The sequence below is a fragment of the Mesoplodon mirus genome (assembly GCF_964341445.2).
Source record: "Mesoplodon mirus genome assembly, chromosome: 9".
NCBI classification, from domain to species: Eukaryota; Metazoa; Chordata; class Mammalia; order Artiodactyla; family Ziphiidae; genus Mesoplodon; species Mesoplodon mirus.
The window spans coordinates 21,014,611-21,086,699 of record NC_138985.1 but is presented as its reverse complement, the minus strand read 5'-3'; the positions used below and the strand labels follow the sequence as shown (position 1 = coordinate 21,086,699).

The window sequence follows — 72,089 nt, the reverse complement described above, 5'->3', positions numbered from 1 at the left end:
TCAACTGCAGAAGGCAATGCTGACTGATGTTATAACGAACATCACTGCCAGATATTGAGGAAAATTAGGCAAAAGATGCCCCCTTAGTCTTTCCCCAATCCAGATAGACTTAATCTTCTGGTTTTATTTTTTTCCCATACTGCCATGCAAACAACCTTAGCCAGAACCTTTAAGGAGTCGGGGTCAGGGGGAGGTCAGGGGGATCTTTTGGCTCTCACCCTAAAACTGGAAAGAGCCCCACATTTTAGCAGCTGGTCAGTGGCCAACATGTGGAGGTAAACCTGTTACAGGTGTGTAAGTGAATGATACTTATTACGTGTATAATACGAGTGAGGCTTGATTCCAAACGCTGATTCCAATGGGAACCCACAAATCCACCCTCATCCCAGACAAGTTAAAGGAAACGTCCTAATAATGTTCCTTCCCGTTTTATTCTAATTACAAAAGTAATATAAAAACACATTTAACTACAAAAATCTGCAGATACATACTACAAATGCAGAAAACAGAAGGACATAAAAAAAGCGCCAATAATTCCACCCACAGAGTAACTTTTATGCCATGGAAATAACCTCTCGGATCCTCTGAGACAGACAGATGCACATATCAATGCATGCATTTATCGTTAGATAGGATCATGCTACGGGTATAATTGTGTAGCTGCAACCCCTGGTCAGGGCATGGCAAACATCTTTCCATTTCATTGCAACAAGTGCACCCTCCTCTGTCCATCTCCACCCAGATACTGGACCTAGGACTGCCCTCCCATACCGCCACCTCCCTCTCTGTGTCTAGAAGGGCTTCCGAGGTAGTGGAGACCTTCAGGGGATGGCCCTGAGGCCAGGACAGCCAAAGCCACTTCTCTGCACTGTTACCAACTGGTACGGCTGGGCGGAGGGGCAGGCTGGCTGGCTTGCCCCTGGGCGTGTAGGCTGCTCTGGCCAACACCAACTATGCAGTGCAGTTCCTGACCCCAGCCCCTCGACTCCCCTAGGATCACACCTCTGTCCTCCTCCAGGCCCTTAGCCCCCTCCAGTGTGCTCCAGGGCACCCCCCCTCTCTGTCTCTGTCTGTCTGTCTGTCTCTGTCTCTCTCTCTCATTGCTCTCCAGACAGAGGTATAATCTCATTGCCCTGCTCCACAGGGCTCTTTCATGTTGGTTCCCTAATAATAAACTAAACGTACACTCTAAGTTTCTCCCTGACATATATAGCAGCCCTAACAACCCCGACTCTCCTTGAGGCGGTGCACACACCCCTGGGGCAGTAAATACCCCACTGCACCAGTAAGTAAGGAAGGGCTGATCTGAAACTGCTGTTGAACAGGACCCTGGGGCATCACCCTGACTCTCTCCACTTGTAATTTCTATGACCTTGGAAACATTAAGTTCAAAGAATTGAAGGAGTTGAGTGTGCTAGGTAGTTTTCAGCCAAGGACATAAACCAACTGTTTTTTCCCTTCATACTGCTGAGTGACAGATAATAATGTTAGGCCACCTTGCCAATGACTGTGCAAAGGAAAGCCCTCTGCATCTAGAAACGCAAGAGGAATGTCGGTCCGCCATTCTCCTATGTGAGTCTCAAAGCCCTGGGAGGGAAGAGGAATTCTTCTCAAAAAGAACAATGGCTAACATTTACCAAGCACTTATTCTATGCTAGGAACTTTTCATGTATTATCTCATTTAATCCTCACCAACACCCATGATGTAGATACTATTATTATCCCATTTTACTGATGAGGAAATTGAGGATGGGGACGTTGACTAACTTGCCCAAGGTCACACGACTAGCAGTTGGTATACCCGAGAACTGAACCCAAAAACCTGACTCCAGAGCTCATTCTCTCTTCAGGGTGCAGTCCACAGGGGAGGATGACCTCTCAGTCAGCCATCCATTTCCAAAGATCATGTGCTTTGTCCTAAAAAGTTCACCAGCTATTTCAGATTCAGTTGCTATACTTCAGCCTGTTCCGAGAAGTAGAAGGTAACAAGTATGGGGATTCCAAACATCGGACTTACATGGACTCAAATCAGATATTTATTTAAGACATGGATGGCAAATTTCCTGGAAAGGACCAACTGGGAATTTAGGTAAATCACTTCTGAGAACATAGCCCAGGAAAGAATAATAACCCCATGATCCTTATTCCAAAAGGGAAGTTCCAAATTGGAGACGGTTCTTGTGCAAAATGTCAAAATCTTAGCCAAGACATTCTCGAAGTAATATAGAGGGAGAACTTGAACATTTGGATGTCAAAACTTAGTATAAAGCTAGAGTAACTAAGAAAACGTGTTGGTGCAAGGATAGAAAAATAGAACAATGGACAGAATGGAGATCTCCCAACCCACACACATAGGGACCCTTGGGTCATGAGGAAGGTAGCTCTACGGAGTACCTGGGAAAGGACCATCTTTTTAATAAACATGGTGTTGTGGGGAGGAAATGAAACCTTCCCTGTGACTCACACCATACACAAAAAACACTTCCCAGAGGACTTTAGATCCAATGCTTAAAGGCAACTGAGGAGAAAATCTAGAAGAATATCTTTTTGACCCCAGGTTAGGAAAAGTTCCTTAAACAGTCATAGATATATTGATAAATTGGACATTAAAGTTAAAAACTTAAGCTCGTCAAAAGATATTCTTACAAAAGTAAAACGGCAAACAACGAAGTGGGAGAAGATATTTTCAACTGTTGACAAAGAATGTCACCTGCCATATCAGTAAGGCCATCAAGCCATCAGCCACTACAGCTGCCTGGACTGTGCACCCTCAGGGGATACAGGATGGAAGAAAACAGGATACCAGTCCTAGAAAGTTAAGGAGCACATCAAAGGAATGATTTCAGTGAGCCCAGACTCTTGCATCTTTCCATACACAGAAAAGTGCTAAATTCATTAACTTGAGATGTCTGTTTTTTCTTTAGTTAGCAGTAATTTTTGATGTTCTGACCACCTGCTTTTTGTTGCAAAAACTCCTGTGTATCCTGGTTCCTCCCTTACCTCTTTGGAACAGTCCCTCAGAGCTATCTGAGGGGCTGTCTCCTGGACTTAAGTCCTCAGTTTATCCACCAAATAAAGGATAATTCTCAACTTTTAGGTTGTGCATTTTTTTTCAGTCGACACAACACATATCTAGAATAAGGAACTCCTACAAATCAGTAAGAAAAAGAGAAACAACGGAGCAGAAAAGTAGGCAAGAGACTTGAATAGGCACATCACAAGGGAAGAAATCCAAACGGCCAACATATATATGGAAAGGTGTTCAGTCTGGTTAGAAATCCAACACATGTGAATTAAAACCACAATGAGACTAGCTTAATCAAGCCTTTACACCTAACTTCCAGTGTATAGAAAATACCAGGGAAGAACAAGTGAGACACCAAGAGGGAACATCAGACAAACGCAGAATGGGATGCTTCTTCAAGACAACTTGCCTGGACATATCCAATGACCTGGCAATTCTCCTCCAAGGTATCTACCCTACTTAAATGTGTGTACTTGAATACAGGGAGACATCGGTGAGAATGCTCAGAGCTGATGTATTCATAAAATTCCCAAACTGGTAACAAGCAGATGTCTACAACTAGGTGGATTTGTAAACACCTGTTGATTACTCAATCCAATAATAGAGTGACAATGAATTAACTACAGCTGTGTGCCACGACGTGCAGGAACCTCACAAACACTATGTTGGTAAAAGCAGTCAGATACAAAGAACACACACTGTATGGATCCACTTCTATACACTTAAATAGTTTGATATAAAAATCAAACAACAGCGTCCATGGATGTCTATTTACCTAGTCAAATTTTAAAGAAAAGCAAAGAAGTGAATGACCGTAAGAGTAGGGACAGTGATTATCTTTGAAAAGGGGAACTGCAGTGGAGAAGGGATACACAGGAGGGGTCCAGGGGACTAACAGTGTTTTATTTCTTGACCTGATACATTTACTTTACATAAAAAATTAAATCGTATATTATGTTTAATATACTTTTCTCTATGAGTGCTATAGCTCACAATGAAGAGATTTAAAATAAATGGCAAAAAACATCTGCAGAAATAATTAACATCTGGCCTAAAATCTCTCACTGTTATTGCACAAAAGTCCTTTGCACCACGTTTGCCTAGGGGAAGATGGCTTTTGAAATGAAACCACAGGTTTCTGGGCTCCTTCAGGGAAAGCCTTTCCACTGGCCTTGCTGCAGAGGAATAGGATAGCTGTCACCAGACTTTGAGTTTTGGTGTCTAGGAAGTAAGCGAAATCACTTCTTTTGGAATTGTGCCCATCACACGAGACAGGTAATTCTCATTCCTCCAGCCTGTAAGCTCTGTGAGGGAAGATGAAAATCTCCCGTATTTGTTATACTCAAGACCTGGAGCCCAAGGCAAAACAGAGAGGACATCACTCCACTGAGGGGGGCTGGTGCTCAGAAGAAGGTGGTCCTGCCTGGACATGGGGCGCCGGGTGTAGAGTGACAGGCTCAGGGGCAAAGAACAGGATAACAGATCCGGACCTCAAACCCAGGCCAGATGCATTATCCATGCTGCTAGAAGGAAAGCTTCTCTCCTGTTTCTGTTCCCTTGGAGATCTTCCTTAATGTTTTCATTCATCATTAAGGAATTTTATTCAGCTGTGGGTAATGGAAACCAGTGGAACCAGGTGAGGTTTTCACTTTCTTTCATCTAACAGTGAATCTTCAGGTAAGTCGTTGCTGGTGTGGGTTCAATGATTGGGTGGGGTGGGGGACAGGATACCACTGCTATTCTCTCAGCCTTTGCCTTGTGGCCCCAAACCAGGGCCAGCATTAGGACATGTGGCACCTTTGTGCAAACTACGAGAGGCGTCCTTCTGAGCAGATGAAGCAGGACTCACCCCACCCCTGGATGAATGGTTTACTGATGGACACCCCACCAACAAACCTGGTTTTATAGCTGTCGCTACCATACTCACCAAGGTAGTCAAGACACCTCAAATGAACCTCAGGAGTTTTTCATGTAGTACTGAAATCTGAATTATATGAAGCCTAGGACCTAAATTCTGAAGTTAAAATGACCACCATCCCAAATCCACAGTGATTGCTGGAAATTAAATAGTTAGAGGTCCATTTCCTGGCAAAACCTAGGCAATACATCAGATGGGCTCAGAGGATTCACTCCCAAGTTGGGTGTGTGGGGAGAAAGGGAGTGTGGCAGGTGTCCCCACAGAGGCAGGTGCCGAGCTGTTCAGACACAAGTTCAATGGCATGGCAGTTTCAGTGCCTGTGGACATGTACTCTAGGCTATGCAGGGTACAAAATGTCACCTCTGCTGTGGCATCCACTTTTACACTCTGGTCAGCTTGCTCTCGGACCTCAGGGGGGCAAGTTCCCTTGCTAACAGGAAAAAAATCAGGAGCGGGGGTGGTGTTCATTGCATACAGGTGGAGATGGGGCTAGTTGCGGGGAGGGAGAGTACACAGCAGGTTAGCATTTGAATCCCCGTTCTTCATATGTGTAACTTATAGCCCACCAAAGCTCTAATGGGAAGGAATCTGAGTAACAGGCACAGCAACTACATTTATAAAGTATGAATCAAAGCCCAACATTTATAGCTGCCAGATCATCTTCTACACAAGTGGAAAACTCGGGGAAGTGCACAATATTTTCTCTCCTAAATCCACATCAACCCCTAAAAAGGACCTGAGAGAAGTCCTGTTTGGGTCCATGTCTGGAAACCAAATGTCCACCCTCTCTGTGATTACATTTTACCCTATTTTCAAGCTGATAAGTTAGCCTGTTGCTGTTTCTTTCATGCTGCCAGAAGACAAGGGACAGATCAGAGTTAAGAGACCTAATTACATCATAGCATGCAGCGTGAACATCAGCATCACTGCGTTGGGCTTCCCCCAGCCTCATGGGAGCAGCCAGATGACATAACCCAGAGGGACACCATGCACGCAGTTGTGTGCACCACAGCCAAGGAACACTGAGCTTGGGGAACCCACTGGTTTTATAGCAAGCAAGCCTGCTCTTTGTCCAGGAGGAGAAAATATCTTGTCTCAAAAGGTTACCAACCACATAAACAGCCTGAGAAATGGCTGAGATAATACACCGGTCAGGACTTTGCATTCTGGGCAGGCACAGCCCAGCGTGTGAGCCCAAGAAGCCCGGGGAGGACGCTGTCTCCCAACACTGACCACCTCTGTGGCTGGTTAGCCAAAGCCACCTGATTAACAGCCCCACTGGAGCCTCACGGAGGAAAGTGGCAGTTCCCAAAAGAGGGGTTACAGCCATAAACACAAACAAAACATAACAAACTCAGGTATGGCCCAGCCTTAACTTAGCTGGAGCGGGGTCGTACCTTAACCAGCGCCCCCTTGTGAGCGCACAGCAGGTCCCGTCAGGAAACGGAGTGTCCACTGCTCTCTTCCTGCCCTGGCTCTCTCCAGGGACACCCTCTGCCAAGCCCTTTGCTCCTGCTAAACTGTGCGAATGGCCTTCCCGCTGCCTCCTGGGGCCACAGAGGAGCGGCTGCCAGGGGAATCTCCGAGGTCCTCAAACGTGATGTCTGCAGCCACAGGTGGCCACCCAGGGAACAGGGAGCTCCCGCCCTCTTCTTTGCGTTCCAGTCCATCAGACGTGGCCAAAACAGTATTCTTACTACCCAGGGCCGGACGGCTTTCAAGGAGCGGATTTTGCCGTTCTTAACTCTTACTTCCAGCTCTCGGGCCCTCTCCTCAAAATTGAAGGTAGACGCGGCGCGTTGGGGGGGGCGGGGCCGCGGGGAAATGGGCGGGGCCGAGCGCGAGGGCGGGGAGGAGACCTCCCGCGCTCAGCTCCTAGTGGCCCACACTCTTCGCTCACCAGGCCAAGGTCATCTCGTTTGCTGCCCTCTTCCCGGATGACGTTTCTCTCCCGGGAGATTTCTTAGCCTCTGTGTAAGGACTTAGGCTGGTACCTTACGGTTTGTGAGAACTGCCCAAACGTGACAGGGGTGGACTTTACTTAGGTTCAAATTCAACCACGTTAGTATATATAAACACTTTTAATATTTCAGAACATAATTATCTGTTATTTTGCCTTCCTTTTCTCTTCACCTCCTGTATCAGCTGTTACGGATGCTCTTTTCTCTTTCCTACTTGCAGTGGCTGAAGCCAAAGAGGACAGGGTAGGGTAGTGTGGTCAGAGTTGGAAACTGCCCGAACTAGTGGAAACAAACCATTTCAGTTCCTTTCCCAATTGCTACCTCAAATCTTGAATTTAAAAAAATTCCTCTTGAGAAATTTAAACATTTCGGCGCAGATTCCCGCGGCCCCTAGGTGATGTGCAGCGTCTTTGCAGCCCTCTAGCGGTGGAGGCCTCCGGGCTGTTTGTCCTGCCTGTGTTGAGGGGCACGTACATCCACCTGGAGGCAAGCAGCAGCGGGTGAAGTGGACACTGCTGACCGTACTGTGTAGGACATGGACTTCAGGTGACCAGTTTCATCCACACTCACTTCTCTGTGTCCTTGTGACCAATGGATTCGATTTCTAAGAGCTAGCAAAGATTAAGTACCTACAGAAGACAGCAAGGCCAAACTTGGCCTCATTAGCACTATGAGCTATTCTCTAAACTCTAGCCTAACTCCAGAGCAGGGATGGCACACCAGTGTACCTTTCATTACCAACACACAGTGATCAATACTGGCTTCCTAGAGCAGGGATCAGCTTTCCTGCATTTCTGTAAAGGGTCAGATAGTAAGTATTTTAGGCTTTTGGACTGTATGGTCTCTGTGGCAGTTACTTAGCTCTGCCACTGGAGTAGGAAAGTGGCCACAGACGATACGTAATCAAGTGAGTGTGGCTGTGTCCCAATAAAACTTTATTTATAAAAACAGGCAGTAGGGACTTCCCTGGAGGTCCAATAGTTAGGACTCCATGATTCCACTACATGGAGCATAGGTTCGATCCCTGGTTGGGGATCTAAGATCCAATCCCACATGCTGCATGGCGCAACCAAAAAACAAAACAAACCAAAAAACAGGCAGTAGGCAGGATAAGGCCTTCCAGCCATAGTTTGCCAACTTGCCCCCCATCTAGCAACCACTGACCGCTGTGTTGTAACGGAGTATCAAGATGCCTCCAAGCTCAGGGCGAGGGCTGTAATCAGTCAGTGTCAGCGCAGGTACTGTAAGGGGAGTAAGAGTTTCTAAATCAGTGGTCCACAAAGTGAGCTGTGCTCCCCCCCAGGATGTGTACCACATGATTCATTGAGTTATGTGGAAAAAAAATGAGAATTTCTATTTATTTTTATCTAATCTGTTTTCCTATTAGACTATTGACCTTGTCTACTTCACCATGGATCCATGGAATTGACAGTGAGTCAGTCCTGTATAATGTACTACCTAGAAGTCAGGCTTACAAATCTCTGAAGAGAATGTCACAGCAGATGTTCCCTCGATTGGCAAGACCTGCCCATTGCCTCTCCCTGCTGGTCCAGTCTGAGCTATGCATGTCTCCCTGGAATTTACCCAAGAGGAGAGCTGTGGTTCCTAATTCCTCGAAGGCAGTTTCTTTGGGGAGTATGGTGGACTTGTCATACTAGAGGAGTCTTAGACTCACAGTCTTAAATCTGACCAGTGGCTCAGCTATTGGTCAGAACCCAAAGAAAGGGAACACGCCGTCACCCCTGCCCCTGCACGCACGCACGCGCGCGCGCGCACACACACACACACACACACACACATATACACCATTCACAAGAGCGTTGAGCAAGTTGTGCTTCCTTGGCCTCTGGTGGTCTCCCTCTTTCTTGGTAGTCAGACCTGCCATGGACAGGTGAACAGACTGTACACTGCACAAGGGGCCATAAGTAAGGTGGTATCATTCACATAGTAAATATGGTAGACTTTATTATGTCAATTTTCTGGTATATAGCAGCATCTTGTTCTAACAGGATCAGTACATTATGACAGTTTCTGACCGATGAATGTAAAGTATCTTGAGGAAAGGGTGCCTTTTTAATTCCACACTGCATGGGTTAGCAGCAGCCACAACTATATGACACCTAGTAGGTAAAGAATAGAGAAGAAGGGAAATACACAGAATACAACTGATTAAAACTCTTCTGAGGCAGAGGTATCTTGGGAGCAGCCTTTACAGTGTGGTGGGAACTTTTCAGAAGGAGCCGGCGTTTGAGTGCTGAATCGTGAGCACAAGCCTCTAAGGGCAAGGGCCCAGAGCTGGTTTCTACCCTCTAACAGTCTCCTCTACTCGTGACTGGAGGCAAAGGGGCAAAGGCACAGAAATTATTTCTTTCCTCATTCTGACGGCTCTCCTTTCCCACAGAGAAGAGCCAGAAGAGGCTGTCAAAACAGAGGACTGTGTTTTGACGTCAGGCCCACAGAAGCAAGCGCCAAAGTGAGACTCTCCTGAGAGAAGAGCCAGCTGCCCCCCAGTAGCCATTCCCCTTTCTCCTGGTAATAGCTCCCACTTCCCCTTCGGGAAATAAAATCTGCCCCTTGTGCAAAGTCTCCAGAATCACCAAACAAAACACCCTGCCTTGTGCTGGCCAGAGGGGTGGTCATGTGACTCCAGCTAGGCCAGTGGTGTCCTCACTGTAGGGAGTAATGCTATGTGTCAACGTGACTGGGCCATGGGGTGCCCTGATATTTGGCCAAACACGATTCTGGTTGTTTCTGCGAGGGTCTTTTGGGGTGAGATTAACATTTCAATCAGTTGGAGTAAAACAGATTGCTCTCCATATGTGGGCGAGCCTCCTCCTGAATAGAATAGAACAGAACAAAAGGACCGACCTCCCCGAGTACGAGAGGATTCTCCAGCGTACTACCTTTGGGCTTCATCTCCAACATCGCACTTCCTGCCTGACAGCCCTTGAACTGAAACATCTGCTCTCCCTGGGTCTCCAACTCCAGTCTGCCAGCCCAGCTGCACATTGGGGTTGCCAGCCTCCATAATCGTGTGAGTCAATTCCTTACTGCAAATCAATCTCTCTCTGCCTCTAGATAGATAGAGAGAGAGATCGATCGATCGATCCTATTGATTCTGTTTTCCTCTGGAAAACTCTGACTAATACACTCTCCCTCTGGATTTTGATGCATAAATACAGACACTCAAAAACATAAGAATAGTTGGAGAGCATTCATTCCAGCAGTGGTGTCCTGATGGGAACTGTCGGGGACTGAGTTCCTGCTACCTAAACCCCTCCAGAGATGTTCTCATGTTTATCCTTTTCTGAAGCTGGTTCTCAGTCTTCCTAACAATTCTTTGATCCACCCTATATCTTCTTTTAGTTCCACAAACATTTACCTATTATAGTCAATAGTCAATGCCTACTATATATTCAAGATACTGTCCTACTGGGGAAACAGCAGTGAACAAGCTAGCCCCTGCGCTCATGGAACTTACTTTCTAACAAGTCCATTTCTTCTTAAGTAGGTGAACCCTTATTAAAGAGTTGATTTCTCTTGCTTGCCACCAACGAGTCCTAAGTGATACTAACATTCTCCCTCCAGAGAATGCTAGCTTTGCCCCTTCTCTGGGTCAACTTGGGTAAGCCAGATGCTAGTCCTCCAGAAGAAGTCAGAGGAAAAGATCCCAGCTCTGTGCAGTTCTTGAAAGACACTTCTCTGTGATTACCCCAAGGAAAAACCTGAGAACCGACCAGCGGACTTGTCCAAAATTGGATAGTAAGTGGCTCAGCTGGGACACTACATCAGAGCAACTCCTCAGCTGGATGCCTTCCATTGAAACCACCTTCCCTCCTGCTCACGCTGGAGAAGATACAACACAATGAGCATTACATTGCTTGGGCCACGTGTTTCAAATTTAATCTTCTTCGCCACAAGCCTTTTTAATGCCCTCCCCCAAGGCCCACAGGATTTATTCTGGGATTAGACAGGAGACAAGATGAGAGAAGCTGATCGAAGTGGCCAGACATAGCTTTCTCCTCAGGTAGAAATAGACAGTTATCAAATACTACTGCAACTCTATCTTGCAGCAAGTAAGCATGCTGTTTGCTTCACTGAGGGGGGCTTGGTGCCTATGGCTGGGAATGGTCACAGTTGAGTTTAGCACTCCTGGCAAAATTGGGAGCCAGCCTGCATATTGCAGTGTCTAAAGAACATGATTCCAGTTGAACAGAACATGTTGGCAGTTAAAAAAAGGACTTGGTCACATAACAACTCATACATAAACTGTGAGGCTGGGGGAGGAACCAAATGAAATAATAGTCACTGAGGGTTCCTGCACACCTGCCCCAGTCACTCAGAGCCTGTACTCACTGGAAATTGCCAGCACACAGAAGTCAAATGGCAAAAATAAACAGAAGTCAAATGGCAAAAATAAACAGACGTACTAACCCAGTTAAATCAAGAAACATGAGTGCACCTTTAAGCAGACAGCAATTCAGGCGGCCTCTCCGGTCCAGGCCTCCTCGGGGATTTAGCTTTGTGTTCTAAGTGAATTACCTGTTGTAGATCCAGTGGCTTGAAAGCTGAGACTGAGTGAGGTGTGAATTCCACCCTCACTGATGGGTTTTCACTGCACGTTCACATGTATGCTCTGTACAAAACACACCAAACTGGCGGTCCCTGACCCCTTCTAAACAGATAACCCACTGCTCGGGCTGGCAAAGTGGTAAGAATTACAAAAGAAAGATTTGGGCTTCCATACCAGGAAACACATGAAAACAGGATCATGGGTCTAATTGGAAAGGCCGTCCCGGAAAAAGAGAAGAAACCTCACGCCTGGGTATGTGCAAACAAAGCCATCAGTACAGTTGATACTATAATATACTTCCAGAAAAAAGGATGTGGGAGAACTAAGAGAAAAGGAGGCTGTCTCCGACCCCAGCCCTGCCCTCACCAGCCCTCTGGCCTTGGCAAATTGTTTTTCTTTGTGTCTCTCTTCCCTGTCTTTAAAATCGGTCTGCAATGCCTCTTTCCCTCTCAAACTCACCAAAATGGTGGAAAGTTTAATTGGACGCTTGTGGCAGTTCTTTGTTTCCGATTGTGAAATTCTAGAGCAGTAATACCCTCTGTGCTTCACAATCACCTGGGGAGCTTGTAAGAATTACAAGTACCTGGGATTACAATACTAGAGACCCTTGGGTGGTGGGTCCCCGTCACAGGTAGATTTTAAAAGCCCTCCAGGTGATCCCAATGTACGGCCAAGGTTGAGAACCGCGAGCCATGACGGGGAGAAAAGGAGCCCTACGGCTTCCCCGGAGAATGAAAGAAGATGAAAGGCACGTGGGTGCTCCTACTTCCTCCAGATCTTCATGGGGTTGGGCAAACCTTCATTCCCAGACCTTCTCTCACCAACTTCCCCCATCCCTCTGCCAGCATTGCTCAGCAAGGGAATGAGCTAAATATCTTGAAAAGGTGACTGAGAACTTTTTATGGTTTTTAATTAAAGCAAACTCCTAAGTTGCATTTAAGGGTATTAAGGCCTTTACCTCCAAGAAGTTTATCTTTTTGGGTTTACTCAGTATTGGAGCGTTTGTAACCAACCAGAGGATCCTACATTCCTCAGTCTGTGCTGCCGTGTTCAGAACAGGCTGCTGCCTTCACACCCGCTGGTGACATTGCACCCGCTGAGCCATAGGTCATTAGTAAAGGGTATCTTGTTGTTAAGCAACCCATCTGCGTACAAAATGCAAACGGTTCAGGGTAGAGGCTCCATAGTAAGTCCCTTAGTGGGGGACTTAATGCCTCAGCGTGCACTGTTCAGCCCCATTTCTCCTGTCCCCGCACTGGGCTCCATGCCCCTCCTGACTAAGGCATTCATGTTGTAGCCCTGCTCTACCGGTCAGTTATGTTTCCCACCAGAACAAGTCCTGGAGGACCCATGGTTCATTCTGTATTCTCCCACAGCCTGTAATTCAGTTCTTTGCCCTTGAAAGCACACTGTTTGCTTCTGCTCTGTTGAATCAAACATTTGGAAAGAGCTGGAAACCTTGAAAGAGAAACCAAAGGACACAGCAAGGTCATAGAGTGGCGTGATTAAGAGCTGGGGAATCGAACAGGCCTGGGTGTGAAGACTGTCTCCATCACTTACTAGCTATGCGCCTGAGATAACATACCTAACCTCTCTGAGTTTCAGTTTTCTCAACTGTAAAATAAGTTTAAGATCCGTATCATAGGATTGGTATGAGGATTCAATGACATGTACCTGTCATCCTGTGACTACCCCAAATGCCAGCCACCATACCACTGTTCTTAGTAATAATATAAGAGTGAGAGGTGCAGAATCAACACGAACAACAGAACTTGGGGTGAGAAAATCTGTGTTTAGACCCGTTCCCTTTCTCTATGATTTTAGACAAGTCATATCACCTCTTTAAGCTTCAGCTTCCCCAGTTGCAAAATTGTGATAATAATAGTAATAATAATGCCTACTTCACAGGGTGATTGGAAGGACTAAATGCAATAATGCATGTAGATATGCTTTGCAAACTACAAGGAACCATATAATATTAGTAATTATTATCCACCAAATTCTTAACATTTTCTGGGTCTAGTCCTGACAACTGACAAAAGGAATAAAGGGATTCTCTAAGATTAGAAATGGAAGAAAATGAGGCTTGATTCACACGCCTAAATAAAGCCCAGGCCAAAGGGTTAGCCCCACAGAGAGTGAAGAGTCTGATTAAAAGGGGTTCCCTACTTCCCTGGTGGCACAGTGCTTTAGAATCCACCAGCCATTGCAGGGGACACGGGTTTGAGCCCTGGTCCGGGAAGATCCCACATGCCACAGAGCAACTAAGCCCGTGCACCATGACTATTGAGCCTGTGCTCTAGAGCCCGCGAGCCACAACTACTGAGCCCACGTGCCACAACTACTGAAGCCTGCGCACCTGGATCCCGTGCTCTGCAACAAGAGAAGCCGCACAATGAGAAGCCGGCACACCACAACGAAGAGTAGCCCCTGCTCACTGCAAGTAGAGAAAGCCCGCACACAACAACAAAGACCCAATACAGCCAAAACTAAAATTAATTAATTAAAACAAAACAAAACAAAATGTTTAAAAGGGGCTCCTGTGCTGGGCCAATTTCATTCCTGAATGAGCCTTTCCTTTGATTCAGCAACTGCCTACTGTTTACTTACCATATTATCTCATGTTGCCTCAGGAGACATCCTAACATTAAAGTTATTGGTTTTCATAAGCAATGACCTTCATAAAATATGGCCCAATATCACGGGGCAAAAACAAAAAAAGTGAGGGCAGAAAACATCATAGCGTAGGTTTCTTCTTTTGAGGAGCCTTTTTTCCTGGCTCTTAGGTTTTTTGTTGTGTTTTGTTTTTTTGGCTGTGCCACGTGGCACGTGGGATCTTAGTTCCCCGACCAGGGATTGAACCCGAGCCCCCTGCAGTGGAAGCGCAGAGTCTTAACCACTGGACCACCACGGAAGTCCCTCTCAGGTTTTTGCAATGTTCAATTTTTTTTTTTATGTTGCATTTTGGGTGACACTTTTCTGGTGTTTTATTTTTTATGGGTTCCCCCACCTCTGCTGACTTCGCTAACCTACACTATTTTCCATGGTTACCATAAACAAACATTTCTAATGTGAAAGTTAAAGGCAGGGAACAGCTATGCCAGCAAGCGAGGGGGAAATCAAGGTCCAAATGTATCTTGCCGCCTGTAACAGGTCCTGATGGCTGCTATCAAAGCTGTCCTCCAGAGCACTTGGTTTTTAGTAATAATCAAAATTCAGCCGAAGGAAAGAAGTTCTGGTAGTAGAATTCCAGGCTCCTGAGGGTCCAAGAGGCATTACAGGAACAGGCAGAAAATAATTTCTCCGGTAATACTGGGGTCAGTGGTATGAGGTCTTCAAATGACTTCCTACCCCTTGCCCCCTGCCCACTAGAGAAAAATTGCAGCCAAATGCATGTGTAGACGTAGGATGTGAGCCAGGAGGGGGAGGCTGAAGGAAATTTGTGAAGAGCATTCAAGAGTGCCACTCCTCCAGAATTTTTTACATGTTTGTGGAGGCCACAGGGTTAATGCCAAGGGAAGAGAGGCAACCTAGCAATTAGGAATGTTCTCTGTCCTCAAAAAGGCTCTGAGGAGGAGTGTCTCAGAGTTGGAGCATGTGTAAAATATGCATTAATGATAAGGAGATCCCCTCTGGAAAGCTTCTTCCAGCCCCCAAGTAACTTCGTTTTCCCCACAAATTAGGTAAGAAATTAAGAACAAGAAAGGAAAATTTTAAGTTGCTCGAACCTATAAAATTAAAACCTCCACTTCTGCAATACTACATTTTACCAGCAAAAGAGCAGTGTGTGTTTATTTTACTCGGTGGCAAGTATTCAAACACAAGAACCTTTGGAGGTGTTATGAAAGGCATTGCACTTCATTGTATAAGGCAGGCCACTCAGGAAATGAATATTCTTAAATGACCAGAAACAAAGGGGATCCTGAATTCCAGTGATGTCCATAAACTACCAAGGGGTCCGGCTGACCTAGTCACCCTTTGAAGGGTTCTAGACACGTAAAGGAATGACCAGGTGGACAGGTGGCCGGGGTAGCAAGTCATAAATGGCAAACACATCCCTGAAGTGAATTGGAAATATGCCATTGGTGACCTCAGATTCTCATGTCCAACTCTGGCTACACTGGTGAAAGATGGCCAGTTCTGCCCGCAACCAAAGTAAATATCGGACGAATATTTGAAGAATATTGTTTTGAGGTGGTGGCAGATTATTTGCCTGCTTGAAGCACCCATCTCCGTAAACATAATAGCTTTTCAAACTGAGAATGCAGAGGAGAGGTACAGCCTCAGGACTACGGGTATTGGAAAGGGGGTAAAAATTGTCTTTTCTCCCTCATCCTAACACACAAGTGCCCAGTGCCCTCGGGCTGCCCAGAGTCAGGAAAGGGTGAGGTGGGATGAGGAGACGTGAAGGAGAATGAAGCCAGGTCTGCTCCTGCACCCCGTGCTCTCTCAATTCTGCTTGCTGCCGTGGGGCAGGATCAAGGGGTATACCACTTTTTTAGGACTTCTTAGGTGCCAAAGATTCTGCTGTTTGCATTATAAACATTATCTCTTTTGAGTTCTCACAACAACCCTTGGAAGTAGTTGTCACTATTCCCATATTCCATACGAGGTTCAAAGGAAGTTAAGGAATTTATCCAAATTCACACAGGATTCAAACCTGGGTCTGACTCTCAAGCCCCTGCTCATATGGGACAGGTCTCGTGCACTTTCAGACTCCATCCGTGCCATCCTGGCTTGGATACTCGGCCACCAGTTCTGGCTCATTTGCCTCCACAGCCCAGGAACTTACTCCACCTGGGGTCAACCAGAGTCTTGCCTGGGAGGGTCAGGACCTGCCCCGTGCTACTGTTGGGCAGCTGGGCCAAGAAGCCACATGGCCTGAGATTTTGGCTTCTCCCACCACTTCTGGACTTAGCTAAAATGCAGGCTGTGAAATCTGGTTTCCCTAACTGCCACCAAAAGGGGCCAGAGAAGCAACCCAGAAGTGGTGCCCAGGGAAAGTTACCTTCCCTTTGGAGAGACCCAGACTGACAATTTTCCTGTCTCTCCTCCCTCCCAAGGACTGCTCCAAGGCACAGACTCTCTGAACATCCTCCCTGAAGACTTCCCGTGTGGCTAAACAGACACACCTGTGGACTCACTGGCCCTGTGTCTTCAGAGCTGCTCATGAAAACATTCCTGGCATCACTTCCCACCCTTCCCCGCCTCCCTTCACTTTTCCCTTACCATCGTTACTCTGAGATGGCACTTTCTAAGTAAAGCACCAGCATCAGGCTGTTTCCTAGGGAACCCAGGCTTTCTGGTTTTGTTTTCACTTACCTGTGTATTTATTTCATTGTTCTTAATAATGTGATAAGTAGCTGCAAGCCTACAGTCAAAACAAATGCTAGAACCTTGACATAACTGTCATCTAACCATGTGGTTTCCCATCCCGTTCCCCATCTTTCCCCACACAAATACAACCATGATCCAGAATTCCTTTGCTTTTTCAAATATATAGTTTTATTGCATCTATATATTTTTCTATAAAGTATACTCATATTAGTTGTTCTCAACGTCATAAAAATTATATCGTATTGTATACTTTTTTTTTTTTTTTTTTTGCGGTACGCGGGCCTCTCACTGTTGCGGCCTCTCCCGTTGCGGAGCACAGGCTCTGGACGCGCAGGCTCAGCGGCCATGGTTCACGGGCCCAGCCGCTCCGCGGCATGTGGGATCTTCCCTGACCGGGGCACGAACCCGCGTCCCCTGCATCGGCAGGCGGACTCTCAACCACTGCACCACCAGGGAAGCCCATATTGTATACCTTTTGAGCATTTACTTTCTTCACTTAATGTTTTGTTTCATTGCTAGCATTTACCGCATTGCTGAGAATTAGTGTAGTTCATTTGTTTTTATTGCCATAAAATATTCAGTTGTGTGAATATATCACAATTTATCCATCCGCTCTCCTCTTGATGGGCATTTGAGTTGTTTCCAGGTTTTTGCATTGTGACCAGTGCAACTATGAACATTCTTTCACGTTTCCTGCTGTATATCTGCTTGGGTTTCCCTTGGGTCCATCCCTCAGAGTGAATTAATTGTTGGGTCATATGTATATGAATGTTCAACTTTAGGAGATAATGCCAAAGTGTTTTCCAAATTAGTTACACAAATTTGTGCCCTTTCTAATCACACTAAGGGTGTTCTCTAAAATCCAATTTTTATAGTTCCCCTGTTTTGACAGCTGGCAAAAATGAGAATTGCTGGCTGACAGGGAAATACCTCATGTCTCTTCTGGTATTTGCATTTTTAAAGAGGATGCTTGGAGAGGCAGTGCTTTAATCCAAAGCAATGTACTTCTCAGGCTGAATATTTCAGGGCCTCTAACTCTATACGCTATATCAGATTCACTCACTCAATGCTTCATTGAAATGCTTGAATTCCGGGGCTGTGCTAGGCATGAAAATCCACTAGTGGGAGGTACAGGACCTGCCTTCAAACATCTTAAAGTCTGATGTGTGAGAAAGATAAGTAAACTAATTATATTGGACTTGGATGCTATCTTGGTCTTCCTATTTCTTCTTCACAAACTTTCCCAGGTGAATAGAGTAATTCTGGTTGACATAAGGCAGTGGGGGACACAGGAAAGCTTCAAGGAGAGTGGGCAGGTAGACACTAATCTTGAAGTTGCACAAAGGCAAGTAGCTTCAAACAGTCCCATCCTGGTTACTTGCTATCATCAGTCCCCTTCCACTGTAGATTTCCTGGGAGAGTTTAGCTCTTCCTGACAAGGACAAGTGGTTCTATAGTGAGCCACAGCCCTGATTGCCCCATCCTCAGAGACTGCTAGAAACCTGGCCTTCTACTCAGCTTCACCCACACAAGAATCTCTTAGAATGGATCTATCAATAGTATCAGTAAGGACCTCTCTTCCCCAACTCCCTATCCATTGTTTGCCTCTGCTGGGCTTCATCCTCACACTGACTCCATGTGGCCGAAAGATGAACTACTGGCTGTCCCAGACCTCTAGAGTTCTTAGAGCCTGTGATCCCAGAGAAGGGTATTTTTCTGGATAGCTGGTGAAATACCTAGAGAGACTTCTGACTGGTACAACTTATATCACATACTCTTTCATGAGCCAATCACGGTGACTAGGGAGATAAAAATACTCTGATTGACTGAGCCTGGATCACATAGCCATCCTTGGGTCAAACCACCTGACCAGGAATACTTTGGAGTGAGGGTGGAGGATGTGTTCTCCCAAAAGGAGGCTGTCCCTCAGCATTCTATCAACTACAGCACAATTATCCTTCCAATATAAAAATAACGAAGTCATCTTCCTATTTCTAATGGCTTTAGTAATCACATGCATAAAAGGATGTTTAGGACTGTGCCTGCAGCCTACCACAGTACATATTTCAGTCCCCTCTAACAGCTGAGCAAGCGGGGACCACAGGTGGCTCCCCACACTCTACCCTGCAGTTTAGGAGGAAGTCTCTTCTCCACTCTGCCTCTCTTCTTTACCTTGGTTACTGCTCTGGAACTGTTGTGAGTTCACTCTCCTACATGGAACATTTTCAGTCAGTTTTCTTGTTTGCTTTTTTCTGGGGCTCTGGGTGTATTCCTTATTCCCCTCTCTCTTTCTTGTCACCAGCATATGACTAAACACCTCTCTCTGTTTTCCTCTCCTTCAGGACAGTCTATTAGAATTCTCAACCCTGAAATTTCTGGAAATTGGCCAAAGGATGGGCATTGTTGGTGGTGGGGCTAGCAAACAGAAAGTAGGTCTTTTTTTTTTAAGTTTTTTTTTTTTTTTTTGGCCGCACTGCGCAGTATGTGGAATCTTAGTTCCCCAGCCGGGGATCAAACCCACGTCCCTTGCATTGGAAGCACGGAGTCTTAACCACTGGCCCACCAGGGAAGTCCCTGAAAGTTGGTCTTAATATAAACCTCACAGGCAGCAGTCAACCTCACCGACTTAATTATTAGAGTTGGCTCTGAGGAGCCCCTCAGTGCTTACAATGTTGAGTCTATAGAATATCAAAAGATTCTGCGAGTGTCATAATGTTATCCCTGGAAATCCTACATGGAATTTCTTACATAGGCCCTAACTTACAGAGGATCTAAGCCAACAGTAGTTGATTATGTAAATTATGAAGATGGCAGTCATTGCCAACTTATTTCTGTTTTACCACAAATTTTGCAGGGCAGTAAAATTGAAGAACAGAAAACAAGAAATATAAAAAGCGTATGTTTTGTGTTCTTCATTGCACATACCACAACTTGAAAAAATATTTTTGTTTACCACTTTTTTCTTTCAGCCTATCTTTCCTTTCAGAAAGGAAACTCTTTGAGGACAAGACTATCTTGTTCCACTTTCTATGACTGAAAATGAGCAAAGTGCCTGGTCCGTATCGGTGATCAATAAATATTGGAAGGAATAGGTCTCTCTTCAGGTCTCCTTCTCAAATGATTGGCAACCGTTGAAATTAAATATGCTAAAAAGATTCAGTCTTCCCTAAACTAAATGATGCAGGAATCCAAGTTTGCTTTATTTCTGCTTTCCCATTTTCCTTTTCTTCAACACTGAGCCACTCCTCCACCATATTTCCCAGGCATTCAGAATCCCTTTTGCAACTCCTTGGCAGCCTGGAACTTTTTCTTTATTTAAGACTGTCCTCCTGGGATGGTGCCCCAGATTCTAAAATTACTCCTTCTTTCCTACACTCCCATTAAAACTCCCATTTTTCTCACTGCCAGGAGAAAAAAAATAATCAGATAATTTTCCATTAAAGTGCTATGCTGTAATAGATTATTTAATGCAATAATTCTCCAGGGTTGGGGGGGTGGCTGGCGCTTTCCTCATTCTCTTAGGGTTATGCCTTGATAACAAAGTCAAAGTCAATAATTTCTTAGCCTTCTCACCATTTGGTCATTCTAGGAAATGGAAAAAAAAATGAAGACAAATAAGAAATCAGGAGAATTTAACAACAAACTTTGCTTTTCCCTCAAGAAAAATAATAACAATAATCAAAGAGATTGTTTCAGAGAGGAAAGACCAATTTACTTACCTTGTAAGAAAATTACAAGTGATTGTTGCTTTAAGAAAATTGGGATGGGTGGAGAGCATAAAAAATACAAACCTATGAAACTTAAAGAATGATCACAAGGAGGTTCTCCAAAAGAATACTTTAAATGGCCAACTTTTGAAGTGTATTTAAAGTAAAATTCCATTTACAAAAATTACATTTACAGTTGACTTTCTAGAAAACAAGCTACTGTATAAAACACTTTTTTCTGCCTCCTAGAGAAATTAAAAACAAACCTCCATTGCTGTCGTTCTATCAGCGTCCCATGTCTCCTGGCCAGTCCCTACTCGGGCCTTTCTTTACCCTTTTGTATCACATTAGAAGATTGGTTTTTGTTGTTGATAAGATGACAGACTTCCTGGGCATGTGACTGGTCAACACCGAAAGTGGTCATTTGGGTGATCTGTTCTCTCTTAATAAATGTTACAGTGTCACTCAGAAGATCATGGTGGTCCTGACACAAAATCGACGGGGCAAGAATCAGGAGGGAAGGGTTCCCGTGCATTTCTTTGGGTTTCCTATGTTAGGTACAGGAAGTTCAGATCCTGAGGCGAGCCCGTCCAGCTTGCTAAAAGCAAAGCACTCCATCTGCTCACTTTACTGTTCCCCATCTATCACGCCCTGCTCTTTCCCTGGCAGGAAGTCAGCTCTCTGCACTTCAAACAGAATAAACAAACCATCCATACAGAACTAGTGGACATTTCGGGTTTTGTTTCCCACCTGATTTCAAGAGAGTAAAATACAATACTAAACTTTAAATCTCTGTGTAAAACTTAGGGGGCCCTCTGCTTTCCAGGGAGACAATAAAATATGGAAAAATAACTAATTATGATAAAAACGGCTCAGAACTGGACTCTAAAATCTCCATATCCACTGTGCTACATAGCCTAGGCCGCCTCCACCCCTCCATCCCTGGATATGACTCTGAGACCAGCCTGTGATATCTTCACGTTTGTCTTCATTCCCAAGTCCTGATTGTTGTCAGAAGTACTCCTTTGGAAAAGGGAACCCTCATACACTGTTTGTGGGAATGTAAATTGATACAGCCACTATGGAGAACAGTACGGAGGTTCCTTAAAAAACTAAAAATAGAACTACCATAAGACCCAGCAATCCCATTACCGGGCATATACCCTGAGAAAACCATAATTCAGAAAGAGACATGTACCACGGTGTTCATTGCAGCTCTATTTACAATAGCCCGGAGATGGAAACAACCTAAGTGTCCATTGACAGATGAATGGATAAAGAAGATGTGGCACATAAATACAATGGAATATTACTCAGCCATAAAAAGAAATGAAATTGAGTTATTTGTAGTGAGGTGGATGGACCTAGAGTCTGTCAGACAGAGTGAAATAAGTCAGAAAGAGAAAAACAAATACCATATGCTAACACATATATATGGAATCTAAAAAATAAAAGATCATGAAGAACCTAGGGGCAAGACGGGAATAAAGACACAGACCTGCTAGAGAATGGACTTGAGGATGCAGGGAGGGGGAAGGGTAAGCTGGGACAAAGTGAGAGAGTGGCATGGACATATATACGCTACCAAATGTAAAATAGATAGCTAGTGGGAAGCAGTTGCATAGCATAGGGAGATCAGCTCGGTGCTTTGTGACCACCTAGAGGGGTGGGATAGGGATGGTGGGAGACACAAGAGGGAAGAGATATGGAGATATATGTATATGTATAGCTGATTCACTTTGTTATAAAGCAGAAACTAACACACCATTGTAAAGCAATTATACTCCAATAAAAATGTTAAGAAAAAAAAAGTACTCCTTTGATATTAATGAACATATGCAGAGTCGGTGCCTTACAAATACTCCCATCAAACAGAAGTAAGCCAAAGGAAATCAAATGGTAATGCTCCAGGAAAATTTGTAGATCTGACAAAGCCAGGGCAGGAACCAGTGGTTTGGGCATCTAAATCTTGTGCTTTTGCTGCAGGCAGTATAGCGCTGCTGGGGCGAACCTGCTGTCTGCTCTTGCTCATGGTCACCACATCTGGGACCCGAGATCTCATGACCAATAGGGTTAGAAAATATCAGCTCTCTTGAACCTATCTGCTAAAGATCTTTCGAGTTTATCTTCTATACTACTGCTGTAGTGATTTTCCTAAACTGAAATCTGACCGTGTTTCTCTCCTTTGCCTCAGAGCAACCCACTGACAGAGAATAAAGTCCAAACTCCTAGCCTGGCATATAAAGCCCTGCGTCCACACTGCCCCCCTTACCGGTACTGAGGTATCTGGCGCCTCAATATACTCCCCTCTCCTCTGCCACCACGCCCTACCTTCGGCTGCACCTCTGTAGGGAACCCCCTCATCTACCTGTGGAACTCCCTTCACATCTCTCAAGCTTCACTTCTTCTATGAGGCCTTTCCTGATAGGCTTTCTTCCCCATGAGCTTCCCTCTCAGCAAAATGTGGATCATAATTCCTATACCCTCCCTTAATTCCAGGCTCACGTGAAAAAAATGACTATGAACAGTCTCTGAAAAACACAGAACACTATATAAACTCCAGGTTATTATAAAAGTTATCATACAATAAGCCTTTTTTCTTTAGAAACCTAATTACAGTACTTGTGATGATTAGCATGAAATTAGCCTCTACAAAGTAGAATATGTTTCTCGTTTTTCATTGCTTAAATGTCAGCTAAACTTAAAATGGTGATGAGAACTGTGCTTACTTCAGCTGCAAATAGATTTAAACTGGACCCGTACAGAGAGGATTAGCATGACCTTTGCCCCACGATTTTCAGTAGTGAAAAATTGCATTTTCTTTGTTTTCTGGAATTCTATTCCCAAGTTTCATATTTCTTTCATTAATGCAATAGTCTTCCTTAAGCTGGGTGCTTTGTGACCACCTAGAGGGGTGGGATAGGGAGGGTGGGAGGGAGGGAGACGCAAGAGGGAAGAGATATGGGAACATATGTATAACTGATTCACTTCGTTATAAAGCAGAAACTAACACACCACTGTAAAGCAATTACACTCCAATAAAGATGTTAAAAAAAAAGTCTTCCTTAGAACTCTAATTCTCTTCTAGCCAATAAATAAAAGTTTGATTTCCTTAAATGACTTTCGCCTCTCACATTGAGTCTTTTTTGCTTCTTAACCACCCAGCTGGGAGATTGATCCACCCACTATTTCTGGAACACAGTGATTATAACAGGTAACACTTACTAAGCGCTTACTCTGTACTCCTCTATATGATCTCTAAAGATTGTAAAATTTAAACCTCACTACAACTTTCATTTCCTCTTTGCAAAATAAGAATGAAAAAAATAGGGGGGAAAAAAAGAATGAGAAAAAGGAAACTTAGGTAAGTTAAACCCCCTGCTGAAAGTCACAAAGTAGAGGTAGGGTTTAAAGCCAGGCGTCTGAGAACACAGCCCTGCTGCTAACCACTGAGTTTTACCACATCTCCGAGGGACTGCAGAGCAACAGGAGGGCTCCCTTGCTCTCCAGAAACTTACACTTAGTACAACGGGTGGTGAGGCCCAGGGCTATGAGAGCGGATGCCATGCTTTAGGCATGCGCCTGAATCAGTCATATGCTGCAGTAGGTCACGGCCACAAATCTGGACACCATCACCTAAGAGAGTCAAAGTGGGGCAGGTGCTGACACCCAGGCGGCAGCCACAGAGCAGGGGGCTACTGGGCGCAAGGCAATTTGTCATATACTGAAACCTTCTCATATATTTTGTTCAATTTTCAACAGAATGGAAAATGATGTTGTTTCACACACTTCCCCCCACTCCTGAACACCCCTTCAAAAAGAGCTCATTAGTTTAAGCGTGGTATCCCGGATCAGATCCTGAAGCAGTAAAAAGACATTAGTGGGCAATTGGTGAAGTTTGCAAAATTCTGTAGTTCAGAGAACAGTAATATACCAATGTTAATTTCTTTGTTTTGACAAATGTATCTTGGTCATAGAAGGTGTTAGCATTAGGGGAAACTGGCTGAAGTGTATACAGGAACCCTTTGTATTTTGCAACTAAATCTAAATCTAAAATTATAAATCTAAACCTAAAATCTAAATCTAGATTTAGATCTAAAATTATATTTTAGATCTAAAATTACATTTAAATCTAAAATTACATTTAAAAGACTTCAGTTTAATTATTTTGAGATTAATTTACTGGGTCCATTGAGTCAGTCTACAGTCTATTGTACAATTTAAACAAATTTAGAGTGATTTCTGGAATTTTCTAAAAATGATTGTTGAATTCATCAGTGAAAAGAACTGTGTTTAAAGGCAAAACTCAGATTTTGAACCCATTGATATTAAACACTATCTTTTCAGAAAAAAAGGATAAACACTGGTTGAGAATGAGTTAAAATGATCAGAACGCTGTATTGCCATTGAGAAACACAAAAGAATGTTATAGTTAGCCAATGATACGATTTCCCTAAACACAGCTTCCTCCTGACCTCTGGCACATCCTTAAATCCCAATATCTTAACCTGGCACATGTTTTATAAACAGCAAAGAGAGAGTAAAACAATAACAAATTATGTAGGTAACTTAGCCATAATCATACTAGCAGAGATAATTCTCAATAATACTACCTCAGACAGGGCAAGTTTGCATTACAAGTATTATTTTCCATTATGGCCCTGGTAGAGGGTGGAACATGCTGTGCCCAGAACTTCTGTCTCTCTCCTCAGATTTGAAGAACAAATCAGACATGACCAGTGTTGTAGTCAATGTTATAGACTCATCTGAACGTTCTTCCCAGATTTTGAACAGTTGTGCCTTCAGTGAGATGCTATTGTTTCAACACTCTTGTTTTTACAGCATTCAGAAAATTCACAACTATCAGGTGGCCTAATCCGATCTCACCTGCTCTGCCAGCCAGTACCAGCTCCTTCTCAGGAAAGTAGGAGCTCCTCTGAGCTCACCCGACCGGCACAAGCAGAGCTGGGCTGTACATCACGGAGGGTAACAGCAGTCGCTCACTCCTGCTTGGTTTTGCCCAGTCAGAGCCTGTAAATGAGTTCTGATAAGTGACCAGACACTACTCTTCTGCTACCTTAAGTGATCTCTGTCTTTTCAAAACGAGTGGCACATGGCCAAGGAGGAGAGAACTTCTTAATGTTCAAGGTGCATACTCTGGTCCTAAGGGTCTCCTGAAGAGAAACAACCATGCTTTCCACTGGTGGGCGTGAACCCGAAGCAGGAGAGAAAGCAAAAAGAGGCAGAAGAGAGGAACAGAAAGTTAAGCTTCTCAGAAGTTGAGGTTGGGCCAATTCCGATTTCTGAGACCTTCAAAAAACGAAAAAAAAAAAAAAAAGGAGAAATGCCCAAACTGGGTTACTACATTACAGTATAAGCTGCAAAGTGAGCATCGTTCTGATTTGTCAGCGTACATCTCATTCGGAAATAACATGAGAGACTAATTTGAATCTTTGTGAATATGAAGGCCAAGCCAAATAGCATTGCTATGCACAACCCAGCTCCAGTGCCAACCCAAAAGCCTCAACAGAATGGGAGAAAAATGGACTAAAGAGAATACAACGAGAAGAGTAGCAAGGAAGCGAGTCAGGAAATCACTACCTTGGGGCTCCCAGAACTGGGTGCCAGGAGAAAAGGTGCAGAAACAAAGTAGAAAATTTTTAAAAAGCGGGGGAAGCAGGAAGACCTGAAGTATCACTTACACCGGTCTCAGGTGCGCTGGATACCAATGCATGGTCACCTTCCACTGATTCTGCCCTGAGGGGTGTCTCTGATGCCTTCTCTTTAAGTACGAGGAATCTGCAGTCATTCAGCAGGTGCCCACTGAACATAAGGCACTGTGCTGGGGATGGAGGAATGGAAGTCAGGATCAAAAGGATAAGGATGTCTCTGTGGACCAGGAAATTGAAATAGGTTCTTTGTACTCTCTGGGAAGCAAACAAGGAGGTAAACAGGTCTCAGATGAGAAAGGGTGAGCTTCCTAGAAAGACGGTCAGTATCAGTTGAATACCTTCCATGACAAGGAACTTAATTCATATAGGTAAGTGCTTGGAAAATCAGTTAGTATAGGTAGGTACTTCGAAGTTGGTATATTGAGATTCCATTGCTAAACGCCTTTCTTCCTTATTTACTTAGTGTTACATGTGTCAGCCCCCTTACCAAACACGCCCGAAGGCCAGCATTCCAACTCTCCAATAACTTCCAAGATACTGGGGAAGCCAGTAAGGAGGTCACTTCTTCGGGGCTCTGATCACTGGGTGCCAGAAGGGAGGCGTCACCTAAGGCGACTCTCGAAGGGGGACCAGGCATTAGCCTTCTGTAGGAAGACTCCAAGAGCGCCCCACGGAGAGAACTGGACCGACAGGGTAGGAGAGCTGGGTAACAGGAGACGCCTGGCCGGCGAAGCCTTTTTCCGTTAGGTATAACCTTCCTGGTACATCCTCCAACCCTGACTCCAGTGATAACTCTGACAATAAATTTAATTTCTGTAAGAATGTTTGGTGAATCACGCTTCTGAGAGAGACCCTACCGCAAGGTCGCTCAAAGTCCGTTGTTCTGCAATAACTTTCCACCATTTTAATAAAAGGTCCCTAACACCAGCCTTGAATCGCGGCTTCATCTGTGTTAATATTTTATAAATCCACGTAAAAGTTGGGAACTGTGAAGGGAAGCTAGGGGAAGACAGCTGTTGCCCGGAGACGCGTGAGGAGACCTAACCGAAACCTGGGGTTTCGCGCTGGGCTGCGGCCCCCGCTACGCAGGCTTGGGACTGGGCGCGCGCATGCGCGACAGGAACCCGAGCTCCGCGGGCTGGACTTGAGGGAAGGGGGCGCGGCGCACGCAGCCTGGCGTCCAACGTCTACTTAGCTCGCCAGCGGATCAGCCGGCTGGGCCAGGTGCGGCCCGGGGAGACACCGCCCCTTCCCTGCCTCTGCCCGCCCTTGCCTCCCGCGGCCGCCTCTCTCCGTCTCCGCCCCAGCGCTTCGGCGTGCGGCTCAACCGCCACCGCCCCGCCCCGCGGCCTCCCAGGCCCGCCTCCCGGAGCCCGCCCCGCTTGCCCTTTCTCGCGGCCGGGCAGCTCTGTCTTGTCGGTCCCCCTCCTCCTCCGCCCTGCCGTCCTGACTCTCTTTCCCTCCTTCCCTCAGAGGATGTCCTCCTTCCAGCTCAACCTCAACCCGCTCAAGGAGCCGCTCGGCTTCATCAAGGTCCTCGAGTGGGTGAGTGCAGCCCGCGCCCCCCGGGCAGGGAATCGCGCCGCCGCTCCCGCTCCGGTTCCGGCCCGGCCGGCGCCCTCGGCGGGGAGGCTGGGGGCTCCGGGAGCCGGGGCGCGGCTCGCTCCGCGGGGGAAGCGAAGCCGCCGTCTTCCCCGAGACGGGACCGGACGGGACTGGAATCGCTGGGAGGGGACAGGAGGCCGCGGCCTGGGCCCGCGCGGGGCGGGAACGCCGCGGTCGGCGTCGAATCATGGGTCCCTCGGCTGCCTCCGTCCCAGGCGGAGCCGCCCTCCCACACCGAAGCTCACCTCTGGGTATCCCTCGGGGAGTGGTGGTTCAAATTTCTCTTTGGCTTCACTGCTTCCCGCGAGGGAAGAGAAAACTTCCTCTTGCGGTCTAACCGAAACCCAGCGGGCCGGAGTAGCACCCCAGCCGGCGCTGCCTTTGCGCCTCCGGTAGAGCCCGTGCATTTCTGCCCCGTGCGGACTGGAGGCCGCGCTCCGTCGAAAGCTGGTGTGCCTTCCCCAAGTGATCTGACGAGCTCTGGGGTCTTAATTTGCTTTTAAGATTGGCCCCAAGTTAAAAATGGATAAAAATAAACTGTGGGTCAGGGAAGCGGGCGGAGTAGGGGAGAAGGTCTAAGCAAAATGCGTTGTGAGTCCGGTCGACTGAAACACAAGTTAGGGATCGCCATCCAGTTTGTTTTAGGTATTTCCCAGCAATATCCTGCAGTCAGCTCTTAGTCCTTCCTTGGGAACACTCTCAGTCAGCATCAAAGCAGATTTATTACTTCGGCCTTGGTGATGATCAGTCACTTTGGAGGAGTTGGTGAATACACCAGGCACTGCACAGTGCCTTCGGAGTTCGTGGCCTAGGACATATTCCAGTGGTGGTTTTCGGGCCCGTATTAATAGGCAGCTGGCATCTGTCCAGCGTGCAGGCAAGTTGCTTGTTCAGCCAGCAGCCTTTACATCCGTAACTCTTCAACCCCGTATGTTAGTGATAAAGTGGTGAAGAGTAAGAACTTACGATTTTCTGTTTTAACTAACCTGCCGAGGATGTTTTTTAAAGTAACACAGAAACTCACATTCTCTAATGGGTGCTCAATCTGATTTCCTTCCTGCACCCAAGGGTTCCTACGTTTCCTCCAAAGTTATACTTGGTGTTTTCTGAAAGCTGAAATAGTGCTAATTGCACACAAATGTTTACTTTAAAGACACTTAAATGTATATATTTAGGGTTCTGTTAAGCCTAAGCCCAGATTTAAATATAAAGAAGATTCTTATTTGAGTATATAAAAATTTTAAATTGCAGGAGGAAAAACATTTAACTGAGCTAATCAAATATCAGGTTTAAGAAAAAGTCTTATTATACCTAGTAGTTTAATATCATTGAGGGTTATAATTAAATTTATAATTAACTTAAAATTTCACTTAAATGAAGAGGCAGTTGTTTATATTTATGCTTATATTATTTGTCAATTTTTTAAAATGCAGACTTAATTTTCTTCTTAATATTTTCCTTAATATTTTAAAACAGTGATAAGTTTATTAGTGATCATAGGTCTGACATATTTTGAAAAATGTCCTTTTTAAACTTAAGGAAATACTACTTTCAGTTTGAACAACTTACTATTACACAAGAGAATCTTTTATGAAAAGAGTATTCGTTGTTCATGGTGTAGAGAATATTTATTCAACAAATATTTGAGTGTGTTTTATATATAGGTGCTGAGCTAAGCACTAGCACTAGACCATGTGAATAAAACATGGTCTTTTCCTCATGACCTAATAAGAAAGACATGAAAACAAATATGAAAGTGCCATATGGCCAATACTATAATAAAGGTATAGGCAAAGTGTAGTAGGTGAAAGGAAGGAGAAATCGATTGCTTGGAGGTGCTGGAGAATTTCATAGATGAAAGAACACTTGAAGGATGAGTACGAGTACTTGTTCACGTGGGGAATGGTTGGGGAGTGGCTTTCCAGGCAAAGAGAATCTTACGTTCAGTGGTGTGAAAAGTTGAAGCAGCATAACCCTATTTAAAAGTAATTTAAAAGTAATTGGGGTTGACTGGAACGTATACCGGGAGGGATGGTGTGGTTTGAGATGATTCTGAAAGGTTTCAAAGGGCTTGCAGAATAGTTTGGAGTTTATCCTATGGGCCAGTGGTTCTTAATCCTTTGGGTTAACCTTTGATAATCTGGGCCCTTTCCTTAAGAAAATGCATATGTGCAGGTACAGAATTTTGGGTTGTTTATCGTACAGCTTCCATCTAAGCCCAGAATTCCTACCGTGTAGGGTGGATTCACTCATTCAAGAGTAAATAAACATGTGAATAATGTAATTAGATTTGCCTTTTAGAAGTTTTTATTTTGTCAGCAGTGTGCGGGATGAATTGGAGAGGAAAGGTCATAATTGAAGAAAGGGAAATCTGTTGTTTGAAACATAATGAAGGCCTAAAACTAATTGCAGTGGGACTAGAAAAGAGAGGTTTGGCCATTAGAATATATTTGTAGGGTGAAGAAAAGGGAGGGCTGTAAGATGACTGCCATATTTCTGACTCAGATTAGTAGTGGCACATCTGTCTAAGACAGATCACTAAGGAGAAGCAGCAGGTGTTTGGTGAAAGGTCAGTAAGGTTTTGAATGATTGAGTTTGTGGTCTCTTTAGAGCATATAAGTGGAGGTATCCTGTAGACAGTTAGATACGTGGATCTAGAGTTTAAAAGACAAGTATGGGCTGGAGATTTCAGCAGGTATTTGGCAGCAAAGGAAGAAGGTATTGTTAGGAAGATGGAGAGGAATAACATCTTAGCATCACTATTAGAGATATTTCAAGAAAAGAGTACTCAGCAATATTAGGTGCAATAGGTTAAGGAAAATAATTACTAAAATGCATCCCTTGATTTTGGTAATCAAGAGGCTTTAGTAAGAGCGGTTTTGGTAAAATCAGAAACCAGATGGTAGTAGGCTGAATGGATGTATGGTAGGAAAGAGAAGACAGTGAGAGGAGACCGCTATTTGACCGTGAAGATGGGAGAGATTGGGTGGTAACCTATTTTAAAGATGGGAATGATTGAGTGTGTGTGTGCGCGCTGTAGAGAGGAGACTTGTGAATAGAAGGTTTAAAACAGAGGCAGAGAGGCATAAGACAAGGTTCTAGAGGAGAAAGGCCCATAGTAGGAATTTTTAAATGTGTTTTGAAAAAATTGTTCAAGTTTCATAAGGTGTTGATTGAGATGTATGTGTTACCTCTAAAAGTAGTCAATAAATACGTTACAAACAAATCTAAAATCTAGATAAAGGCTGCTTACTATCCATATAACTACAAGAATAATTCCCCAAATCAGCTTACCTTTAGCAATGTTCTAGAAGATGTTAGACTAAGATATAACCTGATAATATGTAACTTTCAAGGGGTCACAAATATGAAGGCCTCATAGACATGAAGGCAAGTACCCGGTAAATATTTATTGACAAAATAAAAATACAGTCACCAAAGCAGAAGCATTTCTATTTTGCTTCTAAACTGTAGCCACCATGCTTTTATATATATATATATATATATAAATCTACTTTAATCTACTTCTGGCCCTTAGTTACAGTGCCTGGCAGTGACATTGCCTCAGTTCTGTTTGTGTGTAATAAGTACTCAGTAAAGGTTGAATTTTTGTTGTACTTTTATGGGAATAGCAATACTTCACAGGGCTGTTGGAATGACTGAGTTATAAATATGTGAGTGATGATAATGTATTTGAACAGTTCTTAGTAGGTTCTTCAGAACTGAAATGCTGTGTTTCTAGGAAGACTAGATCCAGACAGTGGATACAGTTTGAGCCCTATATGACTAACATATCTTCTGGTCCTTCAAGATCACTAAGTTCTCGTTTACATATTTTAAACTTTAGAAATGGTATATTGTAGACTTTTCATTTGTTTGCATGTTTTCCTGCTTTTAGCAGCCTGTCAAGGTAATAAGATAAAATTTAAGTGAGATTAGATGCCCCACGTGTAGGAGTTGAACATGGAAGTAAAAAGGCAAGGGTTAATGTTATCAAAGCAGCTTTTTCAATTATTTAATATTTTTCTAGTAAATTTTAATTTGGATCTTACTTTGTAGTCAGTTATCACTAGTATTTAGATTAAAGTTTTTCATTAAAATGACTTTATCTCCTTTTAATATCTCCTAGAACACTGTGTTTTGGACTTTCTTGCTACTTAGGGTGAGCACTGGTCAAATGTTTAGCTCTAAATAAGTCTAAGTAAGTAACATGCTTTCCTAATTCTACACACACAAAATTGTGGAAGAGATACTGTTTGGGAGTATATAAAGGAATTATAGACTAGTTAGGTTGAATTTTAGAATTATGAATATTTTTGTGCTGGCCAAGTTTACTCTCAGTGTTAACAGGAGATATTTATTGAGCCAATCAATATATGTTCTAGGGCTTTACCTGTATTTTCTCATTTAATTTTCTGACAACCTATGAGGGTTGTTATCTCTATATTACATGTTACCGTTGTCATCGCCATGTTACTGAGGCTTAGAGAAATGAAGTAATGTACTCAGATCCCATGATTGTGATTACTACATCCTGGACTCAAACAGTCTGTTCTTAGTCTTTTCGGTAACTTACCTTTGTGTTTCTGATTGGTCTTTTAATAAATTAATGAAAAGATTACCCAAAATTTCAGGCTTAAGAAACAAAAACATAAGGTACCTGAAGTAATTTTTTTCTTGTTACATGCATGTTTATAACAGGATCTTAGGAGGAGTTAAAAACAAGTAGGGTTTTCTTGATTCATTTATCAAGTTTGAATTTTTTTTCTGATTTTATAAAGTTTTACTTTTTTTTTTTTTGCGGTACGTGGACCTCTCACTCAGCGGCCATGGCTCACGGGCCCAGCCACTCCGTGGCATGTGGGATCTTCCCAGACCGGGGCACGAACCCGTGTCCCCTGCATCGGCAGGCGGACTCTCAACCACTGTGCCACCAGGGAAGACCTTTTTCTGATTTTATACTTATAATTAATGAGCCAATTCAAAAGAACATTTAAAAACATTACTTTGGGGTAAATTATTATCCAGGAAAATTAGTGTGAAAAACGATGAGTAAGAAAACCCATAACCATTTAAGCATTACACATATCAATTTGTTTAAAAAACAAACTTTCAGAAATATGTACTAGTTTATCTAAAATACTCTAAAAGTTTAGTCATCCCAAGTAGATTATAGGATTTTTACAAACAGGGACAATGTTTTATTCTAATTTTGTGGTTATAATATAGCACAGAGGAGCAGCCTAGAAAATACAAATGATATTACAGAGTATAGGGGATGAGGCATACTCAGAATGATGTTTGTTTCATCTATTTGCTTAATACTTAAATTTTTAGGCTATCAGTCTATGGCACAGACTACCTTTTAAGAAACTTATCTTTCTCTTAACCTTGCCATTTGTGTTCACTTTTTTCCCCTATTGTAGAAAGGGAAAAAAGGATTTCAAATGGCATTTCGTGCCTACCAGGACTCTATATACATGTAAAACTTGTAATAGACTTACTGACTTACCACTGTGCCTTTGCTCTCTGTTTCTTCTACCTGGAATCCTCTTAGTGTTTGCCTTGAACCCTCTCATGGGATATACTAGATGTTTTTTTCATAGACTATATATATATATATATATATATATACATACATATATATGTGTGTGTGTGTGTTGTCAGTGGTTTTAGAATGTACATATATACACATACACACTCACTTCACACATACAAATAGCAATCTCTTATAAAACATTAAAGGGAAAATTAAGATAACAGAGCAGTGCTTTAATACAGTGGTTCCCAAAACACTTTGGTCTGAGAACCCCTTTATACTCCTAAATATTGAGTGCCTCAAAGAGCTTTTGTTTATGGGGTTGTATCGATTGATACTTACCATGTTAGAATTTTAAGCTGAGACATTTTAAAAATATTTTTTTTAAATAACGATAATTAATCACTTGAAAGTTTGATTACATGAATGGCGACAAATGCTTCTGGTTTTCCTTGAAGTGAAAGGCTCATCTTTTTCAAGAAAAAGATCTGACAAATATGCAAGTCTGAATACCTATATTTTGTTTATTACTTTTTCAAGTAAAAATAGTATTTAACGAAAAAAGTGACTAGTTCAGCAAACAACTCAGTTGTTTAAATGCTTTCCCTGCAGACAACCATTGTATTTAGGTATGCCGTAATAGTGGGGTTTTTTGTTCGTTTGTTTGCTTTGAAGTATAGATGATTTACAATGTTGTGTTAGTTTCTGGTGCACAGCAAAGTGATTCAGTTATACATACATATATATATGTATACTTTTTCATATTCTTTTCCATTATGGTTTATTACAGGATATTATAGATCCCTGTGCTATACAGTAGGACCTTGTTGTTTATCTATTTTATATATAAAAGTGTGTATCTGCTAATCCCAAACTCCTATACCCCACCCCCCTATTTCCCCTTAGGTAACCACAAGTTTGTTTTCTATGTCTGTGAGTCTTTGTTTTGTGAATAAGTTCATTTGTATCATATCTCAGATTCCACATATAAGTGATATCTTATGATATTTATCTTTCTCTTTCGGACTTCATTTAATATGATCATCTCTAGGTCCATCCGTGTTGCTGCAAATTGCATTATTGCATTCTTTTTTATGGCTGAGTAGTATTCCGTTGTGTTTATATACCACATCTTCTTTATCCATTCATCTGTTGATGGACATTTAGGTTGATTCCATGTCTCGGCTATTGTAAATGGTGCTGCTATGAACATTAGGGTACACGTATCTTTTCAAATTAGTTTTCTCTGATATATGCCCAGGAGTGGATTTGCTAGATCATATGGCAACTCTATTTTTAGTTTTTTGTTTTGTTTTTTTTTTTGCGCGGGCCTCTCACCGTCGCGGCCTCTCCTGCTGCGGAGCACAGGCTCCAGACGCGCAGGCTCAGCAGCCGTGGCCCACGGGCCCAGCCGCTCCGTGGCATGTGGAATCCTCCTGGACTGGGGCACGAGCCCGCGTCCCCTGCATTGGCAGGCGGATTCCCAACCACTGTGCCACCAGGGAAGCCCTATTTTTAGTTTTTTAAGGAACCTCCGTACTGTTTTCCATAATGGCTGCACCAGTCTACATTCCCACAGCAGTGTAGGAGGGTTCCCTTTTCCCCACGCCCTCCCCAGCATTTAGTATTTGTAGACTTTTTGATGACTGTTGTTCTGACTGGTGTGAGGTGATACATCATTGTCCTTTTGATTTGAGGTTCCCTGATAATTAGCGTGAGCATCTTGTCATGTGCCTATCAGCCATCTGTATGTCTTCTTTGGAGAAGTGTCTACGTCTTCTGCCCATTTTTTGATTGGGTTGTTTTGTTGTTTTGTTGTATGAGCTGTTTGTATATTTTGGAAATTAAGCCCTTGTCGGTTGCATCGTTTACAAATATTTTTCCCAGTCTGTAGGTTGTCTTTTCATTAATAAAAGTATTTGCACATCCTACTTCATCACACAGAATATTAAGAAGACTCAAGTGTCAGGATTTAATAAAAGTAACAATTTTTCTGCTTCATCAAAGACATTCTTAAGTAAAACTGGCTTTTTTCCTTTAACTGCAAATGCATGGCAGTGAAATAACAGTTTGATGCTTTTGCTGATTCTTACTAAAGCCCAGCAGTTTTACCCACCAGTGCTTTTGCGCATATCAGCGCAAATGTCAACGTAGTGTAAAAAGCAAATAATGTTGTAATAATATTGTAAAAATATTTTTGACCTCATGGACTCCTTGAAAGAGTCTTGGGTATTCCCTGGGGTCCACAGACCACACATTGAGACTTGCTTTTCTAATAGAGGATAAACATCATTGGGGACCAGCAATGGAATGGAAATATGGGTGGGAGAAGGACTGTTCCTGGATCTGGGAAATAAATCTGAGAAAAAGCTTCAACCTGTTGTTTGGCTTTATAACTTCCATGGAGTGGAGTACTTAAAGAAGTAGAGAGAGAGAGAAATAGCCCCCTAACAAAGACCTGAATCAACCTACCTGCTTAAGGTCTGGATTTGTGTTAAGTGCAGTATTCTCCTATGTTGGTAGTTTGCGGTCCCATCATAGGATAAGGTATTTTGTGGAGTAGGGCAGGGGTCCCCGACCCCAGCAGGAGGTAAGCGGTGGGCGGGCGAGCGAAGCTTCATCTTCCACTCTCCATCGCTTGCATTGCCACCTGAGCCATCATCCCACCCCCCCACGCACCCTTCCCCCGTCCAGGGAAAAATTGTCTGCTACGAAACTGGTCCTTGGTGCCAAAAAGCTTGGGGACCGCTGGAGTAGGGGATTAAGAAGGCCCGGTAGAAATGACCAGAAAACTACTGGGCAGGGAGATGACTTATAAAACCACTAGACCAGGATGGGGAAGGGGGAAATAACATACTCTCAAGTTGAGCTTACATCAAATATCCTAAAATACATGAAGAAAACTAATGTTTGCTTAAAAGCTCAAATTATATCAGTGGCAACAAATACTGTCAGTTTTCCGTGAAGTGACAGACTCAGTTCAAGACAGCCATCCAGATCAACAATCGGAATATGGATTCGCTCCAAAAGACATAAAAATAATAGAACTGTCTGAAATGATTTTAAAGTAAGTATATTGAGGTTCCTCAGAGACTTCTAGTTCCATACTCAGGTTCACAATTGTTTAAGAATAAAGGTGACATAAAGATGTTTTCAACAGTAATAACTGAGCTAGCAAAAATCTTCTAGCTATTTATTTCAGCAGGAACTCAAGTTTACTTCTCATGATCCAGATTCTTAAGGGTTTTGGAACTGTACTAGAAGGCTATTTAGAGCTTTCTATGATTGTCCTTTCCAAGCAGAGGGAAATCATAGAAGAGTGAAATTGAAGAACTTTGAAACTGACTTCACTGCTCAGTGCACAGGGGGAGTAAACTGAAATATTAACATCAATAACAAAATGTTTTTTAAAATGAATATCTGTGGTAAATGCTTCAGACTTTGATGTAGAAAAATCAATACCTTGGCTCCGGGCATTCTGATCTGACTGATGGTAAAGGCAAACATGCTATGATAGTTCACTTAAGTACTGAATGATCATTTGATTTAGTAAAACAGCATGCATTTGATTTGGCACACAAACCCTCATAAACAATATACTTTTCGACCTATTAATATTTCTGAAGATTTCAATTATATCATTTTCCTGAACAGGTTAATCATGAAATTAAATAGCAGTGAGGACCCTGCAACTAGAAACATGTGAAAGATACCCATAAATTAGATGAGTACCAGTGTTCCCCAGTAGAACCCTCTGTGAGCTGAGCAGGGTCTGAGAATAGGAACTAGGACTGGGACTCTGGCTGACTCTGTCACTGTAAGATTTTATACACAAAGCCCTAGTATGCATCTATGACTTAGATGCATGTTTTACTATGTCATTATCTTACGGCATATTATTTATATACATACAGGGTAAATTTCATTCATATTTCAAATTTTTAAAAATCCTTATTTCAGATATTTGTCTAATATTTTCTTTTCTTTTTCTTTCTTTTTTCTTTTTTTTGTCAAATTCTGATCTGATTAAGTAGAATCTGTTTTTACCTTGTAATGTGGCTCACGAATGCACCTCATATAGAGTATTAATGCTTCTGTTTTCTCTTTTGGACATGAGGTTTTGTCTTATCACTCAGTAGTTTCTGTGAAGACATTTTTAAGCCACCAGTCCATTTTGTGAAGGTTTGTTTGGTTAAAAGTAGATAATTTATTCCATAAAGACACTTAGCCAGGCACACTCACATTATTACATGAACTCTAAAAGTGGAAGAATAGGTGAAGGTATCACTGTCTGTCCTTCTCTGTTATGTTCCTTGCCTTCAGGATACCCAGCATACTGCCCCGACATCTGACTTTCTGACATACAGACCCAGCATGGGTTTCAGCAGTATATTAATTTTTTTTGTTGTTTTGTTTTGTTTTGTTTTTTTGCGGTACGCGGGCCTCTCACTGTTGTGGCCTCTCCCGTTGCGGAGCACAGGCTCCGGACGCGCAGGCTCAGCGGCCATGGCTCACGGGCCCAGCCACTCCGCGGCATGCGGGATCTTTCCGGACCGGGGCACGAACCCGTGTCCCCTGCATCGGCAGGTGGACCCTCAACCACTGCGCCACCAGGGAAGCCCAGTATATTAATTTTAATAAAGCTTTATTTCCTTGTTTAAGTCTAAAAGTAGATATAAATAGGCATATTTTCTTCTTGTACACCAGTTAGATGAGTACTCCAGTCTATTTTAGAGAGTAGTATTCTAGAGGACCAGATATTAGGTATAGAATATAGATATTCTAGATATCTAAATTAGTGAGGCATCTGTCGTGTCACTAATGTGGGTCCAGTGGGCAGAGAGGTAAGTAGAACTTGAGGCCGTCATAATGAATATGGAACCTTTTGACCTGAATAGAAGCTTGCTGTCCATCCTGTCCCTGGATTCTTACTAGTTACTGTACAGGTGGAATTTCATATCAGCAGTTTCAGTCATTCTATATGGGATAGAGAGAGAAGGGGGAATTAGTTTCATAAGTGGCAAGGAAGTATAAATCAGCATACTAGAACACCTCATTTTAGACGAGAAGTACAAACTGAAGTGCTGATAGGAGCCCCTCATAAAGGAAATGAGTGAAACAAGTGTTTGGGAGAAAAAAGAGTAGTGGAAGTTCATTGATTACTGGTAACTAACAGGCATCCTGAGGGTTGTAGAGACGACAGAGAGTGACAGCCGTCTGGAAAGCACCTACCCTGTCTTAGGCGTCATCTGTCACTCATTTCCACGTGATTGTTGCTTTATGGGGGTATAGGTCAGATACTGGCATATCTTTATCCACACCCACACAGGAAATCCAAAGTTTTATGTGCAACATGCTGATATGAAAATATTGACAACAAATTCACATTCTTCCTGAATACTGGGAAAACCACAATCTGTCTTCTGGCCAGGTTTCACCCATGGGCTGCCGGTATATAACTTCTCATCGAAATCAGAGTACTAGTGCAGTATAGGGAGAGGTGAGATGGTTGGATAGTTGACCCTCAGATTGTTTGTACTTCACTTAGTAAAAAGTGTGTACCTTATCCCTTTTTTCCCATAAGATAAAGACCAAAATGGCAAACGTGACATTTATTTACCCTCATAACAAAAAGAGAAGCTTGAAATAATGAGTATGTAAGACTTGAAATATGGTTTTATTTGTACATTATTGGAAATTGATTTTTTTTTCCTTTAATTAAGCAGTTATTTAGTGAGCATTTGGTGTATGTCAGGCCTGCTAGGTAGGCACTGAAAGTCCTGAATAAAAGCAAATGCAAAGACATGACAGTCTGCCAAGGAAGAGATAAAGGCAGTAGTCTTAAAAGCAATAAGCTGTGGTACAGTATGCCATTGATATACTAATTTTTGTATTAAATGGGAAACTAGTTTTTATCATTTTTGCTTTTGGGTTTTTGTTTTGTTTTGGTTTTTTTAATAAGGCAAGATACACAAGAAAAATGCCTATAATAGAGGTAGTGAACTCAAGTCTATCTATTCAGCCCAGGAGACAGAACAGTACCACCACAAGGAACTGGGCAGGGCCTTAAAGGATGAGCTTCTTGGAGAACCAGGGTGGGGGCAGAGATGAGGAATCCTGGCAGAATAAACACACATATCCAAGACATAAATACCTGGTGTGTTTCACGAACAGTAAATACGGTATATAGTGCAGTGTGACAGAGTTGTACAGGACCTGGCAGGCAGTATAGCATATAAATCTAGAAGGATAAAGTTGAGGCCACCTCAGCCCTGCCTCTTATGCCAAATTAAGAAGTTTGGGCCTAAAAAGAATTTTTTTTTCCCTTAAATTTAGATCTGGAAAGCCACTGAGGAAATCTCTTCAAACAGGGGGGTGACATGACCAGATTTTTATTTCATATCAGTGTGACATCACTCTAAACAGCTCTGTTGGATAGAAACACAGTGCAAACTACAAATGCCAGCCATACAGTAACTTTAAGCATCTTACTAGCCATCCTAAAAGAGTGAAAAGAAACAAGTGAAGTTAATTTTAATAATACATTTTACTTAACCCAATATATCCAAAATATTATTGTTTCAACAAGTAATATAAACAATTATTGATGAGATATTTTACATTCTTTTTTCATACGAAATCTTCATAAACCATGGTATAGTTTACACTTAACAGCCATCTCATTTCAGACTAGCCATTTTTAAAGTGCTCAGTAGCCACATGTGGCTTATGGCACCTTACTGGATACTGCAGCTCTAAAGCCCACAGTAAAAGATGAATGGTTTTGGGAATGAGTTTAAAAGTGAAAGGAGGAGTCTGCTGGGTTAGTCCCAGGGAAAAATGGTGCGGGCCTGAACAAAGACAGTGGCAGGAGTGATGTAGACAAGTAAACAGAGCTTTTAAAAGAATGGCATTATACCCTGTGTAATCTTTTTTTTTAATTCTTTTTTTTTTAATAGAAATTTATGTATTTATTTTTGGCTGCGTTGGATCTTCGTTGCTGTGCGCGGGCTTTCTCTAGTTGCAGCAAGGAGGGGCTGCTCTCTCGTTGCGGTGCGCAGGCTTCTCATTGCAGAGCTCAGGCTCTAGGCGCGCGGGCTTCAGTAGTTGTGGCATGCAGGCTCAGTAGTTGTGGCTCGTGAGCTCTAGAGTGCAGGCTCACTAGTTGTGGTGCACAGGCTTAGTTGCTCCGCGGCATGTGGGATCTCCCCGGACCAGGGCTTGAACCCGTGTCCGCTGCATTGGCAGGCGGATTCTTAACCACTGCGCCACCAGGGAATATCCCCTGTGTAGTCTTAGGCAACTTTTTTTCTTTCCCACTCAGCGTTAGGTTTCTACAATTCATCCTTGTTGAAGTAGGTAGCTGTAGTTTGTACATTTTCATTGCTATGTAACTTCCCATTGTAAGTACTGTATATCAATATATTTTATCTACTTTCCTGTTGCTTCCCCTCCCCATATTTTGATATTATAAACAATGTTACTGTGAACATTCTTGTGCACATGATGTAGTATGCATGAGCAAGAGTCTCTCTTAGGTCTGTATACATAGATACTAATCGTTTGTGACATTATCGCAAATACTTTCTCCTAGTTTATAGCTTGTTTTACATTCAGAAGCTGACTTTTGATTTAAAAAGAAACCTCTTTTTCTGTAGTTGAATTTAACAATCTCTATGGTTAGCTTTTTTTTTTTCTTAAGAAATTCTTCCCTTCTCTGTGATCACAAGTTTTCTTTTATATTGTCTTCATAATTTTTAGACTCACTTTTTACATTTAAGACTTTAGCCCATCTGGACCGTCCTTCCCTGTGTTAGTTATTGATTTCAAATAACAAATTACCCCAAGCTTAGTACTTAAAACTATAGACAGTTTATTATCTCACAGTTTCTGTGGGTCAGGAATCTGGGAGTGGCTTAGCTGAGTTGTTGCAGCTCAGGGTCTCCCAGGAGGTTGGCTTGGGTTGCAGTCATCTCAGGCCCCCCTCTAGTTCACTAATATGACTGTTGGCAAGCCTCAGACAGTATACTTTCAAGGTCCCTCACATGGTTGATGGTAGTCCTCGGTTCCTTACCCACATGAGTCTATAAGTTGCCTGAATATCCTCCCAACATGGCAGCTGGCGTCCCCCAGAGCAGGTGATTCAAGGGAGTGAGAAATGAAGACAGAAGCTGTAGTCTCTATTACCTTACCTCAGAAAGAACATCCCAGTCCTTTTACCATATTCTGTTCACTAGAAGCAAGTCACTGTGTCCTATCCACATTTAAGGGGGGGAAAAATTAATCTCCACCTCTTGAGGGGAGGAGTATCAAGGAGTTTGTGGTGACATCTTTAAAACCACCATTCTCTTTTCCCTAGTGCCCTACAGTGCCAGCTCTGTTAGATATAATTTGTCTGTACACACAAATCTATTTCTGGCCTCTTTATTCCATTGATTCAATTTGTGTATCCTGTTTCTTTTTTCTAATTCTAAACGCAGGTATATACCCGAGACTCATTTCCTGGCCTTCTGTTTTCACTCTGTGTATTCCTGCACATTTATGCTAAGAGGGTATCTATTCTTCTTTCTTTATTTTTTAACTCTTTTAACTGAAGATTCCAAACTACGTGCGGACATTATACCAAACTCTTCATATCTATAACCAGATTCCTTTTCATATATCTCTTCTTCATGGAAAAAAAAGTTTCATGGATGGTTATGATCCTGATTATGGCCTGATTCAAGGTCCTGGATTAATCCATGAGAGGCATTATATCAGTGTTCAACAGTATAGGCTTTGATACCAGACCTGTACTGAATTTTATGTATTTGCTGGATGTCTGTGACCTTGAGCAAAACAAAGTTCCTACCCTCTTTGAGTTTACATCCTAGAGAAAAGTGGGCAAACAAATAATGAAGTACTGTCAGGCACTGGTAATTACAATGGAGGAAAAATAGAGCAGTACAAGTAAAGAGAATAGATAGTGTGGGGTGGTAGGGGCACTTATTTAACATAGTGAGGTTAGGGAAAGGCCTGGCCTCTCTGATAAGGTCACAGTGGAACAGGAAGCTGTGAAGTAGGAAGTTAGCCATGTATTCCAGGCAGAGAGAATAGTTCAGTGCAAAGGTTCTGAAGGAGTTTATCCCATGTGTTTAAGGAATAGCAGGGAGACCATTTGTGTAAAGAGATTTGGCAAGGGAAAAAGTAGCAACGTGAGATGAGAAATGTTAAAGGAGGAAAGGATCTTGTAGACCATTATATGAACATTGATTTTATTTGGAGAGAACCCTGAAGCCATTGGAGAGTTTTGAGCAGACAATAAAGGTTTCTGCCTTATACTTTTAAAAGATGACGCTGGCTGATGTGTTGACAGTAGACTGAAGCAGGAGCAGGGACAGGAGTAGGGAGCATCAGTTTCAAAGGCTGTCACCATATAATTCAGGCCAGAGGCGATAGTGGTTTTGATCAGGATGTTGTGATGGTGGTGGTAAAAAGTGATCAAATTCCAAATATATTTTATAAATAGAGCCATCAGCATTTGCTGAAGCATTGAGCTCTTGGTCACTACACTGTATCTGGGTTTTTTGTTTGTTTTGTTTTGTAGAAAATTCGTAAGATACAAATAGAAAAAGGAATTATCTTTTGTCTTCTGTTCAGAGGTGACCACATAAAATTTTGGTGCATAGACTTTTTAGTTTTTGTTGTGTGTGTATGCACAGATGTAGACTCATGCACAACGCATTGCTTAAACAAACTTTATATGTATTGAACCATTTTCTTTATCATTATATATTTCCTAACATTTTAATGACTGCATAATGTTCCCTTGTGGAAATGAATTACAGTATATTTGATTCCCTGTCAATATTTAGGATGCTTTCAGTTTTTTTCCTGTTTGAATAGCATTTGAGAAAACACTATTACATTTCTTTAAGCATATTTATGATCAGGAAAACAAATTTCTAACTACTTTTTGAGACCTCGAAATACCCACAAGTGAGGCCTTATAAGCTCATGAAATAAGATCTCTTCTTTGCTTGTAGTCTCTTGGCTTTATAGTTACCCTTAGGTTCCAAATAAAATACCCCCAATTTACCCCCTTTTAATTTTGATACTAATAAATAAGGCTTCCTCTGAATTTCATACTAATATTTAGTGGGTACACTGTAATTTGAGCAAATGTATTTTTTTAACTTCTTTATTGGAGTATAATTGCTTTACAATGGTGTATTAAAATGTATTGTTATATGGACTGTTATACCAGTTTCTATATTATACTCGGGAAAATAAAATCACATTTGTTGAGAGTTGCAAATAAATTTTTAAATAATTTGCACAATCTTAATTTGTAAATAAGAATTCTAAGAATGTTAGTGAGCCAATTTTTAATAATCACTGTATTTAAAATTTTAATGGCCTATGTTTGGGTACAGTAATGCTTCTTTTCTTTTTTGGTCTCACTTTGTGTAGATTGCTTCTATCTTTGCTTTTGCCACCTGTGGAGGTTTTAAGGGCAAAACAGAAATTCAAGTGGCTTGTCATACTAATAAATCTTCTGACAATAAAACGATTACAGCTGCTTTTGGTTATCCATTCAGGTGAGTTATTTGTTTGTTTTTATGGTTTAACAACTCTTTTTGACTCATTAAAATTTCCAACAACTTACTGATCTTGGGGGGTAGAAATTGTTTAATTGCATGCTCATTTGTAAGTAGTGATCATTGCTATTGAAAGTGTGATGCGTGGGACCAGTACCTGTCTGCAGACTATTTTCTTGGACTGTGATGAAATAAATACAGAAAATGACAGTAAGCATTTAGAAACTTTCATATGATGTTGCCTTGACACTTTTATTCTGTCATCCCACAGTGGACTGGAAATTTCAAAACAAAACAAGCCTGCTCTATCACCTTAGTTTGAGAGACCATGTTGTGGAAGCAAACACAACTTCTGAAAAATCCAAATTTCTCATGTATTTGCAATTACTAAATAATAATATGCATTATATAGCTTCAAGACATGTATTTATATAAAGTGAAAAGCTCCTTGTGTTTCTTTCACTAGCATAAAACTTTATTTTCTGAATATTTATTTTATGACTATTTTGTTTGTAAGTTCTGTTTGACCTCAGTATTCATTAAAAGGTTTATTGGGTGTGTCCTGTGTTTAAGTCAGGGTGTGAATCTTCTTCCACTTACTAACTACTTACTTGACCTCTCCAGGACTCAATTTTTCTGTTCAATAAATTTAAATCTTCTAAGGTTGCTTTGATGATTAAATAAAATCTTACATTAAAGATATGTCAGATAGCAAGTGCTTGGTAATCAGTCATTTCCTCTCCATCTCTCAATCCTTCTCTTATAAAATTCCAGTACAAGGAACAGTTACAGCCTCTTTGGTGATAAGTGCTTTTGTGATTTATGGATAGGGAAAATTAAAGACTTTGTGGAGTTAGCAGCTAATTAACGCAGAGTTAAAATGTGAATCATTACAACTGATTCTCCTGGTGCTAGTCACACAGACTCTCCCTCCTAGAATGGAATATCATGTCTCAAATTGTAAACCATTTTGTAACAACGCTCTTAATCTGCTAAGTTTTTATTACAGTAAGATAGTATCTGGGTGTGAACGTGTTTAATTCAGTCTATATTCAGTCTATCATAACCAATTACGAGGTATAATTTATGATTTATGTACATTTCTTATGAAAATTTTAATTTACTTAAATATTTGAATTTTTCATTTTTTTAAAAGGAAAATGTTTTAATATATTTGGGGAGTGGTTTTTTTGAAATGTTATTTCAATATTCTGCCTTTCTAATACTTCTGCACTAGAAATATAGAAGATGTATTTCTGTCTCTGCTGGAAGAGTCCAAGTAATTCATCAATTTATTTGAGACTTTTTTTTTTAATAGGTTGAATGAAGCATCATTTCAGACACCTGAAGGTGTAAATGTGTGTGATGTAGATTGGAAAAGTTATGTCCTTATTGGAGATTACTCTTCTTCTGCACAATTCTACGTCACTTTTGCAGTCTTTGTCTTCCTGTACTGCATCGCCGCGCTTCTGCTCTATGTTGGTTACACGAACCTGTATCGTGATAGTCGAAAACTTCCCATGGTTGTAAGTAATCACTTTCTTTTTATAAAAAGAATAATTTATATAAGATATTAGTATACATTATATTTGAATTTAGATATGGATTTTCTTACACTGGAAAAAAGAGTTCTTGGCATAAACCAGTTTCATTGTGTTTTGATCTGTGTTTGCCAAGAGGTTGAGCTTGCTCTCCTTGTCATGTTTAACCCAATTCTTGTAGCCTGTTTGGAGCACTTTCTCTGTACTCTCTAGAGTACAGAGGTTTTTTTGTTTGTTTCTGTTTTAACCTGGAAAGAACTCAAATATGTGATAGAGCATATTAGGGTGCAAGTAGCAGAGAAATTAAGTAGAAATTAATGCCTTTGATCCGAAGAATTGCTGACCATGCTAGTAGTCCCATAACTGTGTTCCTGTTTCTTATCTTTTTTCTCTTTTCCCAAAGAGACCCCCTTTATGCCTTAATTCAACTTAATAGTCTATATCAGAAATCCACAAACTATGACACACAAGTTAAATCTGACTCATTGTATTTGGGTTTTTTTTCAAATAAAGGTTTTTTGGAACAGAGCTATACCCAAATAATTTATAGATAGTCTATGACTGCTTTCATACCATAGTGTCAGAGTTAAGTCATTGTGACAGAGATCAAAAATATTTACTGTCTGGCCCTTTTCAGGAAAAGTTTGCTGGCTCCTGGTCTGTGTTCTTAAATTCTTTTTTTGTTTGTTTGTTTTTGTTTTTGTTTGCGGTATGTGGGCCTCTCACTGTTGTGGCCTCTCCCGTTGCTGAGCACAGGCTCCGGACGCGCAGGCTCAGCGGCCATGGCTCATGGGCCCAGCCGCTCCGCGGCATGTGGGATCTTCCCGGTCCGGGGCACGAACCTGTGTCCCCTGCATCGGCAGGCAGACTCTCAACCACTGCGCCACCAGGGAAGCCCTGTGTTGTTAAATTCTTTAATTCACAATCTGACCCAGGTAATTCTATAAGAATTATAGAATTTGGCATTAGTGGCATTCATGAGCTAATTTTGAATCTTTAAAATGGCAACAAAGGATTTGGATTTGAAGTCCTGATACCTTTTTTGGCTTCAGGTTCTACTGAGCTAGATATAAAAATAATCTCTGAGACTTAGTTAGTAAAATTGCCCTGGATTATTGGTGGCAAATCCAGAGATAAGCTGTGGTTTTAAACTGGACCTCCACTACCAAAGAATAACTACAAAGTCATTTATTAGTGTTACTGACTTGAAGGGACAACAGAGGTTGTTTGTCGTGATACTGGTCATTTATATCTTGAGAAAACACTGACCACTAACATCTGCTTATTATTTGTGAAGTTACTTTAAAGGGTAGGCCAAATTATTAAATAACAGGTTTTATTTATTTACTTATTTTTAATTTTTGCTGCCTGGATCATAAGAATGCAGATGGTAAGTAAGGAATAAAACAATATTTTACCCTTCATATTTATTCCATTTCATATATCTGAGAAGAAATTCTCAAACCTGACATTTTCATAAAATATTTCTTGGTTGTTAGGTGCCTTTCAAAAAGATAGACATCAGCTTTTTTAAAAAATTTATTTTATTTTATTTATTTTTGGCTGCCTTGGGTCTTTGTTGCTGTGCGCGGGCTTTCTCTAGTTGCAAGCGGGGTCTACTCTTCGTTGCGGTGTACGGGCTTCTCATTGTGGTGGCTTCTCTTGTTGTGGAGCACGGGCTCTAGGTGCGCGGTCTTCAGTAGTTGTGACACACGGGCTTAGTTGCTCTGCGGCATGTGGGATATTCCTGGACCAAGGCTCGAACCCGTGTCCCCTACATTGGCAGGCGGATTCTCAACCACTGCGCCACCAGGGAAGCCCCGACATCAACTTTTTAAATTTGCAGTGCCTAATCAACAGAAATTATGTATCAGTAATCTATAACTTCTGTGAACTTTACAAGCCTTATTTAAAAAAAAACTATGGTGATCATATAGTTATTACATTTTGTTAAAATTCTTTATAGTTTAAATTCCAAATGAAGACATTTCTTGCCAGTTTGTCATTATCCCAACAAATTTAAGTTAAATCTAGCAATGAGCCTTTTATTTCTTGTATTTTGTTTAGTAAGCTTTAAAAATATGACACTTTAAAAAGATTATTTATTTATTTATTTATTTAGACTGCCTTGGGTCTTTGTTGCTGCACGTGGGCTTTCTTTAGTTGTGGCGAGAGGGGGCTACTCTTTGTTGTGGTGCGCAGGCTTCTCATTGCCGTGGCTTCTCTTGTTGCGGACCACGGGCTCTAGGTGGGTGGGCTTCAGTAGTCGTGGCATGCAGGCTCAGTAGTTGTAGCACGCGGGCTCTAGAGCACAGGCCTAGTAGTTGTGGCGCACGGGCTTCGTTGCTCCACGGCTTGTGGGATCTTCCCGAACCAGGGCCCGAACGCGTGTCCCCTGCATTGGCAGGTGGATTCTTAACTCCTGTGCCATCAGGGAAGCCCTAAAAATATGACACTTTTAAAAGCAGCATTCAGATCTATTTTTGTAGAGGGTTTTTCTGTCTAATAAAATTATAAAATTGATCTAGTTGTATCATTCAGAACGTCAAAAGTAATTTTCCACCTTAGAGTAATCAATTAGTGGTCATATAGAGGAATAATCCAGAATTAGTTCCATAAGTGATTTTTTTGTTGGTATAATGTATGATGGATACTTCTTATTCGTAAAAGTCCAGCCTCTGAATTAAATTTTGGATTCAACTTTTAATTTAACTGTATAAATGTAAAGAAAATTTTTTTGTGATGCCTAAATTTTTAACTATAGCCAAATACAACATGGATTTTTTTTTTAAGTACTATTTGTTAATGAGGGTATGCTGTTTTATCAATGTTCTCAATTCTCTGCTAAGGTATTTCTAGGAGAATTTCAACTGTGACATTTTAAAATCAACTTTAGTTTTTAAGTAAATCTAGCACTTTTTTGTGGTAAGTAAGAGGAGCGTAAGGGTTCTAGGCCACGTGGAGGGTCGGAAATAGCATAAAGTGAAACTGAACAAAGATAGGGTGTCCCAAATCATAAAGACCTGTTATGAGTCATATCCTAACTTATTGGCAGTACTAGGGCTGTCACAAGCAGGTTGTGCATTGCATAACTCCACAACTAACTAGAGTCCTGAGTCGCACAGACTGTCTTCAGAGGCCCACATTTCTCCCAGTTCCCCTCACCCTAAGATTACTTCGTGCATCATTTTCAGAAAAGTACCTGCTTTTGAAATATAAGAATGTCATGCCTTAAGCCATCGACGACGTGGACATAAAGAGCATAATCAGAAAAAAACAGTGTATTTTTAATTAGGAATTTGGAAGGAAGAAACCTAAACATTAAGAGGATTTGACATCTGTTGGTCAAAACTATGAACTTTAGCCCAGAGAGAACTTGTTTCACGTGATAATAACCTCATACTAATTATTAGTTCTTCAAAAGGCATTGTATTTCTAGCAAGTGCTTAGAAAATGTTTACCTGCAGCACAAAGTTCAGCAGAGTACAGCAGCAAGAGGGGGAGTACTCCCACAGTGCAAAATATTTCAGCTATATTTCTATTCTCTTCTCTTTGGTATACATTTTGTAAGAGGGCCAGTAGCAGTGGGGAGCTCAAGTGCAAAATGCAAATACATTGTACCACCATGCTTGTAAAATTAGTCATTGTTTTGGTTCTCTAGTTACAAGACATTTATTCAGTGCCATCTTGACCCGGTGGACAAGCTATATATATCACAGTTTCTATATCTCGTACATGACCACTGGTATTTATCCGACATAAATGACTAAAAGTTCGTTGGCAAAAGTAACTTAAAACTAACCAGATTTATTTAAAAAACAAAACAATTCTGTGATAAGCTCCAAAACCCATTTCTGAGCTTGGAGAGATTTTTGCTGCAGATATGCAAGAACTCAATAGTCTTGAGCATATCTGAATGCTTAGAATACATAACATTAAAAGATAGAAATTCCATATTGTTCCCACTTTGGTTGTTAATTTAAAGGAAGACCAAATGAGGTGGAACTTTTACTTTACACTATCCAAATGCATACTTTAAAAAAGTGTTACTTAGGTCTTTGTAGCCAGTACTAGTTGACAGAATTCTAGTTCCCCAGCAGAATAGATTAAGGAAAATACATTTTTTTCTTTATCTTATTAGTTCAGTAAAAGATTATCCAAAATATTAAAAACTTCGGTCCTATTCTTGGAATGTAATAAGGGGCAAAGACTTTCTTAGAAAACTGGTAGTGACAGGGTGTCTTGAGAGAGATTTTTTTTGTTGTCCCTTTCTTAATATAATGCGTATTCTTAAAATTTTGTGGTCATGAATTTAAAAAGAGACAAGTCATCCAGGATGTGTGCTTTTCACCATTTCATTATTAGAGGTAGATTTAACTAAAGTTAGAGGTTTGCCAGAGCAGTATGAGGAAGCAGGTGAAGGGTAAGGGAATTGAGAGTATATGTAAGAGATTATAATGAAAGACCTCAGAATATAAATTAAAGAGGGAAATGAAGGTGAGATTGTAGGTTTCAGTGAGGTCAAAGGATTTTTGAGGTTGGGGTGCCAGAGGGAGTAAGCTAGAAAGAGAGAGGTGATATTGGAGAGGGGGTGATTATAACAGAGATGATGGAGGTATACAGTTATTAGTGATAACAGGATCCAATATATGATCCTGAGAGGGAGAGGCTTAGATAAGTTGTGGTGAGGGCTGTGTAAAACTTTGATTTCTCCATGTGAAAATCTGACTCCTCAGGAGATAACTAAGTCTTGTTTACTGTTGTATCTCAGGCACTGGGCTGGCAATAGTAAACAGCAATGTTTGCTGTGTTGACTGTGGCCTTTTTTATGAAGTATGTCGTGAAGGCCATTTCTCAGTACCATAGGGTTCATTGTGATCTCAATCCCTTCATCATGGATTTGAAACTTAGTATCTTTAAATTAACTGTTCATTATTAATTCATACTTATTTTTGCTTTAGGACTTTGTTGTTACTCTTGTTGCCACTTTTCTGTGGTTGGTGAGCACTTCAGCCTGGGCTAAAGCTCTTACAGATATTAAAATGGCTACCGGTCGCAATATTGTCCAGGAACTTCTGCCTTGTAAGCAACCCGGAGTGATATGTCATTTTGTCTCTGTGACTAGTATGGGATCCCTAAATGTATCTGTGGTAAGTATGCAGTGTTTATAAAATATGTTATTTCACTTATTAGAAAAACCTTAATAGTGATTTAAGAAAACAGTAGTTTTTAATAAATCTCTGGATGAATGTATTTTATTTTTACCAGCCTTATCAGAATCCTAGTTATCATATAATCTTTACCTTTGTAACAACAAAAAAAAAGTTTGTAAAGAAAACTATTACTTGTAAATAGGTTTGAACAAGATCATGGTTGAGTCTTTCTTTTCATTAACATTGATTAGGCAAGACTTTGACCCAAAAGGCACTAATAATAGTCACTAACATTTACTAAGACTGTGTGCTAAGGTCATTACACTCATATCTTATTTAAGTTATCCAACAATCCTGAGAGGAATGTGGAAAGTGGTATTACTGTCTTCATTTTACAACTGGGAAAAAACGTAGCTCATGTGTTAATTCACCCAAGGTGACGTAACTAGTAAGTTGGCAAAGCCAAGGTTTGAACCAGATCTGACTTTAAAGCAAGCCCCTTCTCTAATCTGATTTGCTCTGGGTGTATGAAAAAAACACTTTTAGAGTTCCTTAAAAAATCCTAAATTTTTGGTCTATTTAAATTTAAGTATTATTTTGTCTGTTATTTTATCCAAATTCAGATAGATACATTATTAATATAACAAGGGTATTATTTTTAGGGAGGTCTCATGTCTTTTCAGGAAAATATTTTTCCAGTGGATAAAGTCAGTCCTGCCTTATAAAGCAATTTGATCAAACTTTTGTTTTATAACTTTGTAATCGAAAAGTGGTTTTTTTTGTTTTTTTGCATATATATTGACAGTGGTCTGAGATGGACAGTTTCAGAAATGTTGTTTTTATATCCGAATATACAAAAAGATAGAAAGCAGTTGGCCTTCAGTAATATGACAGTGCTCAAGCTTTTTACCTCACCCTTACCTCATAAGTCACTATTATTCTTGTATTTATAAAAAACTGAAAATAGGGTATCTTCCGTTTGTTCATCTCTGAGACTTTCATCTTGTCAGATTTATACCTAGGAAGGCTAATTCCTTTTAGGTTGACTAATGCAGGATGTGAAGTAAAGTTCTTCTGTGACTCCTTTTCTCTTCTGGCTGCAGCTGTGGAAGTAAGGGAGATGGTAGTAGGGGGATGAAGTAGGGAAATAGGAAAAGATGCACAAAGGATGTTTATAGCCATTCAGATGGGAGAAAAGTGAAAGCCCTCCCAAGGAAGGAACCATGGATTCCTATTGTTCCTCTTCACCTGGAAGCACTGAAGTCTAAATATAAAGTAATCAAAGGAAGGTTTTAGTTACTTTTCTCAAATTTAATCCCATCTTGTAATAATGAGCATGCAAAAATAAGATATGTTTTAGTCATGATTTTATATGTTACAAACTTAGAGATTTCATTGGGAATAAGTCATTATGTATCCAAATCTGGCACTGAAATGCAAAGTCTTCCTTTTTTAATTCCACTTTATGTGTAGTTCAAACTTTAAATGAAATAATGGTATACAGCCTGTAGATATTAAATATTTACAGGAAAACAAAGATAGTTATGAAATTTTAATTATATACTAGATTTCATGTTTATTTTTCTCTTTCTTAGATCTTTGGCTTTCTGAATATGATACTTTGGGGAGGAAATGCATGGTTTGTGTACAAGGAGACCAGCTTACACAGTCCCTCAAATACTTCTGCTTCCCATAGCCAAGGAGGTATTCCTCCTCCAACTGGAATATAATTGAAGGGAGAAGTACAGTACACTGTTTGAAATAGATGTCTATACTATGACCTGTTGCCAACATCTTGAGAAGCATTTTTTGTTTCTAATAAAAGTAATGGCTTTTTCAATAAATTGGTGGGTTTAAAATTTTGCTGCTTTTTTACATAAAGCTTGTGCCTTTCCTAGAAATTTAAGATGTAAATGTATTCTCACATGTGAATTTGAAAATTCTGGGGCCTGTTATGAGATGATACACATTTTTAAATGAACAGTAATTTCTTCACTAAGTTGTTTGCCTTCCAAAGTGTTTACACCTTAAGCCTTAACATATATCTTCACTCAGAAAAGAGTTATATTGTTATATCATAATAGGAAGAAAATCTCTATTGGAATATACACTACTGTAAGTTTGTACAGATCATATTCCTAAGACCTGTCTTTGTCTAAGAAAGTCTTGATTATGTAAATCATATTTAGAAAAAACATTTAGTTCACAGTTTATATCTGAACATTGTTTATATGTTATGAAAAATTTTTAATACAAAGGCTGCATGTATGTTTTATTTCTGTTTTTCTAAATGACCTACAGTACTTGACAGGTATACTAAAGTTGTTTTGGGAGTGGGGTTTAGAAATTTCTAATAGATATATAGTTAATTTAGTAATTCTCTTGCATGAGGTATAAGCTTCCATTATGCTGGTTATTTAATAGATTGGCTCTATAAGTAGAACGTGGTTCACTGAGATATTTTGATATGTATGGGCATTACTCCTAATGATATCTGTTTGCTGTCCTTTGTTGCTCATACTCCTTCAGTGCAGGCTGAGGCCTCATTTCCTTGTAACTACAGTAAAATAATCTACCTTTTTTTTGCAGACTCTATTCATAGGGTTACAAAAAATTAGGGTTGCCTTTTACTTTTGAAACATTTAACATTTATATTCAGTGAAGTTGCCATTTTGAGTTTAGTATTGATATTGTGAAAATGAATGCAGTTTGGATCTCATGTTTCTTAATGTTATTCTTATTTCACAAATGGATAAGTAAGGAATTACGCATAATAAACAAGGACCCTAAGTGGGCTCTATTATGGGTGTGCTGTCTTTGCTCACACATTTGGGTATCTTCTGACTACAGGGCTTCTTCACATTTTGCTACCTAATATTTTTGCTGTACAGGGCCCGATTTCCTACTACCAAATAATTGTTTATATGTGAAGCACATCTTACTATTGCCTTATTTTTGTTGCTTTTGTTCATGACAAGAATTGTCAATATGAGAATGTATATCTTTTATGCAACCGGCTTAATAAAGAAGTTAAAGGAAAGAGTCCACTGATTGTTATATTACAAAGAACCTTCCTCTTAAAGGCATGAGCAATGCAAAATGGAATGGATTTACAAAGCAAGAAATAGAATATCACAATAGTTTTTTTTTTTAATATTTGGCAAGAAATAAAAGAAAAAATGCTTTGGAGACACTGGTTCTATCCTTTTTTCTTTCAATCTCATTTTTAAAATGCTTATTTCTAACTTTCAGATTAAGTTTTACTGATAAACCTTTTCTAATTGACCGTCCAATTGGCAACAGAGATTCTTGATTAAGAGTGTATGCTCTGGAGCCAAACTGCCTGAATTTGAATCTTGTCTTCACCACTTACTAGCTCTTTAACTTTAGGCAAATTACTTACCCTCTGTATGCCTCAGTTTGCTTATCTGAAAAACAGGAATAAGAATGCTCACCTCACAGAGTATTTATGAAGTTGAAGTGAGTTAATAAATATGAAGTCCTTGAAACAGTGTTTAGCATTACTTTATAAATTTTGCCTATGATTACTAACTTCTGATAGCATGTAAGCTAGAGATTCTTGAGTCCACAGGGCTAAGGTGGGGGGAGGGTGGTGGTCTTGGGCAGAGAGGTAGGATGAGCTTCAGGATTACATGGGTCTCCCTTTATATTCCTCAGAGTCCTAGATGTTTTGATGTATATTTTTCTGTTGATGTTAGATGTCCATAAAGTTAATGACATTAAATGTTAATAGCTAATGAGATCACAGTAGATCTAGGAAAGAGTCGATTCTGTTGCCTTTCACTCTCTGATTTTGAGTCAACATTACAGGGTTAAGTGATTTATAGGATAATTTCCAGGACAGAAGCAATAAAAGCTTTGACTTACTAGGTGATAGGTTGCAAAGAATTTTTTGTAAACAGTGTTATTACTAATGTTTTTGTGAATTGAAGTCACTTGGATAAAGATACTTAATTTTTAGCCTACTGTAAATGCTAAGGTCAGTTGCTTGTTATGTACTTTATGTTTCACACTTAATTTAAAAATTTTAAATTGTGTAGCATTTAAGATAGGTAAGTATAAGAAATAGTATATAACCAAGTCTCCACCACTAAAGAAAACAGATGTTAACATTTTGTTTTATTTATGTCAGATTTGGTTTTGTCTTTTTAAGGAAATAAAACATTACAGATACAGCCTTTTCCTTACTGAAGTAGATTTTTCTCACCTTTCACTATTAGAAATAGCAGAAATAACACTGACATAAATATTTTTGCAAAATGTGTGAAGGCTTCTCTAGGACTTATCACTAGAAGTAGAACTGTTGGAATGTGAGGTATTCCCATTTTCAGTTGTAACCTAGGTATTACACAATTGTTCAATGAGGTGCATGGATCGTATCAGTTCAGCCTCCCACTAACAATATGTATGAGTCCCTGTGGCCCTGTATTCTTGCCCATGCTTGATGTTACTGTACTGTTGCCAGTATGATGGATTTGAGATAGTGTCTTTGATGTTTTCAAATTTGTATTTCTTAGATTGCTGTTTGAGTTTGGTGGTCCCTTTCTGTATTTATTGGCCACTTAGGTTTGCCCTACTCTGCACTGCCTATTCATATCCTTTGCCAATTTTTCTGTTGTGGTTGTCATTTTCGTATTGATGTGAGGTGCTCTTTATTCTGGATACTAATCCTTTGCAGATATCTTCTTCCTGTCCATAGCTTGTATTTTCACTTTGTGATTTTTGTCATACAAAAGTTCATCGTAATACTGATTTCACTGTCTTCATGGTTTGTGCTTTTTGTGTCTTAAGAAATCCTCTTCTGGGGCTTCCCTGGTGGCGCAGTGGTTGAGAATCTGCCTGCCAACGCAGGGGACACGGGTTCGAGCCCTGGTCCGGGAAGATCCCACATGCCGCAGAGCAACTAGCCCCCTGAGCCACAACTACTGAGCCTGCGCGTCTGGAGCCTGTGCTCCGCAACAAGAGAGGCCGCCGTGATAGTGAGAGGCCCGCGCACCGCGATGAGGAGTGGCCCCCACTTGCCACAACTAGAGAAAGCCCTCTCACAGAAACGAAGAGCCGACACAGCCATAAATAAATAAATAAAATTAAAAAAAAAAAATCCTCTTCTCACCATCACAAAGATATCCACCCCTGTTTTTTTCTGTGTATGTTAGTTTTGTTTTTCACTTTTAGGTTTTTAAGCCATTGGGAATATATTTTTATATATAGTTTGAGGTAGGGATCTAATTTTTATAATTTTTAATATTCATACCCAGCTTTCATAGTACCCTTTATTTAAGAGTTCATCTTTTGGGCCTTTCTTACCTTCTGAGATGGCCCACACTACGTCTGTGGAGTGTTTCTCTCTAAATAAATCCACTTCTTACCTAAAAAAGAAAAAAAAAAATTTTTAAGTTCTTTTTGTTCCCTCTTTCATTTATCATTTCCATATTATTTGTAGCTCTTTATGTTCTATACCAATATCATATCAGCTCTATCACCCTTTAATTATGTAACTTTATGGAAGGAATTACCATCTGAGAGGATAAGCACCAGAGCACCATTATTATTGTTATTGACAGTGGTCTTGGCTGTCATGAGCCCTATACCCTTTCATAGAAATTTTAGGATCAGCTGGTCAAGTTCCTAAAAACCTTTGGGGTTTCAGTTGAAAAGAATTGCCTTGAATTTATAGATCAATTTGGGAGAATTGTCATATTTATAATGCCAAGGCTTTGTACTTATGAACAAAGTATGTCCCTCCATTTATGTCTTTTATGTCCTTCAATAAAGTTACAATTTTCTGCATAAAGACTTAGATTTACATTTGTGTCTTGTAGCCTTGGTTACTATTATACATAGTAACACTTAAGTTATATTCTAAATTAAATTGTAATTTTTACTGCTGGTATACAGGATTTCTCTATTATCTATTGATTTTCTACAAGGCAATCTTTCTATACCTCTTGGTAATTTTAATAATTTGTAGATTCTCCTACTTTTTCTGTGGATAATTATATCATCTGCAAACAATGATTGTTTTGTTTCTTCATTGTGTTTGGAAGTTAGAGTGAGTCTTTTTTCTCCTGTTATCTTTCTCTAATTATAGTTACATTATACTTGTGATTGGAATCCATGAAAAATAGAAAACTATATAGTTACTTGAAAATATAATAGCTGCCATTTTGTTTCAGTGTAGTAAACTTAACCACAAAACTGCAAATTTACACCATATTGTATATTGGTCATTCTAGTGATATGTAAAATTTGATCAATATCAACAATTCTTGTGTTGTGGAACGGAAAAATAGATGGAAAATACTTATCAGTTAAACTGATTAAGATAATACTAATATATTTTATAATATTGTCATACAGAGTCTATTTCTTAACGGTTACAATTTGGACTTTACGTGTATAAGAATAATAATTACAAGTGAAGCCTTGCTTGCTAGTCACATTTGAAAAATATAGCTGTTTAGATTTTTTTTTTTTGGCTGCACCATGTGGCATGCAGAATCTTGATTCCCTGACCAGGGATCGAACCCATGCCCCCTCCAGTGGAAGCACTGAGTCTTAACCACTGGACCACCAGGGAAGTTCCTAGCTCTTTAGAGCTTTAAAAACAGTTTTATTCAGATATAATTGATATACAGTAAACACATATCTAAAGAACACAATTCAATAAGTATTGGGTTGGCCAAAAAGTTCATTTGGGTTTTCCTGTAACCTTACAGAAAAACCCGAAATGAATTTTTTGGCCAACTCAATATGTATATGTGTATTATTTTATTTAAATATATATGTATATATGAAACTGTCAACACATCAAGGTAATGAACCTATTATCTATCACCCTTCAATATTTTCTCATTCTCCTTGATAATCCCTCTCACCCATCCATCTCACATATTTCCCAGCAACCAAAGATCTTTGTTACTGTTAGTTTGCATCTTCTAGAGTTGTATGTAAATGGATTCATACAACATGTATTCTTCTTGTTGGACTTCTTTCACTAAGCATAATTATTTTAGATCCATATTGTGTATATCAGCAGCTCATTCTTTTTATAGCTGTCATTCCACTGTGTGAATATAGCACATATGGTTTATACCTTCACCTGCTGGTAGATATTTGGGCTGTTTCCAGTTTGGGGCTAATACAAATAAAGTTGTTACAAACATTTATATAGAAGTCTTTGTATGAACATATGCTTCTCTTGGTAAACAGCTAGGAATGGGTGGGATAGCAGAATCATATGGTTGAAATGTGTAACTTTTTAAGAAACTGCCGCAGTGTTGTGCCATTTTAAATTCCCACCAGCAATGTGAACATTCAGTTACTTCACATCTTCGTCAATACTTGGTATGGTCAGTCTTTTTCAGTTTAGTCATTCTAATAGGTGTGTATATCTTTGTGATCCTAATTTGCATTTCTGTAATGGTTAATGTGCTTATTTGCCATTTGTATATCTTTGGTGAAGTACCTATTCAAAACTTTTGCCTACTTTTATTTGATTTTTATTGAGCTTTGAGAGTTCTTTAAAAGAATACAGTCTAGATACAAATCCATTATTGGACTTGTCATTTCATTCTTATTCGAAGAGCAGTTTTAAATATTGATGAATTCAGATTGATCATGTGTAGATTGTGCTCTTGGTGTTGTATTATGAAATCTTTATATAACCCAAGGTCATAAATATCTTCTATTTTTTTCTCTAGTAGTTTTACTGTTTTTGGTTTTACATTTTGGACTATGGTTCACTTTGAGTTGATTTTTGTACGTGATGCAAGATATTGACCAAAGTTCCTTTTTTTTTGGCCTATGGGTATCTGATGGTACTGGCACCATTTGTTGAAAAGCTATACTTTCTCCACCAAATTGCCTTTGTACTTTTGTAAAATAATAAGTTGTTCATATACGTATGGGTCATTTTGCACTATATTCTGTTCCACTGACCCATATCTTGATGCAAATACCACAGTCTTGATTATTGTAGCTTTAATTTTATTTTATTTTATTTTTTTGCGGTACGTGGGCCTCTCACTGTTGTGGCCTCTCCCGTTGCAGAGCACAGGCTCCGGACGCGCAGGCTCAGCGGCCATGACTCACGGGCCCAGCCGCTCCGTGGCATGTGGGATCTTCCCGGACCGGGGCACGAACCCGTGTCCCCTGCATCGGCAGGTGGACTCTCAACCACTGCACCACCAGGGAAGCCCTATTGTAGCTTTTATAATAAGTCTTGAAATCAGGTAGGCCTAGCCCTGCAACTTTGTTTTTCTTTTTCCAGTTGTTTTGGCTATTTGAGGTCTTTTACATTTCCATATGAATTTGATTTATTTATTTTTAAATAAATAAATATTTATTTATTTATTTTTGGCTGTGTTGGGTCTTCGTTGCGGTGTGCGGGCTTCTCACTGCGGTAGCTTCTCTTGTTGCAGAGCACAAGCTCTAGGCGCATGGGCTTCAGTAGTTGCAGCACACGGGCTCAGTAGTTGTGGCTCACGGGTTTAGTTGCTCCACGGCATGTGGGATCGTCCTGAACCAGGGCTCGAACCCGTGTCCCCTGAATTGGCAGGTGGATTCTTAACCACTGCGCCACCAGGGAAGCCCCCATATGAATTTTAGAATCGTCAGTTTCTGCAAAAAAGGCCTCATGGGGTTTTGATTGGAATTGTGTTGATTCTGTAGGTCAATGTGGGAAGAATTGGTATCTTAATACTGAGTCAACTCATGCACATAATACAGCTCTCCATTTATATGGGTCTTTAATTTCTCTCAGGAGTGGTTTGTAGTTTTCAGTGTACAGGTTCTGTACGTGTTTTGTCAGACTTACCCCTAAGTAGTTAATATTTTTGATGCCATTATAATCAATATTTTTTTATAGAAATATAATTTATTTTTGTACATTGATCTTATATGCTGCAGCCTTGCTAACTTCACTTATTCTAATGGATATGAACTATCTCATGTGTTTCCAAGGGATAGCTTTGATTTCCTGTCACACACTGATAGTCTTTGGGTATTCACAGTACCCCATTAGCCATCATCATAACCCCAGGAGATTGAAATGACAAATTCATCATTGGTTCTGCTGAAGCTTCATTTCCTTGATGGGAAGATCACTTCCAAATGGGCCATGCTTTTAAGGATCACCTTTTTAGAGAGGGAAATATTTAATCTGATTTGTCCACTGTTTAGCAGCCATCAGCATCAATTTGGAGCCTGAAGAAATGCATAATTTCAGGCCACACTTCAGATCTACTGAATCAGAATCTGCACTTTATCAAATTCCTCCAGTGATTTTGTATGTATATTGAAGTTTGAGTAGTATCGCTTCCTATTGACAAAAAGTACCATCTGGACAGAGCTGAAAAACTAGATTTGTCAATAATTTACAGAAAAGAGTCTCAAGCCATTATCCCACATGGGGAATGTAAAGTCTTACCAGATTGTTTTAAGAACTAGAGAAATTGATTTACATTAAGTTAAAGTCTTTTTGCAGAATGTGTTGGTCTCTCATCAGAACTGAGAAGGGAGGTATATGACCATGGTAGAGATCTCAGATGAATGAACAGGGCCCTAATCACAGTGTCATTCTCAAGGGCCTGGGCCGTGCTCTGCTTTTCCTTGACTCCATTACACTTGATTCTCTTAGCTCCATAACCACACACTAGATCTCTTTACCCTAATTGCCCCTCCTCTGAAACCTTTCTTACCAAACCAGCCCTCTTTCTAGTTCCCTCATTCTAATTCCTATTGCATCTGTTCTTTGATCTTATCAGAATTGCTGGTCAGTCTCCTTACTTTCTGGCCACCTTTTCTGGTTTCACTTTCTTCCCTATCTAGCTACTCCACTCTCATGCCAGCATTCTCTACTTCCTTGCCTAGCGGAAGCCCAACCACAGATCATTCTTTCAGCTTTCTCTGTTCCTACATTAAGACTGCAGAATATTGCTGGACAAAACCATTCAGCTGTGCAGAGTGATCTTACTATAAATGTCTGGAATTTTACTAGGTCTCCTTAGCAACCCTTAGGCAGCTCTCCCATTCTTCACCATTTTTATGCATTTCCTGAGGCTTCTATAACAAATTACTACAAACATGATGGCTTGGCACAAAAATTTATTCTCTCACAGTTCCGGAGGGCAGAAGTCCAAAATCTTTTCATCTGTGAAATAAAGGTGTCTGCCCTCTAGAGGCTCTGGGGAAGAATCCACTCCTTGCCTCTTGCATCTTCTGGTGGTTGCCAGCTTCCTTGACTTGTGGCCACATGACTCCCATGTCTGTCTCCATCTTCACATTGCCTTCTCTTGCGTGTCTGTGAAATCTCCCTCTTCCTCTCATAAGGACACTTAATGATGGCATTTAGGGCCCACTGGATAAATCCAGAGTAATCTCAAGATTCTTAATCACAACTGCAAAGACCCTTTTCCCAGGGTAACGTTTATAAACTCCAAGGATTAGTATTTGATATTCAACCTACTATACCATTCAAAAATAATTCTGGGGCTTCCCTGGTGGCGCAGTGGTTGAGAGTCTGCCTGCCGATGCAGGGGACGCGGGTTTGTGCCCCGGTCCGGGAAGATCCCACATGCCGCGGAGCGGCTGGGCCCGTGAGCCATGGCTGCTGAGTCTGTGTGTCCGGAGCCTGTGCTCCGCAACGGGAGAGGCCACAACAGTGAGAGGCCCGCGTACCGCAGAAAAAAAAATAATAATAATTCTGTTATGAAATACAGCACATATACAAAAGTATATGAAAATGTACAGTTGTCCAACCAAGAAACAGAACATTCCCATGCTCCTCAAAGTCTACCCCTCCCTGATTGGATCTGCAGTTGTAAATATTACACCAATCTCTTCCTTTAGCTTTTACTATTTTAAATAATTTGTGGTTTTGATTGTCTGCTTTTGAAATTTATAAAAATAAAATCATGGGGGTATTTTTTGCTTACTGTCTTTGACATTTTGAAATGTATCCATGTTGATGAATTTACTTGTAGTTTATTCATCCTCACTGATGTAGTTTCATTGTATAAATATACCACAGTTCGTGTATCCATCCCATTGATGGACTTTTTGATTGTTTGGAGTTTTTGCTATTATGAATAATACAGTGGAGTTGCTGAGCTGTAGTATATATGCCTGTTCAATTTAGGTAATGCTAGACCACTTCTCAGATGGTTATACCAGTTTACATCCCCTCCAGTGGTGGATGAAGAAGCCTGTTGTTTGTCTTGCCAACACTTGGAGTTGCTTCACTGTTTAATTGTTGCCAATCTGGTGAGTGTGAGATATTTCACACTGGTTTTAATATCCCTGATTATGAGTGAGGTTAAACATCACTTTTTAATGTTCATATTCTTTTTTCTGTGAAATTACTGGTTTTGGTTGTTTCTATTTTTTTCCTTATTGATTTATTTTAGTTTTATAATGTTCTGGATACTGTTCCTTTTGGTTTTACTAAACGAGGACCCTTTGCAGGCTTTGAGCCGAGGAGTAATTGTGACTTTTAAAAGGAATAACTAAGCAGTTTATTAATGACACATCAGTATAATAGCTAGCCCTGAAATATACCATCTTATAAACAGTGACTTAGAATAAAAGGAAATGTCAGAAATCAGTGGATTATGGAAGCATCATTCACTAATTGGTATTGAGAAAATTGGACATTTAGGGGAAAAGCAAGTTAGATTCTCAATGTTATTCCCCCAAATAAATTTCAAATCTATTTAAAAAGTAAATGCGGGCTTCCCTGGTGGCGCAGTGGTTGAGAGTCCGCCTGCCGATGCAGGGGACACGGGTTTGTGCCCCGGTCCGGGAAGATCCCACATGCCGCGGAGCGGCTGGGCCCATGAGCCATGGCCGCTGAGCCTGCGCGTCCGGAGCCTGTGCTCTGCAACGGGAGAGGCCACAACAGTGGGAGGCCCGCATATCGCAAAAATAAATAAATAAATAAATGCACAACATTTAAAGTAGAAACACGAATGGCTAATAACATTTCTGGAAAACAGTTTCATCCAACAAATATTGATCTGCTAAGTGCTGGGCCCTCTGCTAGGTGCAGGGATACAAACATGATGGATGTACTGTTCCTACAGTTGAGGAGCCCATATTCTGCTGGGCTATTTCACGATATATAACTAGAGTCTTGAAATTACAAAAGGTAAACTGTTTTCTCACTCTAGAGTCAGTTATGTAAAAGTGCAGGGGTAGGGCTTCCCTGGTGGCGCAGTGGTTGCGAGTCCGCCTGCTGATGCAGGGGACACGGGTTCGTGCCCCGGTCTGGGAAGATCCCACATGCCGCAGAGCGGCTAGGCCCGTGGGCCATGGCTGCTGAGCCTGCGCGTCCGGAGCCTGTGCTCCTCAGTGGGAGAGGCCGCAACAGTGAGAGGCCCGCATACCGCAAAAAAAAAAGTGCAGGGGTAACAAACGGCCCCGACGGTTACAACCGGTTAAGACTCCGAATTTGCATTCTACCGTGAACGTTTTCATATTTCTGGTCCTGGTAATTCCACTTTGAGCCTCTTAAATCAAATGATCAGTGATGTGATTTCTACTCTTCCCTCCCTGATAAGAGGAGAGTCTTGGATTTGGTCCAGAATGGAGCTCTGAGATAAGGAAGTAAAGGTTGACCTGTGGGTTAAGGAAGTAACTTGCAGCTTTTTTGCAATGTTATTATTTGTTTTTATAATTTCACAGAAAGGCCTAAGACATTTTAAAATCTTGCAAGATATCCAAGTGATACTAGCCAAACTGCCCATCTTGGTTTCTGGGCAACATCCCCAAGATATGGTAGAGCCTACTCATTACCAACCAAATATCCATTCTGACTTTCTATATCAAATGAACAGAACACTGTTTGCCCTTTGCCACCAGCTAAAAGACTGTATTTCCCAGCTCTCTTGCAGCTATGAGTAGCTTGATGGCTAAGTTCTCACGAACTGAGTGAAAACAGAATGTTGTGTGAAATGGCAAACATTTCACTAGAATCCAATCTTAAATAAAACTACTAACAAGTAGGAAAACATTGGAAGTTTTCTTTTGAAAATCAGGAAAAAAGTGCTCTCATCACTTCAGTACTTTATAGACACCCTATACAGCACAATAAGTCAAGAAAAATAAATTTAAACACATAATGGTTGAAAAGGAAATAAAACTGTCATTATTTACAGATAAATGTCTACATAGGAATCCCCCAAAGAATCTAAAAATAAATTAGACATAATAGAAGACTTCGATATCATGAATACAAAAAATACAATTTCATTTCTATATATCAGACACAAACAAATACTATTTTTAAATATTAATACTGACTTACAATACCATAAAACTATAAATTCCAGGGGAAAAACTCTAACAAAAGTTGTGCAAATTTTTTTTTTTTTTTTTTTTTTTTTTTTTTTTTTTTTTTGCGGTACGCGGGCCTCTCACTGTTGTGGCCTCTCCCGTTGCGGAGCACAGGCTCCGGACGTGCAGGCTCAGCGGCCATGGCTCACGGGCCCAGCCACTCCGCGGATGTGGGATCCTCCCAGACCGGGGCACGAACCCGTGTCCCCTGCATCGGCAGACGGACTCTCAACCGCTGCGCCACCAGGGAAGCCCTGTGCAAATTTTATACAGAGGAAAATTATAAAATTTTAGAGCCAAAGGCCAAGGTTAAGCAAGATATTACTGAAGAAGGAACATAATGAGGGGGTGCTTATTCTCGAAGATACAATGGTTTATTATAAAGTTATAGTAATTAAGATAGTGTAGTACTGGTACAGGACTGCACCAACAAACTGACTGATGGATGCAATAGCCCAGAATCAAACCTGTGCATACTGGAGATTTTAAGACACTGGAGGTATAGACACACTGGAAGTAGTGGGAAAAGGAAACACTAATAAACAAATGGGGCCAAAAAATTGAAATCAGCTCTTACTTCGTATATAAAAATCCAATCTAGAAGCATTAAGAGCTTAAATGTCCAAAGCAAACTTTAACTTTTAGAATATAAGTGAATGTCTTTCTGATATTAAGGAATAATTTTCTAAACAAGACAGAAGTTTAATCATAATAGGTGATATTAAATTCAGATACATTAAAATGAGCCATCAAAACGTGTGATCAAAAGATACTTTAAAGAAAATAAAAGCTACAACTTGGGAGAAGTTATTACTACGTGAAGAATTACCATGCAGAATATATAAAGATTTCTACAGACAAATAAGTAAAAGAAAAGTAACCTAATAGAAAACTGCACAAAAGATTCAAACGGGCATCTCACAGAAAAGGAAATAAAGCAAAGAAACATTTGAGAAATGTAAATGAAAACCATACAGAGATACCATTTTACAACTATTGATAAAAGTTAAGATGTCTGACACGTCAAGTTTGAAGGGAATGTGAATCAATGTGATCACATTGCTGGTAGGAGTATAAATTAATACAACCACTTTGGAAAATAATTTTTCATTGACCTGTAAAGTTCATGCTTTAAGACCTAGTAATTCCACATCCAGGTACATACCCAAAAGAAACATTAGCACCTGTGTAATATGAAAAATAGATAGGAGAATGTTCATAGCAGGAAAGCTTGTTTTAGAAAAAGAGAAACGGCCCAAATATCTGTTGGCAAGAGAAAATATATATAGAATTTGGTAGACTCACACAATGGACTATAACACAGAGGTGAAAATAATGAACTACGGTGTTACTAACCACATGGATGTCTCAGAATCAATGTTGAGTAAAAAGAACAGGGTACAGAAAACAAAATACAATGTGATAATCATTTTATTAACCATGCAAACCCAATTATATATTATTAGGTGTATAAGCGTATTTGGTAAGATTCATTTTAAAAAGCAAAAGAATGACAAACACCAAATTTAGGAGAGGAGCAACCTATGTGAGAGGCAGAGGACAGGGTTAGAGAGGGTGCCCCGAGGTCAAGGGAAAATGGTGGCGATGGTCTAGTTCTTGGCTGGGCATTGGTTTCAGCAGGTGTTCATTAGCAAATAAAAATAACAAAGTAAAATAAAGCCGTGCAAGGAGCAATGATGAGAGTGTGCCATGAATCAAGAATTTCTATTATTTGCATTCTGTGCACTTGAAATCTATTTTTTAAATCATTAAAAAAAAAAAAAAGGCTGTGAAAACGGTAAAAGAAATTTTCCGTAATCCCACTACCCCAGTGCAGCAAGCACCTCCTCTTCAAAGTGTCAGTTAATGACCTGGAACATGCCTCTATGGCTTTCCAATGAAGTGTGAAGTGCTGCTGTTCTTGTCAACAAACTGTCAAGCCACTTGTGCCACTTCCAGCAGCTCTAAGGTCAGGGGAATGATTTGGAAAACTTTGGGGGCGAACTTTAGGAAAGAAACAAAAAAGGTGTCAGCTAAGGCTCCTCAGGGACCGTGCTTAGTTTGTTTGAAAAATCTGGTTCCAAAAGGCTCCTTTCAATTCTAGAGAAAACAAATCAGGGTATTGCAAAGTCAATGTTTATTGTAAGTGTCAGCGTTTTAGGTCACGTTTATATTGTAACCTGCTTTGTACTTTTCTTCTGTGTGATTCATGGTTAAAATTTTCTTGAGAACTTATTACAGCCCTCAGTTTACATTTCTGACCAATCATCAGATCATATCTGATGTGTTTGATGTCAAATCCCTAATCAGGAATGTAACTCCAAGTTTATAACCTTGTTCTCGTGATAAAAAAATACAGTCCACTTGGCAGAAACCTGTTTTATGATGCTCCAACTTATGCGATGGTTTCAAGAAAAATTTTATAGCAACAGCTGACGGTTGCCCCCTCACTAAAATATTAATTACATAGTCGCTGCAGAGCAATCCATCTGGACTTCACTTTATACCGTACGTGTTTCCTAAAATGGTGCCTACGGAACAAATCCTTGTCCCCATGACTTCACATTATCATTTCAAAAGCACTGTATCTTTCTTTCTGCTTGATCACACTTTGAGGTGGCACCTCCAAAATGTCAGCTCAGAGTCTCTCTGCCCTTCGGCCTCTCTGTTGAGTAAGTTAACGATCTGTACATAAATCCTTAAATGTCCTCAGGAATCTGCTTTTTGAAGGAATCCTATTAGAAACTGAAGAATCCTTCTGAAATGCAAATACTCTCGTCCTTATTGAACTGGCCTGAAGTGGGCTTTCTGGAGGGGAACAAACCCCCAACAGAGCCCCTGCCTGCCTTTTAGTGGTTCTCATTGTCTTTTGGGGGAGAGAGGGAAGAAGCAGCCTAGAAAATCTTTATCTCATATTTTTCAAGAGGAGTAGGAGGAAGATCGAAAATAGTTAGGTCTGGCGGCTTAATCTGGGTTGGCTGCTTTTGCCAGCAATATGTAAAATGTGTTTTTCAAGGATAAGGAGTTTGGGCCCTGGGCCAAAGCTCACGTCTGTCATCGACAGGAAGATGAACGATCTCTTTAACCCACTGCTATGCTCTTGTTTACCTTTGTACTGGATCGTGAACACCATGCCTGCTGCAGGCCCAGAGCTGCCCAGGGTTGATCCTTCCCTCTTTCCAGGCAGGCATGTCGCTAGTTGGGTGGGCATGACAGGGCCTGCCCTTTGTGGGTCAAACGCCAAACCAGCACCCCTCCCTGGAACTGGTATTTAGCTTCTACATGTTGCCTAAGAGGCTCAGGAAGGGAACTGGAAGTACTTTTACTTTTTAATGCCCACAAAGGTCATTTCCCAAGAGGTGGGAAGAATATACACAAGGTTCCTACAAGAGACCAATGGCCATCAACCACCAACCACCGAGAGTCTCTGGGGCAAGAACCCTGGCAGAGTCTGGGCTTCACGCCCGGAGCTGGAGCAGCACAGCCCCCTACTCTGTAGAGTCTTAAGAGGATGTCTGCTCAACCGTGTTTCCTGTAAACTTAACACAGCAGCGCTGAGGGCAGAGCTCAGAGCAGAGGGTTCAGGCATGAAAAAGGGATGGGACTGGCAACATGGCAAGGCCTTGACCCCTTCCATCTGGCCCTCTCCTGCCTTCGCCCATCAGCTGAAAAAAAAAATGCACAACCTAAAATTTGAGAATTATGTGTTACCTGGCGGTCTTTCTGAGAACTCCAAGCCCAGGAGGCAGCCTCTCAGATAGTTCTAAGGGACTGCTCCCATGAGGTAAGGGAGGGGCCAGGATATATAGGAGTTTTGCAACAAAGACCAGGTAACTGGAACATCAAAAGATTACTGTTAATTAAAGAAAACCAGTATCTCAAGTTAATGAATTTAGTGTTTTTCTGCATATGAGAAGATGCAAGAGCCTGGGTTCATTGAAGTCATTCCTTTGACGTGCACCTTTGCTACCGAAGGCCAGTATCCTGTGGTTTCCCATCCTGATGTCACCTCAGGGTGCACTGTAGAGGTGGCTGTAGCCGCTTGATGGCTGTAATGTCCTTTGTCTACTGATAAGGCAGCCACATTTTTCATTCACACCCCCCTCACCGGGAGAGCTGTTTCCTCGGGTGGAAAAGAGCAGGGGGTTCTAGCTCCTTCAGGAACCACAAGGGGCAGGGCTTCCCGGGAGCCTGGACACGCACGAGATTTCCCTGCGTCCTGTGCCCTGCCCTCCTCCCAGCGTCTGACTTGCACCTCCTCCATCAAGAGCAAGTGGACAGGCCCAGCCAAGAGCTGAGAGAGAGAGAGACCGACTCTGACCAAGAGGCAGGGAAAGAGAGACAGAGGAGGGACAGCCAGTGACTAAGTCACCCGCTCAGCCCAGCTTCCCCAAATCCTGCTTCTGAAACTGGGGTAGGAGTATGCAGAGAACAGGACCACGATGGAGCTGGGGAGTGGGCTGCCACGGAAGGATAAGAGGAGCCACGGAATCAAAGTGGCATCATCTCAATCCTACTCAAAGATTTGGAAAGGAAACATTGGAGTTTGTTAAACTTATAATGTTACTTTTTTTTTTTTTAACATCTTTACCGGAGTATAGTTGCTTTACAATGGTGTGTTGGTTTCTGCTTTATAATAAAGTGAATCAGATAACATTACTTTTTAAACAAAGACAACCCTTTTTTTTTTTTCTGAAGTTGGGTCCAGCTACGCCCTGTCGTTTGTGACTAAAAAGCAATGACCCAAAATAGCCCCCAGCCTGTAGCCTCTGTCCACTTAACCCCTCACTCACCGGGCGTTCCTTGGGCTCCCACTGTGTGCCCCGATGGGGAAGGTGCTGTTTCTTCCCTCGGGGAGCTCGAAGTCCAGGGAGAAGGAGACAAGTTCATGGGTGTCTTCACTGTGAAAGGCTGGGCCCTGACAGGGGACCTGGGAGAAAGCTAGAAAGAGAGGTAGTAAAGCAGGGGATTGGGGTGACGAGCGAGCTCCCTACCAAGCAGTCACATCCCCCTGGTCAGGTCCCCTGCCCTCCCAGGCGCCCATTTCTTCACGTGCCAGATAAAGGAGTTGCAGGGGACGGGGACCGACGCTGAGGCCTTGCTGGCTTGATGTGTCTGCGGCTCCCTTCCCCCACACCTCTGCAGAGCCTTCTGCTCTCGAGGGACTGAGCCCAGCCCGAGGGCAGTGCAGGTGGGGTTGGGATGTGTCAGGCTCATCCTGACTCCAGAAATCAAACACGGTCATGGCCGGCCCCAGGGTGTCCTATGTTGCCTGGCAAGCGGGGAGTAGTGTGTGGCAGCGTTGGTCCTGAAATCTTGCCAGCTGGGTGTGAGGAACAGGCCTGGCGGAATCCAGGGCATGTTCTCACCGGAGGAGCCAGACTCGCTTCTGGCTGCTGCAGAGGTGCCGAGGATTTGTTCTGGAATTGTGAGCACCACAGCGACCCCACCCCAGAGAGCACCCCCCTGCACCCCCAGCCCTCAGCTTCCTCTTCCCGTTCATTGGTTGCTAGGCAGTGCCTGAGAGGAATTTCACCTCATCTGGGCAGGTAGCCAAGGGCACATCTGTAGAGAATTTCATATCCCCCTGCCCCACAAAAAAACACTCAAAGTTATTGCCTAAATGTGAGACTTAAGGAGCTCCTGCCTGAGAAACACGCTTGCCCTCCTCCTATAAGCAGTGCTGTTTTCAAGACCAGTCTTTAAGTCCTTCGGAGGAATTCCTGTCCCTCAGTCAAGATTCAGCCCCAGTGGCCTCCTCCTGTCCATCCTGTGCACTTCCTTTGTGCACATCTCTACCAGAGCTTAAGAGCACAGCCTTGCGATTCATCTGTAGATGTGTCAGTCTCCCCACCAGGCCCTGAGCAGATTCTCAAGGGCAGCAACTGTTCAGGGTGGGGCTTCCATCACCTACTAAGGAGGCCTCTGCCAATGGCAAAGCTCTGTGAAGATTGCAGTCAGTTCCAAAGAGTCTTGTCTCAACTATTGTCATCTTAATTGCTATGGTCTCAGTTCCTTGCATAACAGTTTACTTACTTATTTAGACCTCATCTGTCTTACTGAATGGTGGTGGCTCATCACCACCAATGACTGATGGGTCATCTGGGGGTCAGAAAAACAGTGAAAAAACGCTGACACTCTGGCTACTACTATTTCTAGGGATAATAAAGTGTCCTTCTCTGACCCAGGAGTCTCATGTCTTCCACCGACATCGATGAATTGTGGCAGGTTAACTTATGAGCCCACAAGTAGGGTAAAATTGCAGGCCCTTCACAGTTCTTGACAGCTTGGAGCATTGCAGGTAGAGGAAGCAGTATATGCAAAGGCCCTGAGGCTGGAGGGATCACAGCCTATTCTAGGAGTTGCCAGGAGATCAGAATGACTATGGGATACACGTGAGGTGTGAGGTGGCAAGCAATGTCTTCCTTCAGGCTTCTGCTCATATGTTACCTTCCCTGACCATCCTGTTTATGACCATCCTATCTATCTGGCAGCTTTAGAGATCCTTTCAAGTATTTTGTGATTCGCATTTTAGGGCAATGATCCCTTTAGCAGTGTGGGGAGCTCACTGAAGGAGAACAAGACCATGGGAGGCTGGAAGACCAGGTAGGAGGTTGGTGCATAATCTAGGAGGCTGACGCTGTCTGGATTTAGGCCGTTAGAGGTAGAGAAAAAAATGGATGAGTGTTAAAGCTATTAAGAATGTAGAATTGACGGGACCTGGTGATTGATGGGGTGCAAACAAGTAGGGGTCACAGATGGCTATTGGGGTGACTAGGTAAATGGTTCAGGGAGTTCAGGAGAAATGGGGAGAATTTCAAAGGGAAAAATTTTGGCTTAATATTATCTGCAAAACTGAAGTAAAGGCCTGGAAGCGTTGCTTGACATAAATTCAATAGCAAGTAGTCTCTTGCTGGTGCCAGGGTCAGAATGTGGTTCAGCCTCAGTCCTATGGCTCACAAACCCAAGGAGAAGCAGGTTACTGGGCTTTCTGATGACTGAGGCCAGCTCCAAGTTGGATAGCCCCCATTTAACTTGACCTATTCACTCTTCTCCAATTCCTCTTTTCTTTTTCAATATTTTTATTGACATAATTAAAATTTTCAGTTTTTTATTTACATGCAGTAAAATGCACAGATCTCAAGTGGACATCTCTATGAATTTGTATCTATGCATAAACCATGTAACCACCACCCAAATCAATATACAGAGCATCCCCATGTCCCCCAGGAAGTTCTCTGTGCCCCTTCCAAGTCCAAGGTAACCATCCCCACCCCAAGGTAACCAGTGTTCTGACTTCTATCATCTTAGATTTTTTGGGGGGGGGTGGTGGTATAGTTGTTTTGCAATGTTGTCATCTTAGATTATTTTTGATGATTTTTTTTGAACTTCATGTAAGTAGAATCAGACAGTGTATACGTTTTTTGTATGTAGCTTATTTCTCTCAGCATAATGGTTCACTTTGGTGTGCTTCAGAAATCTGCTCTTTTTTATAGCTGTGTAATAGGCCACTGTATAAATACACCACAATTTTTTACCATTCTCCTGCTGATGGGCATTTGGGTTGTTTGGAATAAAGCTGCAATGAACTTTCTTTTTTAAAAAATTATTTATTTATTTATTTGGCTGCATCAGATTTTTTTTTTTAATTTATTTTTGGCTGCGTTGGGTCTCCATTACTGCACGCGGGCTTTCTCTAGTTGCGGTGAGCAGGGACTACTCTTCGTTGTGGTGCACAGGCTTGTCATTGTGGTGGCTTCCCTTGTTGCGGAGCACAGGCTCTAGGCGCACGGGTTCAGTAGTTGTGGCTTGCAGGCTCAGCAGTTGTGGCACACGGGCTTAGCTGCTCTGCAGCATGTGGGATCTTCCCGGACCAGGGCTCGAACCCATGTCCCCTGCATTGGCAGGTGGATTCTTAACTGCTGCACCACCAGCGAAGTCCCTGCATCAGGTCTTAGTTGCAGCACGCAGGCTTCTCTCTAGTTGTGGCATGCAGGTCCCATAGCACATGGGCTCAGTTGTTGTGGCGTGCAGGCTCTAGAGCACGTGGGCTTAGGTGCCCCACAACATGTGGGATCTTAGTTCCCTGACCAGGGATCGAACCCTTGTCCCCTGCATTGGA

The 72,089-nt window shown here is 41.4% G+C and overlaps 1 protein-coding gene across 1 annotated transcript; it reads left to right on the top strand.

Annotated features, from left to right (window-relative positions):
• Positions 1-27,538: 27,538 nt before the first annotated feature.
• SYPL1 (synaptophysin like 1) lies at positions 27,539-53,651 on the top strand. The gene is made up of 5 exons (XM_082632905.1): positions 27,539-27,738; positions 43,790-43,917; positions 45,236-45,443; positions 50,420-50,608; positions 52,207-53,651. Exons 1-5 carry the CDS (start codon positions 27,670-27,672, stop codon positions 52,339-52,341), a joined length of 729 nt encoding a protein of 242 aa, XP_082489031.1. The 5' UTR covers positions 27,539-27,669; the 3' UTR covers positions 52,342-53,651.
• Positions 53,652-72,089: the final 18,438 nt, after the last annotated feature.

Coding starts and splice junctions, on each gene's coding strand:
- SYPL1 (XM_082632905.1), top strand. CDS start 27,670: ATGTCCTCCTTCCAGCTCAACCTCAACCCGCTCAAGGAGCCGCTCGGC. Junction 27,739..43,789: donor TCATCAAGGTCCTCGAGTGG/GTGAGTGCAGCC, acceptor CACTTTGTGTAG/ATTGCTTCTATCTTTGCTTT. Junction 50,609..52,206: donor GATCCCTAAATGTATCTGTG/GTAAGTATGCAG, acceptor TCTCTTTCTTAG/ATCTTTGGCTTTCTGAATAT.